Raw genomic sequence first — 67,500 nt, 5'->3', positions numbered from 1 at the left:
CCAAAATAATGTGGTGGTGGAACAATGTTGTAGACAGGGCTATTAGAGAAAAGAGACAGGCTTGGAAGGACTGGAAGAATGGTGGTAGCAGGGAATTGTATCAGACTGCCAAAAGAGAAGCTAGGAGACAGGTCTATTTAGCCAGAGGGGAAGCAGATAAGAAAAAATTTGCCAATGTTCTGCACCGTGAAGACCAAAGACTTAAGGTGTTTCGTGTTGCAATTTTCCTATGGCGGTTTTCGGTTTAAACCTTAAGCCTTCTCTTAGGTTATATTATTTTATTTGGCTTTTCTCTGAGGAAGAGAGAATATAATGATTCAACATTACTTATACTAAAGTGTTATCATTATACCTAAAACCCTAACTACAGTTATAACGTCATAGAGACATATATGCATGAAATGCTATGAATATTAACAACATGTATGTTAAATATTTTCTTCGTATCCTATAAACTGCTATAAGAAAACATAATTAAGGATTACAGAAATGCATACTTATTTATGCTCAGTTGAAAAACAAACATGAAGAGAAACATTTTCTTTTTAATTATTTTTATTATATAAATATAACATTTTATATTATTTACAGTAGGAAAGATAACTTTGTCGTGAAGAAGAACGACTATAAATTCATTAACTAATTTCTTCTTTCTATCTAATACATTAACCAACAAATCAAAATAGATTTGTGATTAACTTAGACATGGCATAAAAATTACCGATGTCTCCAAAAGAGTGAGTGCCGTAGAGTTCAGTGACATCCAACAAACACTGATATTTTTCCCAAAATCCAGGGTTTTTATAACTGCTCAACTTGACTTAAAAAGAATCGAAATCCATGACAAATATTCTTTTCAAAACTTTTAGAATCTTTATATGAGCAGTTATATTAACTAACGGAAAAAAACGAAAATGATAATTCTTCGGCAATACGACATTACGTCATAATGCCAGTTCGCGCCACATTTCAAAATGGCTAAAATGTTTATTGCTACAGTATATACACACACACACACATGCATACATGTATGCATAGTCAGATATTGTTGATCGGAACAGACAAGAAAAAGTAGGTACCATCATAGAGGCTAGCTGCCCTGCAGATGTGAATATCTCTTTAAAAATCAAAGAGACAGAAGATAACTATGGAAAACTGCTCTGAAACCTCCAGCTTCTACATCCAGATTATAAATTCGCATTTATGCCAAAAATACTTTGTGTACTTGGTTTTGTGAGTAAATGCTAAAATGACAATCTGGATAAGCTGGGGTTTTCAGAAAAAGAAATCACCCTGCTAACTCGCACATTAAAAAATACAATTTGTAAGTGGAACAATATGTAGAAGACATTTCTCAAGTTTAAAACGTGACATGGGTTTTTTTCCTCTACATTCCAATTGATGGAGCTTTACGTCTTTGTAAGAAACCAGCTTCTTCCTCACAGAAATATCTCTCTCTATATAAACGGCAGTTTGTCTGTGCGTTTTCTGTGTGTCTGTTTTCTCGTACCCTCACTCTGACCATGGCTTTCAACCGATTCTGATGAAACTTGACACACACATAGCCCAATGTCATAATTCAAAACTAACGCAGCGAAAATTTTGAAAAGTTCCCCCAGTTCTGAAAAAAATCGATAAATTCGACATGGGGTCGAGAATCAGAAACCCAAACCACAGACCGTCTAGGGGACGCAACTCCACCTTTTTTAACTCTCAAAAAAATTTACCATCATTTTTTTTCCATTTTTTTTTGCTATTTTTTGGCTATAACTCTCTAAAAATGCTTTATAGTTATTTCCCTTACAAACCCGAGCAACGCCGGGCGATACTGCTAGTTTCAAATAATTAAAAATAGAAGAGAACATATATACATACATACTGAGATTCAAGCAATGACATCGTTGTCTTTTGCCCTGTCACAAAATCCTCAGCTGGCTCCGCACTTTCAAACACTGATATGGCAAAAAAAGAAAATCCTCATCCACTTTACCATACCTGCATGGGTCAGATAGAGTTTATTGAGGCAGACTTTCTGTGGCCAAATACTCTTCTGGTCACCAACCGCTAACCGCTTCCAAGGAAAGTAATATTTCTCCAAGGCTAGATTTGTCCATGCAGAATATTACAAATGGATGACATTCATTTCCAACATTCACTCGATGCCAAGACAAAGAGTCACACACACACACAGTGTAACCTTCTTTCAGTTCCTCTCAACTCAAATTCACTCACAAGGTTTGGGTCAGCTAGGGGCCATAAAAGAAGATACTTGCCTAAGAGAAGCAGCACAGTGGAATTGAACTGGGAAAGCCTGTGGTTGGAAAGCAAACTTCTTAACCACACAGTCATAGCTGCATACCAAAAGGATTTGCCATAGGCAAGATTGTCCAAAAAGTGGTCTCTTGCAAGACTTGATTTTATGCTCATAATGTGGCAAAGGGTCTGGTTTTGGGACAGATTTGTAATGTTCATAAGAAGAACAATTTTTAGTCTATCTGACAGTCTTTAAGGTATAGATTTGAGAAATGGTATGAAGTGGATGTTGCTGTAGATAATGGCCAAGAATCAAGCAATGTATTCAATATTGGGAAAAGTGACACCAGCTCTTTGACCTTCATTAAGTGAAATATTGGTGAAGAGCAGATGCAAGCAGCAGGCACTGGCAGCGATGTTGCTATCAATATTAAGAACTTCTGGATATAAGCCTGAACTCCCAAACCAGAATCTTGTTTGATGTTTCATTAACCTAATTAATTAGCAACTTTAAAACTTCATCAGAAACTAAAATTAGTCATAATATAGTTATCATATATGAGGCTAAATGCTAAAAGAACACGATTTTATTGGAATGGAAATGCTACGATGCAATGGCACATCAGTATTTATTGCACACAGATGTGGCTCCATGATAAAAAAAGCTTGCTCCCCAACCACATGGTTTCAGGTTCAGTCCTATAGTGTAGCACTCTGGTCAAATGTCCTTTACAATAGCCTCAGGCCAACCAGTGTGTTGGGAGGAGATCTGGTTGATAGAAACTATATGCAAAGTGTGTGCGTGTCGCATGTTGGCATGTGTGTGTGTCCGTGTGTGTGCATGCATCCATGTGTGTGTGTGTGTTACTGTCTCCTTGCCTAGACTTCTGATGATACTTTTAAAACAAGTGTCACTGTCATATAAGCTGTGTCCTCCATTGACAATCTTCCATGAAAACATGCCTGGTCTGGACGGGGAAGGAATATTACCTTACTCAAAAGCAAGTGAGGGTTAGCAACAGGAAGGGCACCCAACCAGAGAAAATTCAATGAAACAAATTCTGTCCAATCCGTGTAAGTAAAGAAAAGCAACTTTTATGATGATGGCCTATTTGATAATATTGAAGCTAAAATAAACTAAAAATCAAAGCTGCATATTATGAATCTAGACTTTATTTATTCATTCCCTTTTAAGGAAATTCAGGAAATGCTAAATAATGGCTCAACAACAAAAGTTGAATCAGAAACAAGTAAATGAACTTCAGCATTGGTTGAGGTGCACAAACTTGATGGCAATTTACCTGTTTATACTAACAACAAATATATTGGAGTAAATCCCAAAATATGTTTTGACTGAATATTCTTTTCTACTCTTGGCACAAGGCTCGAAATTTTAGGGGAGGAGACTAGTTGATTAGATTGACCCCAGTACGCAACTAGTACTTAATTTATCAACCCCGGAAAGATAAAAGACAAAGTTGACCTTGGCGGAATTTGAACTCAGAATGTAAAGACAGCTGAAATACCGCTAAGCATTTTGCTCAGTGTGCTAACGTCTCTACCAGTTTGCTGCCTTCTATCAATATACAAATATTCTTTTCTGCTCTAGGCACAAGGCCCGAAATTTTTGGGGTGGGGACCAGTCGATTAGTTCGACCCCAGTAAGCAACTAGTGCTAAGTTTATTGACCCCGAAAGGATGAAAGGCAAAGTCGACCTCGGTGGAATTTGAACTCAGAACATAAAGACAGGCGAAATACCACTAAGCATTTCGCCTGGCATGCTAACATATCTGCCAGCTTGCCACCTTCTTTTGAATATTGAGACAGAGTAACACAAACTGATACATATGATATATTTTACAAAAACAGATTTGTTTGTAGCTGACAATCAAATCCTGATTTCCAGTGAAGCTTAGCAAATAACAAACGTAAATCACACCTTTTGCATTGTTGCATTTAGCCACATCTATGATCATTACCATTGATTTAACTTCCACATTTCCATGTTTGCAGGAGTTGGATGGAATTTTTTGAGTCAGATTTTTTGTGACCAGATTTCCTTCCTGTTTCCAAGTAAGGTAATATTTCCCCATCATGACTGGACAGGTTTTCACCTTAGATTGTAAACAAAAGATGCTGCTTGTATCACAGTGATGCTTGTTTACAACGGGCAAGAAGTCAGTTACACACACTCATATAAACATATACATACATATATTTTTATATACACATACGCACATATGTGTATGGTGGCGAGCTGGCAGAATCGTTAGCACGTCGGGCGAAATGCGCAGCAGTATTTCGTTTGCCATTATGTTCTGTGTTCAAATTCCGCCAAGGTCGACTTTGCCTTACATCCTTTCGGGGTCGATAAATTAAGTACCAGTTACACACTGGGGTCGATGTAATCAACTTAATCCATTTGTCTGTCCTTGTTTGTCCTATCTGTGTTTAGCCCCTTGTGGGTAGTAAAGAAATAGGTATTTCGTCTGCATTACTTTCTGAGTTCACATTCTGCCAAGGTCGACTTTGCCTTTCATTCTTTTGGGGTTGTTTAAATAAGTACCACTTACACACTGGGCTTGATGTGATCGACTTAATCCCTTTGTCTGTCCTTGTTTGTCCCCTCTGTGTTTAGCCCCCTGTGGGCAATAAAGAAATATATATACGCATACACACACATATATATATATGTATATGCACACACATCCAACTTCTTTCAGTTTCCATCTACCAAAGCAATAAAAGATGTCCAAAGTGCCACACACTGAGATTGAACCTGAAACCATGTGGTTGAGAAGCAGACTTCTTACCTCACAGCCATGCCTGCATCTGGCTATGATACAGTATCAGAACACTATTTCAACGTGCTTCATAAAATGTGTTGGGAGATTTCACTGGAAACTAATTGGTCAAGAGGACCTGGGCATTTGTGGTCATACCATTGGTAAACAAGAGCAGAAAGTAAAAGAAATTTTACAAAGACTCACCCCGGGTGGTTTCAGTATTTATGAAAGACACACAATCTTTTATAGAGAAGACTTGACCCTTTTAGGATATAAGGTTAACAGACATGATATTCAACCAGAGTGTAGGTCAGTGAAGGTATTAATCCTAAAAATTCTTCAGAGCAGGAAAGAACTGAAGTTGTTTTTGAAGCATGACTAATATTTTTGGCTGATTTATTCCAGCATATTCCAGAGTTTGGATTTTCAAACCAATGACAAAAGAGCAGCACATTTTTATGGAAAGAATATCGATCTATTTGAAACATTAAAGAATGATTTGATTAGATCACTCCTTGAACAGGTGTTTGATACAAGAGAGGTCATTGTCACTCTAGATGCTGGTCAACAGTCAATATCTGATATATTTAAGTATGGTAGGGAGGAATTACAACCGTGTTTCGTGATCTGCTACCACAACAGTTCCTTTATAGGATCCAGTTAGCTCAAGACATCATCAGGAGGAACCACGTCCGCTTTCGGCCCCTACTCCTCTACCGTTTTGACGTGGCGCCCCCCGCCCTCCTTTCAGGGGTGTCTTCAGCTCTGGTGTTGTCTTCTTTCTACTCTTTCCTGGCCTCTTCGATCGTCAACAAGTGTCAGCCGGTGACTGACTGTCTTGTCAAATTTCTCCCTTTAAATACCTGCTGCTTGACTCCAGCAGGCAGCCCCAGCAAGTTGCCACGTGACACTGTCTCACCTTAAGTGACTAGTGAAGGCGAGTAGTTTTAGCCCGCGCTTTTTCTAAACGACCGTCACTTGTCAGTCAGCGAAGCTGATTCAGTCAGCTTGTCTCACCTAATGATGTTATTTCTCGTCGGTGTGTTTATGACTTTCAAGCCATTTTTGGTCTTCCCGCTTCAGCCATATATAGAAGCTGGCTTTTCGACCACCTCCTGTACTCTCCTTATTAGTTTACGCAGCTCGAGGCTAGAAAAAACAAATCTTTTGAAAAGCGTTGTCATTTTTTTTCAATGAAGCCTCTAGCCCCTACTGCCAGGTGATAATATTCGACATTCCATCCCTGTTCTCTGCATTCTTCGATTAGCTTTTCATACCTCTTCTCCTTTCGTTCCTCTGCATTGCCGATGTTCTCTCCCCAAGGTACTGTCAGTTCTAGTAAAATTCCCATTCTCCTGTCTCTGTTCCATAGAACTAAATCCGGTCTTTTTGTTGTTTTTATTAGTGGAAATACTACTTGTCTTCCCAAGTCCGTGGCCACCTCCCAGTATCCCTTCCATCTCGTATACTTTACTTGTAGGCCTGGTTTTATAACCTTTTCCCTCCTTGTGGAAGTATACTTTCCTGCGCTTTTCCACTTTGGGGTACTCTCCCCTATTGTACCTCTCGATCTTCTCCTTGAGTGCTGCGCTTATGATGCCGAGGACTTGATTATGCCGCCATGTATATCTTTCAAGTGCTAGTCTGCAACCTGACAGAACATGTCTAACTGTTGCTTTCTCTCCGCATCTACACTCATCGGTTTTGTTTATGTTCCACCGGACTAAGTTCGCTGGTGAGGGTAGAACGTCGAAGGTAGACTTGATCAGGAAGGATGTCCTTGCTTGTTCCCAAGCCCAAAGTTCCTTCCATGATATTCTGCGGTTGATCACATATTCCTCCCATCTCAGGCACTGTCCCTGTTAACTGCATTGCACCAAATGTACATTTCGCCTTTTTTCTTCCTCCTTTCTCACTTCGTATACCACTGCCTCTTTCATCTCTTTTACACTGCTCTTGCAAAATGGCCTGAAATTTTGCGACCCTAGGCCGGTTCTAGTTTCTTGCGTCGCTCTGACTATATCTGCGTGCTTTAGTTTTCCTGATCGCCCTGTTTACTGCCTCTTCCGCCTTCCATTTCCTCCCTGTTCGTACCTTTGGAGGGTTTTCCCGGATGCTCTGATCTTTTGAATACTTTAGCATCATTACTGTCCTTGCTTTTCCTGCCTTATATTCTTCGGCGATTGATGTTATTGGTAATTGCAGCACGGCTTTTCCATATAGTGCAGTTGTATTCAGTGGTTTCAGCAGACCAAGCCATTTTCTGATAAACACACTGCATCTTTGTTCCATCCTTTCTACTCTACTCGAGGCTATTTCGTACATTTGCAATGGCCGCATTATTCTTGGGTACAGCCCAAATTGCAGTATGAACCTTCCCGGCAGCGTTGTTCTGTCAATTGCCTTTAATCCTTGTTCTACTAATTCATGTGTTTCTTTCCCTTGCTTCTTATCATTTAATAAATCTCTATACCATCTGCCGAGACTCTTTACTGGTTGTTCTTTCACTGTTGGTATGTCTTCACTTCCTATCCTGGATTTCACTTCTTCTTGCCTTCTTTTCACGAAAGCCATGCTTCGAGATTTTTTGGCTTTGAATTTCATCCTTGCCCATCCTATCAGTTTGTCCAACCGCTCTAGCATTCCCTCTGCTGCTTCTCTACTTTCCAATAATATAGTTATGTCGTCCATAAAAGCCCTTAATGGTGTCTTTGTAACAGCTTTCTCACAGTTTGTAGCATTTCCATGACTAGTATGAATAAGATGACTGATATCGTGCATCCGGCTGCAATACCTATTTCAAGCCATTGCCTCTCCATTGTGAACTTTCCTGCTGTAAATCTCATCCTCAGGTTGTCATAGCACGACATGAGCATTCGTTGAACATCTTTTGGAATCCAAAAGAAGTCCATCACTGTTTTTATTATTGCGTGCGGAACAGATCCATATGCATTGGCAAGATCTAGCCAAACAATATACAGGTTTTTCTTCATTTGTTTTTCACAAGTGATGGCTTCCCAGATGGAAAATGCGTGTTCTATGCACCCAGGGATTCCTGCTTTTTGGATTGCTTCATTAACGTACCCGTTATGCTGTACGAATCTTATGATTCGTCTAGCAATTATTCCGAACATGATTTTTCCATCTGTATTTAGTAGTGAAATCGGTCTAAATTGGCCTAGTGTTTTTGCCTCTTTTTCTTTAAGTAGAAAGATACCTTCAGCTATACACTATCGCTCCGCTACATCTTTCTTCTTCCAAATTTCTCTTATCAGTGCAAACAGCTGCAATCGTAATTTTGTAGCTCACTCCATCGTTCCCTGGTGCACTTTTTGCTCTTGCTTTCCTTATGAATTTATCCATTTCTTTCCGTTTGATGTCGCTCAAATCAAATGGTACTCTTGGTTCAGGTGGTTTCTTCAGTCCGTGCATTTCTGGGAGTACTTCATTTCTGTCAGAGTCGCTGTATGTCTCTTTCAGATGTTGTTTGAGCAATCCAATTTTCCGTTTTTACTTTCAGTAAATAGATGTTTCGCATATTGATAGGGATTGTTCACAAAGCTACGATAGTTTTTTTCTCTCTCCTTTCTTCTGCTCCTCCTTCTTTGTTTCTTAGCAGGCAGGTCTCATGCTCTCTTTTTCTTCATATAGCTGCTTTAGCCCTTCTCTTTCCTCCTCCTTTGCATCCCTCCATCTGGTTCTGAGTTTTTTCTTCTCTTCTCTTCTCTTCTCGAATCTTTGCGATCCGCCTTTCTCTCCTCGATGGTCCACTCTTTGCCGCTGAGTCTACCTTCCCTGTTGTTTCCAGTCCAAATCGTTTCTCTCCTTCCTGGTAGATTGTATTAGCCAGGTTTTCGAGCTTTTGTTCGTCGTCGCCTTTGAATTTGGTGGTCATTCTTGCTACCTCGTCGTCAAATTTTTTATATCTCGCTGCGTCATTTGCTTTCGGCCACTTAACCTTTGTCTTCTTCACGCCTATCATTCTTTTTGACTGTTCCAATTCAACTGTGGAATGAACCTCGCAATGGTTATTTTCCGGGGGGTTCTGGCCACACGTCTTATGGTTTATCAACGCGCGTTGTTGAATTACTTTCTTCTGGCACACCTTCCCTTGGTGGATTCTCAGCCCAATGTAACTAGCAAACACCTTTCCGCAGCAGCTGAACTCCTCATCTACCTTTCCTATACCATTTCCTTTCTCATTGTCCATTTCCGGTCCAAGTCCATTTCGTTTTTTTCCGTCCCTATTTGATCCTTTATTCTCCCCCCCGTGGTCCGGGATCTTGAGATATGTAATTCTATACTTACCACGATGTCTAGCTGAAGCAAAAACTGATTCTAACATTGGGAAGACATTGGCTTCAGTGACTGTCTGGACAGTGTAAAGAGGTCGACAATTCTTATTACTCTTTTACTTGCTTCAGTTGTTTGACTGTGACCATGCTGGAACACTGCTTTCAGTCAAACAAATCAACCCCAGGACTTGTTCTTTGTAAGCCTGGTACTTATTCTATCAGTCCCTTTTGCCAAACTGCTAAGTTATAGGGATGTAAACACACCAACATCAGTTGTCAAGCGATAGTGGAGGGACAAACATGCCAATATATATATATATATATACACGATGGGCTTCTTTTAGTTTCCATCTACCAAATCCACTCACAAGGCTTCAGCCAGCCTAAGGCTAGAGTGGAAGACATTTGCCCAAAATGCCACACAGTGGGACTGAACCTGGAACCATGTGGTTGGGAAGCAAGCTTCTTACAACACAGCCATGCCCGTGCCTATAAGACAAATATTTCTCTTGAAAACTGACCATAAGCGCTTAGAATTCATACATTTGTACTTTGTTGATCATGCACATTTCACAAAGCACACTTGCCTCATTTCCTTCCAGTCTCTCTGCATTCAAGGCCCATGTCTCTATAGCATGCAACATTGCATTTCAAGTACAAGTACTCTACAATCTATCCTTCACTCCCAGAGAAAAGAAATTTGTTAGCAACAGCTGTATCAGCTCCTTGAACTTCTTCCAGCCCATTCTTACCCTAGCTGCTACACTTTCAGAGCAAGCCTGACTAATTATGCTTACTAATTAACAGCAAACCTAAAGACCCCCTTCGGTCATGAATGACCATGGGATTGCACCTAGAAAGTTACCCTCCTAGACACAAGTCCGGGCAAGGTTGTTTATGGAAGGCTAGCAGTCGCTCATGCATACCAGCCTCCCCTCTCCACGCCACCAGTGTTATCCAAGGGAAAGACAAAGGTCGATTCAGCTTGGCACCTGTGACGTCGCAACTCATTTCTACAGCTGAGTGAACTGGAGCAACGTGAAATAAAGTGCCTTGCTTGAGAACACAACACGCAGCCCGGTCCGGGATTCGAGCTCACAACCTCACGATCGTAAGCTCGACGCTCTAACCACTGAGCCATGCGCCTTCACATGCAAACCATTCACAGCAAACCATTTAAGGGGCATTCCACCAGTTCATCTGAAGTTTACTTTCTGTTAACCTGCCTCTGATTCCACTACATCTCTTGTGCATCCAGAACTTATGTTAGCTACAGTGTATGGGGTTTAGACTTATTTCTTTTTTGTTTATCAAGCAGAGACCTTTCCCTCAAAACACCATGGGCCTGTTTTCTTTACTATTTACTAAAAACTTCATCTTTGCTAAGTTGACCTTGTGGCCTTTCAGTTCTAGATTTAGCTTCCATGCCCACCATAGTTTCATCTATTAGAACTAGATCAACAGCATATTGGAACTTCCATGGATAGCCAATCTCAAACTCCTCTGTGATGGCCAGTAGGACTATGGTGAATAGGAATGGGGACGGAGCTTTTATTTGAGCTTGTCCAAACGCTGCAAGATTAACCCCATGCTAAATGACCCGGAGCATATTCAGCCAGCTGAAGCCATGGTCATTCTTTGTGTATGGTTCATGGTTTATGTTCCTGACGTTACTTTTGTTTTGAGTGCAAGAAATGAGACTCTGCACATTAGTTTTTATCTTAAGAGTTCTGTGACAGGACACTCTTAAGGTGACTTTAAAAAAATCTACATTACAAACCTGTTAAGACACAACCATATCATCTACAGCCTTGATGTTCAAGTTGAAAAAATGGCAAATTCTGTAAATGAGAGTTAAGGCTTTTTGAGAAGCAATTTAGATTCTTTGATACCTGTTTATTAAAGTTTCTATTCAGTTATCCATCAATTCCTCAGGCTGAAAAAATAAAAAAAGCCTTCCAGCACTGATGGAACCTTATATAAAAAACACCTTTAACCCTTTTAATAACAAAATACCAAAGACTTTTCCGAGTTTTACAATACAAGTTCCCTGTTTTAAAATGGTCTAACTTAAATCCTTCCATCAAAATTTCATGTTAAATTGTTCTAAATGCCAGCTTAATATTATAAAGTTGTTTAAATTCTTCATAATTTTCAAAATTAATGGAAACAAAGACAGTCATCATCATCATTTAATGTCCACTTTCCATGCTGGCATAGGTTGGACAGTTTGACAGAATCTAGCAAGCAACGAAACTGTGCCAGGCTCCATTATCTGATTTGGCAAAGGTTCCATGACTGGGTGCCTTTCCTAATGCCAACCACTTTGCAGAGTGGATTGGGTGCTTCTTTCCATGTCATCAGCACTACAGAGGTTGTTAAGTGACTTACAAGACAAAAGAAGAACCTGGAGAGGAATGAGAAAAAAGGCTTCTACAACTGAACGAAGAGTATTTGAGAGGGGAAGAAGGGAGCTTCATTTTGAATGTTGAAAGGCTGAAACAAGATGGAGGAAGAAGCACAGGGGACTTGCAGTGAAAGAGATACAGAACTAAGCCCTGTTATACAGAGAGGTGGGTGTGAGTAGTTGAGAAGGACACAAAGGAAGGTTGTGATGGAATGCCAGAAAAAAGTGAGCAGGAGAGGAGAGAGAAGAGGCTTTCATAGAGAGTGAAGAGGACATAACAGATGGTGAAAGATGGAGACGGAGGTGAATGTAGAGGGGGTGAAGGTGTGGATGAGGGGAAACATCAGTATGGAGAGGGTTGAGGTGAGAAATATGGGAGCAGTTCAGGAATAAAAATAGACCAGAAAGTAGTGAATTGATGTGCAAAGTGTAGGGGCAGTGGAGAGGGAGGGAGATATTGGGGTACATAAGGGGGCTCTGGTGAGTGTGTGTGTGTGTGGGGGGATGATAGTAGATGTGGGAGGGCACTGAGAATGATAGCAGATAAGAGAGGGGTCAAGAATGGAGAACAGCAGAAGAAAGTGATTGGGGGGGGGGGTGAAGGCATAAAAAGGGAGGTGATTGGGGCAAATAACTTGGATAGGGATGATAATATGAAATGGAGGCAGTTCCTGAGAGAAAGGCTGGAGGTAACCAAAAAAGAATATGTGCTTATTCCATTCTCAAGGGATTACAGCTGCCAAGTAGTACAATGAATAAGGGGGTGATAGGTGTTAGGGGACAAGAATTGGGAGAGAAATGCTTAATGAGGCAGGCCGTACACATACAAGCACTCCAATTGGTTTTAGGATACCGTTTTTGCTGTGATGGTCAGGTTATCTCAAGCAAAGCAAATCCCCAATTCTCTCACTCCTCAGTTATCTCCTCCACAAAGCATCTTGAGATCAACCTTCAACACTTCATCCTATGTCTTGCTGGGTATCTCTCTTACACAGGTCACATGCACTTCAAATGATTGGTCCTTCTTTATACAGCTGTCTTTCTCCATACGCATCACATCTCAACCACTACAGCCTTCTCTCTTACACCCTTCATCTGATTCTTCTGATGCCTTTCTTTCAATACATTATCATGCTGTTGTACATGCACAATGACAATGCAAATCCAAGCACCTTAGCTTCATTCCTCCCCAGTCTTTGCATGTCACCTACATTTAAGGCCACACCTCACTACCATGCTGCACTGTTGTGCATACACGAGTGTCATACAATCTGCCTTTCACTCAGAGAAAAAGAAAGAGAGAGAGAGCTTTTGGTGCCAACTGAGGTAATAACCCTCTGAACTTACTCCATCCTATTCTTATTCTTGCAACTACACTTTCAGAACATCTTCTTCCACTAATTGGAGTCACCTAGATAGCAGACACTATCTACTTCCTCTAGGGAGCCTTCAGGGCATTTAAGAAAATCGATTTCTTGGGATATCTTGCCTACTGTTACAGAACTAACGAGCCCCAATTAGCTTTGGCTTGATTTAAAATTGATTTACATGTTAGATAATCTAGTCCTATATGCACTATTATTTACTTTTGCATGTTTCAGTTAAAGGGATCTGACCATGCTGGAGCACTGCTAGCAAACCATGCCAAGAAAAAAAAAAAGAAAGAAAAGGTGTAATTATTGCTAAAACGGTTCTTTAATTATAAATTTTGCTGAATCAGAATTGATTTGGGACTAAATAACGGCAACAATATTGTCTCATTCAAGGCCTTCATATTTGAAATGCAAATAAACAAATAAATAAAACTGAGGGTTTAATTACTCAAAGTATGAAAGACATTAGCTGAGACAAAGTATTAAACGTGAAAACAAATTGGAAAAAAATTATTTTATGGAATGGTAGATCTCGAAGTAAATAAGGCTACAAAACAGCGTGTAAATATTGGGTTAAAAAAAGCTTTCAACAGAAAAAGGCGAGGGCTGTTCATGGAATTCGAACTCGTATCTCTTGTAAACATTAATTATTAATACTCAAGCCGTGACCATTTCGTCTCAAAAGTAATCTGTCCAAAATATGAGTCGTTTTATTACGGTGTGATATAAGGAAGACTTAGCTACTATTTCACGCAATCAGGACGACCGGCGGCGAAGACAGAAGCTAATTCGGTTGAAGACGGTGACAACTTGAAACATGTCACCATTGACATCAACAATAAGAAAAATAAATGCCAGGCTGGAATGAAAATCTAATTGTTGTTTAATGTTTTGAGGCTTTGAATAGTACCAAAGATCAATATCTTTGGCTTCGATTAGGTAACAACGAAGAAATATCGAACAAAATTGTGTATTTTTAACACATTAAATCTATACCTTCATAACACACAAACAAGTATATTTGAAAAATATAGAATTAGAAGAATGGACAGCTTTATTTTTAAATAACGATGTTTAATATAAAACAATGTAAAAAAAAGCTTGGCATGATAACATTCCGATTTAGAGAATAAAATAAAATATGTTACGGAATCATATGGAAATAACCAAAACTTTAAAGAATGTTCGAGTAGTTTCACCAAACTTGCTTCTGTGCATCCCATCATGAGACATTCCTCTTGCTTCTCTTCTGTGAGACATCTGCCCCGTCTGTCTGTGTGAATATTATTATTTATTATACCGTGATAATATGTGTGTGTGTGTGTGTATATATATATATATATATATATATATACACAGCATTATTTCTTTGTATTGAGTGGATACCTGTTTTTCATGTGATGCGGCACAGACAAAATATTTGCGCTTAAAAGTTAAGGAAGTATGAGAGACAGAATGGTAAAAACTAGGGACAAGGTGGCCCCTCCAGGAAGAAATATGATCGATGCTTTTTCTTTTGTGTGTGTGTATTCATACGCAGGTATTCATTAAAGGAAATGATTTTCAACATTGCAGACCCAGAAATATCATAAGGTGGATCAAAACCTGTTTATTGAGGTATCATCGATCTTCGATCTTTAGATGTAGATAAAAGATGAAAAAACTTTATTTCTTTTTAATGTTTTATTGATGTGTTTAGAGTCGCATGGTCGATAATAATAGGAAAACGGTAATGGGAAGTTGTAACGTTTATGCCTTTTCCTGAGATGTTAAACCGTTGGTTGTGATAGTATTACTGGTGTGTTGTAGTAGTAAATAATAATGATAATAATAATAATGATAATAATTTGTAGCAGGAGGAAGAGGGTAAAACAAGATCGAGTCAAACATTTCTTGTTATAATTGTTGTGTGACCGAAGACTGAGTTTTTGGATCGACTTTGTGTCGCCAACATTTTTTTCTCTGGGTCTTCTTTTAAATTGTACCCAGGCCTTTGTAAGGTTAGAAAAATAAAGACAATTTTATTTCTGTTGCGGATCTTCAAAGAAGAAGACATTGCGAAGGAACGAAGTTGTCAAATAAAGAAATGAACACATGATCCTGTTTACACATTGATGGTGTTTGTGTAGGAGGTCTGAGGAGAGACGAGGAAGTAAAATATGATTGTGAGAGAGAGAGAGGGGGGGGAGGTTGGTGAAAGTGGAGAATGAAAGAAACATTACGTATTGAACTTGGGTCCACCTCCTTGGTAGTTGCCGGTCATTGCTGCACCACTGAAGTCGAAGCCAGGATTTTCATACTGGAATCGCTGCAAAGTTAATTTTTTCTCCATCTGATCGAAAGTATAAGGATCAGCTTGGTATTGTCCTTCTAGCAACGACTTCCAACACTTCTCAGCTCCACAAAAAGACTTCAATAAACATAGGTCCACCTTGCATTTGTCTTCCAAAGTCCACAAACAGTCGTCGGCGCGGACCACATCTGCCAGTTGTCCGTCGATGACTGTCTCTCCTTTTACAACCAGTTTCAAGTGTCGTGGTTGAATGGTACACTTTATATCCCGACCTGAAGTACCTGGTTGCACGTTGACCAGTACGAATACTTCGTCTACAGTTTGCCACCAAGCTCCCCACGGGGTTTTCACAGGAACGATGCCACTTTTCTCCTCGAAGTGCGCCATTATACCTCGACGCTCAGCAAATGATAGAGTTGTCTTCGCTTAGATTAAACAAGTTATCTCCCCTTTACCTATACCTATCGTTTCCGTGGAGAGAAAACCTCGACATCGACCTCCTAGAAATAGCAGCCAAATGTCCGAAAATTTCACCCTTAACATGTTCAAGATGGAACTATACTTTGGACAATGTAAATTTACCAAACAAGAAGAGTGAGAAAAGAGGCTTCTATTATTTGGTTAATCAATATATATTCTCCATTATTGTAATTCCTAGGTTGTCAGAACAACGAGATTAAACGCTAGTCTCAACCACTGTTTCTCTTGATAGCCACACAGCAGAGAGCTGACAGTGTGCTCTGGTCCTTTCAATCCCTGTTCTTATTTTTTTTGTGTGTGTATATATATATATATATATATATATATATATATATATATATATATATATATCATCATCATCATCATTATCCTCCTCCTCATCATCATCATCATTTAACATCCATTTTCCATGCTGGCATGGGTTTGACTGAAGACTGGTTTGCCAGGGAGCTGCACCAGGTTTCAATCTGATTTGGCATGGTTTCTACAGCTGGATGCCCTTCCTAACATCAACTACCACATGAGTGTAGTGGATGCCAGGCACGAAGCACTGGCATCAGCCACAACTACAATCTCACTTGGTTTGACAAGGCTTTTCAAGCATGGCATATTGCCAAAGGATCAGGTCACTTGTCACCGCCTCTGGGAGGCCCAAAGTTCGAAGGGCACTTTTTGCATGCCACCAGAACGGGTGCTACGTACACAACACTGGCACACATATTTGTATGTATGTATGTATATACAAGGCATGTCAACTTGTAGAACATCAGAAATGGCTAAGTATAGTAACATACAGCTAAATAAAAATTCTACCAAAACAGCTTTCATAAATTTTAAACATCATTTGAGTTTACTTTACACACACATACACACACACATTATATCATCATCATCATCATCATTTAATGCTCATTTTCCATGGTGTCATGGGTTGGATGGTTTGACAGGAGCTGGTAAGACTGGGAGCAATATCAGATCCCATCATTTGTTTTGGCATGGTTTCTGCAGCCAGATGCTCTTTTTAATGCCAACCACTTTACAGAATGTACTTGATGCTTTTTACATGGCACCAGCTTATATATATATATATATATATATATATATATATATATATATATATATGATGGATTCTCACATCAGTTTTAACATATGACAATACAACAGCCAACAATTTCTTTGTCAGTCAAAATGCTTATGTTAAATGTGACATTTGAGTCCTGCTAAAGATTTGCAAAGAAGCCTGCAGATGTTGCAAGTATGAGAATCACAGGTGAGTGCAGGTGGTATACTTGCAGCTGCTTTTCTCCTTTGCTTTGCACCCTTAAGCCTGTTAATGCTGAGTGAAACAAAGTATCGTATACCATTCTGACACAGGGTGAATTACTGCTGAGATGCTCAAAATATCTGGTAGTGTCGGCTTTAGCCTAGTCACCCGTATAGTTAACCAGGTGATACATGAAGGAGTCAAACCCAATGACTGGTGTAGCAGCACTATAGTCAACTGCTACAAAGGAAAAGGTGACGCTTTAGATACAAATAATTACAGAGGTATCAAGTTGTTAGATCAGGTAATGAAGGTCACGGAGAGGGTCATAGCCCAACTAATTAGGGAGAGAGTCAGCTTGGATGAGATGCAGTTTGGGTTCGTGCCAGGGAAAAGTACCACTGATGCAATATTTCTGGTAAGACAGCTGCAGGAGAAATACCTAACCAAAGATAAACCTCTGTACCTGGTTTTCATTGACATGGAGAAAGCCTTTGACAGGGTAACCCAATCCCTTATCTTGTGGTCAATGAGGAAACTAGGGATAGATGAATGGTTAGTGAGAGCTGTGCAAGCCATGTACAGGGATGCTGTCAGTAAGGTGAAAGTTGGCAACGAGTACAGTGAAGAATTCTGGGTAGAGATAGGGGTTCACCAAGCAGTCCTCAGCCCCTTCCTATTTATCATAGTCCTCCAGGCAATAACAGAGGAATTCAAAACAGGATGTCCCTGGGAGCTCCTCTATGCTGACGACCTTGCTCTAATTGCTGAGTCACTATCAGAACTAGAGAAGAAGTTTCAGGTGTTAACCTTAGAGTCAATGTAGCTAAAACCAAAGTCCTAATAAGTAGGAAGGCAGGCAAACCACAAATCCCTTCAGGTAGATGGCCCTGCTCAATCCGTAGAAGAGGCATAGGTAGAAACTCTATAAGATGTACCCAGTATAAGCTATGGACACATAAAAGGTGCAGCAATATCAAAGGAAAGCTAACTGAGAAGATAGTTCTTGTATGTGGCAGATGCTCAGGAGCTATAAATTACACTGAAAATGTGCAGAGAACAACTTCCGCTACATTTCAGGGAGAAAAACTAGAAGTAGTTGATAGCTTCTGTTACATAGGTAACCAAGTCAGTAGCAGGGGAGGGTGCGCTAAAAAGGTAGCTGCTAAAATAAGAATAGCCTGGGCAAAGTTCAGAGAGCTACTAACTCTGCTGGTAACAAAGGGCCTCTTGCTCAGAGTAAAAGGTAGACTGTATGATGCATGAACAGCCATGCTACATAGCAGTGAAACATGGGCAGTGACTGCTGAGGACATGCATAAGATCACTAGGAATGAAGCCAGTATGCTCCGATGGATGCGTAATGTCAATGTGCATATTTGACAGAGTGTAAGTACCTTGAGAGAAAAGCTGGACCTAAGAAGCATTAGATGTGGTGTGCAAGAGAGATGACTGAGCTGGTATGGTCATGAGGATAGTTGTGTGTGAAAAAGTGCCACACCCTAGTAGTTGAGGGAACCTGTGGAAGTGGTAGACCCAGGAAGACCTGGGATGAGGTGATGAAACATGGCCTTTGAACATTAGGCCTCACTGAGGCAATGTCTAGTGACTGAGACTGTTGGAAATATGCTGTGCTTGAGAAGACTCAGCAAGTCAAGTGAGACCATAACCTCATGGCCTATGCCAGGGGTGTAACCAGCCCACTTATGCGTACCTTTCCTTCATTAGACACTAAGCTCTGCTTGCAAAGACCTGTTGAGGCAAGTGAAATTGAAATCAAAATCAAATTCGATGACTGGCATCCTTGCTAGTGGAGTGCTAGGAGTACCATCCGAGTGTGATCATTGCCAGAGCAGCTAACTGGCTTCCGTGCTGGTGGTACGTAAAAAGCACCATTCAAGCGTGTTCATTACCAGCGTCTCCTTACTGGCACTTGTGCTGGTGGCACATGAAAAAACATTTGAGTGAGGTCGTTGCCAGTGCTGCTGGACTGGCTCCTGTGCAGGTGGCATGTAAAAAACACCATTTGAGTGTGGCCATTGCCAGTGCCAGTGCCACCTGACCTGCCCTCATGCAGGTGGCATGTAAAAGCACCCACTACACTCTCGGAGTGGTTGGCATTAGGAAGGGCATCCAGCTGTAGAAACTCTGCCAGATCAGATTGGAGCCTGGTGCAGCCATCTGGTTCGCCAGTCCTCAGTCAAATCATCCAACCCATGCTAGCATGGAAAGTGGACTTTAAAAGATGATGATGATGATGATGATCTCCATTGTTTACTTGAAGGCTGTTTGCTCAAAAGTGTTGTGCGCTATCTTCATTTCTAAGAGGTTACTCCTCAGCTTGTCCTTATATCTGAGCAATGGTTGCAACAACACTCCTGTGCCCAAGATGGCTGTGCATTGCTATTCTCTCGTCACTTGGTCTGACAACACGACCAGCCCAATGCAATTACAACTGCATAAGGAAGCTCTCAATTCCACCAATCTTAAACTTACTAAACAAGTCAACATTAGACGCTGTTTTTTAGGGAATAACTGCAGATTTACCTGAGGCAGCATTTGTAGAAGACATCTAATTGGTTAATGTGCTACCTATCGGGTGTCCATGATTCCAAGCTGTACAGAAGATTAGTAAGAATGGCAGCTTTATAGAGCTGTACTTTGGTTTCAAGTCTAATGCCCTTTTCATTCCATAGATGATGACAGAGTTTGCCAAATACATTGGTTGCTTTCGCAAGATTTCATCATTAAGGGAAGTGCTCAAGTTCACATTTCTACCAAGATTTGTAAATGACTTCACATACTTTAGGCTTTTCCTGCCAACTTGTACAAGAGTGTCAGGAAAATTGTGAATCAGCAGCCTTTGCTGAGTGCTTCATATTTGCTTAGGTATAGGGTGAGGTTGGTGGATCACCTCTGTCTTATATCATCATCATCATCATCATCATCATCATCATCATCATCATCATTTAGCGTCCGTTTTCCATGTTAGCATGGGTTGGACGGTTCAACTGGGGTCTGTGAAGCTGGAAGGCTTCATCAGGCCCAGTCAGATCTGGCAGTGTTTCTACGGCTGGATGCCCTTCCTAACGTCAACCACTCCGTGAGTGTAGTGGGTGCTTTTTACGTGCCACCCACACAGGTGCCAGACAGAGCTGGAAAACGGCCACGAACGGATAGTGCTTTTACGTGTCACCGGCACGGGGGCCAGGCGAGGCTGGCAATGGACACGAACGGATGGTGCTTTTACGTGCCACCGACACGGGGGCCAGACAGAGCTGGCAAACGGCCACGAACGGATGGTGCTTTTACGTGTCACCTGCATGGGGGCCAGGCGAGGCTGGCAACAGACATGAACGGATGGTGCTTTTACGTGCCACCAACACGGGGGCCAGACAGAGCTGGCAAACGGCCATGAACGGATGGTGCTTTTACGTGTCACCTGCATGGGGGCCAGGCGAGGCTGGCAACGGACATGAACGGATGGTGCTTTTACATGCCACCGACACGGAGGTTAGACGGGGTGGCGCCGGCAATGACCACGATCGGATGGTTCGCTTAACCACAGCTGCAATTCCCACTGATGTTGATCGACCTCAATTTGGTTCTGCTTTCTGATATATGAATTGATTTGGTTTGATTTTGATTTTGACTGTTCTCACTGGGCTTGCCGGGTTTTCTCATGCACAGCATACTTCCAAAGGTCTCGGTCTCTGGTCATTTCCTTGTATATATACAGAATTTAACTATCAATTTCTAAGCCAGGATTCGAAATCAAATCCCTATTTTCCTATAAATCCTCAGCCCATAATTTTCACCTGTTGCACTAGGGAAATTTATGAGAGTAAATTGACCTCTTAGCTGTTATGAGTCATACAAGGATCAAAACTGATGCAGAGGGAAAATTGTTTAGTCTGACCTAGTTTGATTAGGAAGGATATAAATAAGCAAACCCAAATAGCTTCTACATCTCTTTGGTGCCTTGACCACAGGTCAAAGATCATCTCTCTCTTTTCCACTTCAAGTATGGCCTTTCATCACACAACACACTCCTTACACTTTCTACTTCACTAAATTCTGTTTCCTTCTTTTCTTATGGAATGGACCGAGTTGTAACTCACATTATAACAATGATAATAACAATATAAATAGATGGCCATCTCAACACTCAATTAATGTCTTCTGTCATTTGTTTGGTGCAGTTATCTGCAACACAAGATTGTCATGATTGGTGATCTCTGGTGTTTATAAACTGTTAAAATTGGACCTTATACATAATCATTACAAATTGATCACTAAATTGATCATTATACTTAATCACCTTATATATATATATATATATATATATATATATATATATATATATATATATATATATATATATATATATATATATATATATATATATATATATATATATATATATATATATATAATGGCTGTCCACTCGTGACCGAGGAAGACCATTGCCGACCTTCAGGAACATTGTGCGCTCTAGGACTAACTTATATTTTGCATTTGCGGCTCCGTTGGTAGCTAATGAGCCCTGCTCTTGACAAGCATACACGACTGCAAACATTGCAGACCAAGCTTTCCCCATTCACTATACGAGCCGTGCGCTTTCGCGCAGCTCGCTTAAGTTCTTCATGCTGGAAACGTGCTCTCTCAAAAGTGTCGATCCCCTCCTTAACCTGCTTCCTCCATCTGTGGCAATGACAGGTATTGCTCTCCCAGTCAGTGTCCTGCATATCACAGGCCTTTAATGAGGACTTGACACAGTCCTTAAATCGCAGCCTTGGTTTCTGCCGGAGTCTCCTTCCCTTTGTAGTGACGCTATCCAACAGCGCGCGCGTGCGCAACGCCACTTCAGTTCGCGTGTGCGGGGTTTGGAGCTTTCTGGGGAGGCAGAAAGGAAGTGTCCTCTCGCGCATGTGCGAAGACCGGAAGGAGGGAATGATGATGTGGCGTTCCCCTAAAAAGGGTACAGGGAGACGCATAGCAGCAGTGAGCAGAGGGACTTGAGGCACAGCGACCGAAGGGAAAGCACGTATTTTCATACGTGTGATCAACTAATTCCCGTAACAGTCAGCAGAACGCCTTTCATTGTTGCAAACCATATTTTCTTCGCTCTCTCCGGACGCCATTTTGACCAGCTCTGTTTGCTGCTGAATTTGTAAGATTCTTACAAGCGTTAAAGTTCAGCCTTGCCACATCCAGACCTAAGTGGAACCAAATATACCACCTTATTTCGTTCTGTGGATAAGACAATAAAGTATATATATTTTTTACGTTTGCGTTTGTGTTCTTTGACTGGTAGAATCTAGAAATTAAAGCAACGGAAATTGTGAATGCACCAGTTGCACCCTAAAAGTGCAAAGACCTACTCATTCCCGTTACAGTGGTGACCCCGATGTGATTCTGGTCATAGACCAGAGAACACTCAACAACAAAATCCAGTTCTGCCAAGTCTGAACCACGATCAACCTGCGCAGTCATTATCCTTCAACAGTTGCTTCTTCTCTTATCTTCAGCGATAATGACGACGCTAACATACATCACGGACGCCTTCATATCAACTATGCCTTTTCTCTGCCGTTGTCATCACCATCGTCGTCTTTCAACTTCACGTCGTCGCTATCTTCGTCGCCAGCAACACTAAGCAACAATGTGTCTCAAGTCCATCACTGTCGCCTTCAACACCGTCGACCTCAACGATATGTACATAGCAACTCACTGAAGTTTAGCTTACACGCTGTTCGTGTATACACACCAAGATTAACAGCACAGCACTCCCTGCGAGATCTTCTGTACCAATTTAACCTGACACAGCATTGAAGCCACAACCGCTACACGACATGTGTTCAACCGGCATCTTCACTTGTGATCCGAACATCCTGTTACAGAACGAACTGCTATTATGTATCATGCTATTACGAACTGGTAAATTAACTCCATCTTGTCTGAAATACCCTGAGAGACTTTTCCTATGTGCTGTATTTTATTTTGCCTGCATTCACCTTGTTTGTACTTCTGTCGCACACACGTACACACATAGTTAATACACACACAAATGCTATCTCTCTCACATTCATACGTCACACATGCCTTTCTCGCTTGTTTTTCCATGCTCCATGTGCCCTTGTAGACACAACTCATTTCTGTAGACCCTAGGTCGGTCACGTATACATAGAGAAAGTTGTTTGTCCCTTACAACGCGCCGGCATGCCACTCTTTTGTTCCTGCATGACCGAGGCATATAATCGCTCAAGCACTGGCTGGCAGCCTCAGCCTTACTACATTAATCACTGGCATATTCATTACTGTATTTCAGCCTAGCAAGCCCTATTGCACTCATGCACCTCTGTTCTGCACGTGTACTGCCTTGTTTTGCAACACGTCTGCGTCAGCTCAATTCTTTTCCCGACTCAAAGAACGTCGGATGTTCACATGCACTGCGCCCATGTTTAGGCGTAATTTCCCCCTGTTAGACCCCTGTTGGTCACGTAATTAACAGAGAAAATTATCTGTCTCGCGCTTCACTCCAGCATGCTTACACTGTCGCCCTTGCTAACATTACACTTTCAGCTGAAGTACTGTCTGCCTTTTGTGTTACTAGCGATCTATCTGTCAATTCTATTTCCTCTCCTGCAGCAATTGAGTTAACTGCTATTTCGCAGGATCGACCACCTTTAGAGGAGTTGGATTTAACTTCGCCCAAGTTTATTAACTGTAAGTTTGCCTACTTTCCGCTCCCTTCAGCAGAAGGCTCTATTCTTTGTGACGTATCCACCGGTTCTCCTAGACCGTTAGTACCTGAGAGACATCAGCGTTCTGTTTTTGATGCTCTTCATTCATTGTCACATCCGGGTATCTCTGCCACAGTTCTTTTGGCCCAATATGCGACGATCGATTGCCTCTTGGGCACGCTCTTGTTTGAAGTGCCAGAGTGCTAGGGTCCATGGACACGTTCGTGCTCCACTTGGACAGTTTTCTTCTCCTGAGGCCCGTTTTCGCCATGTTCACCTTGATTTGGTTGGACCATGGCCTGTGAGTAATGGGTTCTCATATATTTTAATTTTTATCGATCATTTCTCACGTTTGGCCGCAAGCTATTCCTATTTATACATGCACCTTTGACATTCTCAATTGTGACAGTTACAATATTTATTGAACTTTGTTCATTTGAGCATTTTTCACTTTTTCCTTTTGGTGCATGTCTTGTTTATATTGTAAATTCTGCCATTTTGTCATATTGTCTGCTATTTTGGTTATCTGGTATCCACCTTGAGTTTTAAAGTCACTACAAGGAATTTTGTTTCGTGCGTACGCACTTGTGGGGGAGCCTTTGTAGTGACGCTATCCAACAGCGTGCGTGCGCGCAATGCCACTTCAGTTCGCGTGTGCGGAGTTTGGAGCTTTCTGGAGAGGTGGAAGGGAAGTGTCCTCTCGCGCATGCGCGAAGACCGGAAGGAGGGAATGATGATGTGGCGTTCCCCTAAAAAGGGTACAGGGAGACGCATAGCAGCAGTGAGCAGAGGGACTTGAGGCACAGCGACCGAAGGGAAAGCATGTATTTTCATACGTGTGATCAACTAATTCCCGTAGCAGTCAGCAGAACGCCTTTCATTGTTGCAGACCGTATTTTCTTCGCTCTCTCCGGACGCCATTTTGACCAGCTCTGTTTGCTGCTGAACTTGTAAGATTCTTACAAGCATTAAAGTTCAGCCTTGCCACATCCAGACCTAAGTGGAACCAAATATACCACCTTATTTCGTTCTGTGGATAAGACAATAAAGTATATATATTTTTTACGTTTGCGTTTGTGTTCTTTGACTGGTAGAATCTAGAAATTAAAGCAACGGAAATTGTGAATGCACCAGTTGCACCCTAAAAGTGCAAAAAGCTACTCATTCCCGTTACACATTCACAAGTTCTCCATAGAGCATCTGCTTAGGAATCCAGATAGGACTTCATTCTAATAAGGTGTCCAGTCCAACATAACCAGTGCTTGTACACCATCGCCTCAATACTCAAGATATCAGCTGTCCTCAGGATCTGTGTGTCTGAAATTTTTGAGGTCCGGCCAACATTGAGAATGTGTCTGAGACATCTCTGATGAAAGCGTTCAAGGACCCTTACCTGACGTTTGTACAGAGTCCATGTCTCACATGAGTAGAGGAGTGATGTCAGTCCACATGCACGGTACACAGCAACTTTTGTTCTCCTTGCGATGCCATGTTGGGACCAGACACAAGACTGAAAAGACCAGAAGGAATTAGTTGCTCTCTGCAACTTGAAAGATATTTCCTCATCCAGGGAGCAAGAACGGCTGAGTATGCTGCCCAGGTAGACAAACCTGTCTACTACTTTCAGAATTGTTCCTTCAACCAAGATAGCTGGTTCTATATATGGATTTCCTGGTGCAGGCTGGAACATTACAACAGTCTTGTCCAGGCTAATGCTGAGTCCAAATGCCCTGCAAGAAGCAGAAATGCAATTCATGAGTATTTGCATGTCATCCACTGTATGAGTGACTAAGTCACAGTCATCTGCATAAAGGAGATCACGAATAATAGACTGGGAAACCTTTGAATTGGCAGCAAATTGGCGAAGATTAAGGAGGTGGCCAGAAGATCGATATTTGACATATATTACCAGAGAGCTAACCATAGCAAAAACATGAATAAAAGCAGCAGCAAAGTACAAAGAAAAGAGAGTTGGGGCAAGAATGTCACCCTGCTTGACACCATTCTCTACAGGAATGGGTCCCGTCATGGCACCACCAACATTGACCCAAGCCTCCATCCCATCATGAAATGATTTAATTATAGATACAAAGTGATCCGGACATCCAAGTTTGCCAAGTATTTTCCATAGAAAGGCCCTATTTACAGTATCAAAGGCCTTAGTTAAATCAATGAATACCTGGACAAGATCCATATTCTGCTCATAGCACTTCTCCTACATCTGTCTTGCTGTGAAAATCATATCCATTGTCCCTCTACCAAATTGGAAGCCACATTGAGATTCAGATAGGACATCATTTACGAGACACCCATTCAGACGGGTAAGAAGAATATTTGCCAGAACCTTGCCAGCAGCTGATAGTAGAGCAATACCTCTGTAGTTACCACACATTGTTCTGGCTCCTTTTCCTTTATATAGAGGAAGAATAATTGCATCCTTCCAGTCCTTAGGGATTGCACCATCTCGCCAGACTGCACTAATAAGTTCATGAAGGGACTGTGTGATGTAATTACCACCAAATCGCAATACCTCAGCACAAATTCCATCCTTTCCAGGTGCCCTACCAAGATTCAATTTACTTATTGATGTCATTACTTCATCTATTGAGGGCGAGGAGTCTAAGGAACCAATGATAGGTCTTTGTTGCATAGTATCAATCACTGTTTTATCCACAACTGACTCATGGTTTAGGAGTTCAGAGAAGTGTTCGATCCAGCGACCTGTGATTTCTGTTGATTTAGTAAACAGAGTGGAAGACTCCTTGGAAAGCAAAGGAGCTGATGTTGAGCTCTTAGGTTCATAAGCTCGCTTCATAAGATGCTAAAGCTTCATGCTGTCATTTGCATCAGCAGCAGCCTGAACATCATGAGCAAGATACTCCCACCAAGTGTTCTGCATCTTCCTGAGAGATCGCTGCAGTAGTGATTTTACATTGTTATAGTGGGCAAGTGCTAGACTTCGCTGCACAGTAGACAGTTCTCTGTGCAGCAACACACTGTGGGCATGGCGCTTTACCACTAATAGTCGCTGAATTTCAGCATCATTCTCATCAAACCAGTCTCTGTGTCTGGCAGTAACATACCCCAGTGTTTCGGCTGCACATTGAACAATCTGGTCTAGAAAATCTTCCCATGCTGCAGCAGTTTCAATGCTGGACAAGCGAGTCTGAAGCTCTTTCCTAACCACATCATATACCTTGTGGACATTTAGACAGCGAGGAATGCTGACAGGTCCTCTTCTCTTTTTCGCCCTAATCACCATTCAGAACTTTGCTCACACCAGACTGTGGTCCATCCAGCATTCTGATCCATGTAAGGGCTTGATATTACAGATGTCATAAATGTCACGCTTGCGGATGATGACATAATCCAGCAAGTGCCAAACTTTGGACCTTGGATGCATCCATGTTGTTGTATGATCACCTTTGTGCACAAAATGTGTGCTTGCAATGTAAAGTCCATGTTCTTTGCAAAGCTCCAGTAGCATGAGACCATTGCTGTTCATTTTCCCTACTCCAAAACGTCCTAGAGAGTTCCATGTTTGCCAGTCTGTTCCAACTCTGACATTAAAATCCCCCAGTAGAATGACTTTATCAGAATTGGGGATTTTTCTAAGTATGGCTCTCAGCTGGGTATAAAAGATTGTTTTATCTTCATCACAGTTAGTCAAAGTAGGTGCATAGGCACTTATTAGAGTAGCAAACCACTTACCTTTCAAGTGCAACCGTAGGGTCATTATATGTTCATTTATAGGAACAGGGAGCTCTTCCAACTTCTTAAGGATATCAGATCGGACTGCAAAACCAACACCAGCCTCTCTGCGCTCCTCCTTCTGCCTTCCTTTCCAAAAAAAGGTGTATCCACCTCCTACTTCCTCAAGCTGACCATCACCTTCTATACGAGTCTCTGAGAGTGCAGCTATATCAATCTTATAATGGTTCAGCTCACGAGCAACAAGTGCAGTGCATCTTTCAGGCCTGCAATCACTCTTGTTGTCCAACAGAGTGCGCACATTCCAACATGAAATGTTTAAGTTCCGTCCAGATTTTATAGATAAAAAACTCTTTCTTTTTTGAGCGCAGGGTGGACATCTGTCAGTCACGCTAAACTGACCAGATATGGAAAGACAGGCAATTTTTGGTTCACCTTTTCTAGAAACTCCCCGGTCTCTGGGTGACCAGTGCCCTCTCCAAATGGAACTGCTCAGACACCCATGCAGCAACTGAATCCTACCACTGTCATGGGTGACAAGGAGACGACTTTATATCTAGCATGGCCGCCTACGTGCAGGTCGCTGACTACATGCTTCCAACCCGTCAGGTCTGCATGCTTCATCACCTTCCCATCGCCACAGGACTTCCAAATAAAAAAAATATATATACATATACTAAAATTGAAGAAAATATATACTAAAAATAAGATAAATATATATAGAGGAAAAAATAAAAATAAAATTTTTAAAAATGCACATATCGAGCAAAGGTCGGCAATGCCTGTGCAGAGTTTTAGGTCCAATAAGGCTTGCACAACACCTCATAGACCCTCTTCACTTTATTGACATTATCCCAAGACAAACTGGAGCAAGGTGTCTGGTGCCAATATGAGGTGCAGGCTCAGGGATGTGGGAGCGCCATGATCTCTAGCGCAAACCAAAGATCCCCAAAATGTCCAATGCCATTCTCTGCATATCTGGTTTTATATCAGAGTGACCTTCTCCTAGAGACATGCTTTAACAAAAGCTGAGGGGTGCCTCACTCCCAGTGGTCTTTCAGCATGCCGGACACCATCCTGGAATTTCTGCGTACCCGTGCTAACATTTATTGGATGGCCGTTGACTCTCAAGAGGTCCTCCGCCCTTTAACGGGTTTTGTTTTTCATCCCACAGGGTGTCCAATAAACACCCTCCTCACCAAGCAAGCTTGGTGGGGTTGCCGGTTTAGTCACCGATGACCCAACCATGCAACAGGTTGTACTGGGTTACATGTTACCAGTTTCACTCGAAAGTGACCTGACATAATATATATATATACATACATACATACATACATACATACATAATATATATATATATATATATATATATATATACATATGGATGGGTGAGAGCATGTGTGTGTATGTGTGCGTGTGTGTAAAAGGATTGGGATTCAGGAAATCTAAGCAAGTACAGCAAATCAGCTGCACTTTATGTGAAATCCAAGCTGATTGTAGACTGAGGAAAATTAGAATGATTAATCAGTTAATTGAAGAAAAACCATTCCATACAAAGTGTAAAGCCAGGAAAATGTACAGATTATGAAGATGGTGCATCCATTGCAGAGTATAAACAAAGGAATGAAGATGATAGTATTATATTTATTAATGAGTTATGATCATTTCAATAAGAAGTGGAATTGTTACCTCAATGAAAATACTATAATTATACAAATAAACATATTCATGAAAAAAAGAACATCAAATATTAAATGAAATTTTCCATCAGTTGTCTCATTAGACTTGGCATAAACGTAATACAAATTTGCATGGGCAGATTTGGTTAAAGATAATGCAAAAGAGAAGAGCTTATCATCGTGGCACTCTGTCAGTTACAACGACGAGGGTTCCAGAAATTAATGTGCGAGTGGCTTAACATAGTTCTTGGGGAGATTTAGTGTGACAAGGCTGGCCCCTTTGAAATACAGGTACAACAGAAACAGGAAGAAAGAGTGAAAGTTGTAGTGAAAGAATACAGCAGGGTTCATCAACTCCTCCCCTGCCAGAGCCTCATTAAGCTTTAGGTGTTTTTGCTCAATAAACATTCATAATGCCTGGATTGGGAATTGAAACTATGATCCTATGGCAGTGAGTCTGCTGCCCAAACCACTGGGCCATTGCACCTCCACTTATACTATCGTAGTAATAAACTGAAGAGCAAGTTGTTGCATTAACAGAGAAACACGCAAGGGAAGGGATTATGAAAAGACAAGGTGTCATCCATTCATTTAATTGATTGTAAACTGCCTGGGCAACCAACCGGTAGGTTCAGGGAACTGAGAGTGTTATTGCATACCTAAAGACCAGAGGAGAGATAAATAGACTAAGAACTAAGATGGAGACATTTACTGCCATATTCTTAGAAGTGCCTTGTATTGGAGAAAGAAAAAAAACATAAAGAAGAAACTGAGATGGAGATAAGATTTGAAAGGGTGAGAGCAAGTAATGTGAATAAAGACATAGAATATAAGACTGCCAAAGAATCATGATACAATAGTATTAAATCATTTGCAGTTGAAATTATATAAAATCATTAATTAAAAAATAAATGATTACTTATATAGGAAAAAAAATAAGCAAGAAGAATTAAAATGTAAAGGAGGACAATTTAAATGATACAAAATAATGCAAAGATTAAGAATGCTATCTTTAACTCTATTAGAATTCAGTTAGCTGAGTTATTAAGAAAGTGCAACTGAACTGATAAGAACAATAGATCGATAATTTATTGTTTATTAGTTAGACCAGACTAACAACTGAGAATTTCAAGGGCTTCCACAGAACATAAATTACAGTGATCCTATCTCCTTTGTATGGAAGTACAGTACATATGATTGGCCATGAAATTGAGTAATCAATATTCTTCTCTTTGAGATTTCAGATAAATCTAACAAGTGAACTGCTAACAGCTTTCTTTTATTATTAAAGGTATGTATATGATTATCAAGTGTTTTCAGAGAACATTTAAATACAAAATTATTTCTAAGACATTGGTTATTTAAAAGGCATTTGTTTTGATCCCAATATTTACACATATTATTATGTTTATTATCTGAAGAGACATTGTATATTGTACAATATATATTTCTGGTCATATCCAGAGAACTGCATGTGATGCAAGAAGTTATGTACATGTTTCCTTAGAAAGAGTGAAAGGCAGACTGTATGATGCTTGTGTGCAAACAGCCTTGCTACATGGCTGTAAAACATGGGTTGTGACTGCTGAGGAGATGCGTAGGCTTGTAAGAAATGAAGCTTGTATGCTTTGCTGAAAGTGTAATGTCAGTGTCTTTGCACAACAGAGTATAAAGCACCCAGGACACTATGGAAGCAGTTGACATTAGGAATGGCATCCAGCTGCAGAAACCAAGCCAAAACAGACAATCTAAGTCTGGTGTAGCTTTCTGGCTTGCCAACTCCTGTCACACCGTCCAACCTGTGCCAGCATGGAAAACAGATGCTCAGTGATGATGATGGTAATATATATGCACAACTGAGTCCTTGGCCCAATGTCCTCTCAAGATAGCCATCATCTCTCTCACTGCAGCTTTTCCTTGATACCATTAGTCTTCACACAAGCTGAAGCTATTTTACTTGATGTACATCACTCTCTTCCTAAATTCTGTTCTCTCCACCCACATTCACACCAAATTGTCTCACCTTCCTCACCATCAATATGCTTCTTGCTCTTCCCATGAACTTTGCCAGCATCTCTTCCCTTCCCTCCTATTTTTGCCATCTACCCAGCCATTTGTCATCTCTTTCTCTCATCCCCTCCTTTAACCCCATCCTAAGTATCCTCATAACTGTTCTGGTACTCTTCACCCCCATCCTGCATCGTCGGTCATCCCCAATCCCTTATTTGCCATTCACTACCTCCATCTTTCAATCCCCTCCAGCCTCTAAAGGTTTCACCTACTCTCCCCTACTGCCGCCAGTCATCATCCCCTTAACTCTTGTTCTTCATTCATTATATTCACCCCTCTCACCCACTCCCCATCTCTCACTCTTCCACAAACTCTTGCAGCCTCCACCCAACCATACTTCTACTTCTGCTCTTATTTACTTCATTTACCTTATATCTTGAAGGTTCATACGGACACCACTTCATCACCACTATTTCAACTCTTCCTAGCTCAACCCTGGTCACTCCAAACCTCTTTTAAAATGTGAGTAGCCACTTTATAGCAAGAAACTTGTTCTCAATCCTTCCATCATAATCTAACCTGCATTTTGTAGCATAATGCTGCCTCTCTCAGGGTTTGTAATTTCACAAGCTTCATGACAACCTCACTTCTGCTGGTGCCATGAAACAAACACCCAATACACACTGTAAAATGGTTGACATTAGGAAGGGCATCAAGTTGTAGAAACTGTACCTAAGTAGACAGGCCTGTCAAATCCATACCAGCGAGTAACATGGACATCAAATGATAATATATATATATATATATAAGTTCAGCAAAACAATTTAGATTCAAATGAATATGGTACTTAATTTAGATGCACCAGAATTTTTTATGGTATTACCCATAAAATTATAAATATATTTGATTTTCACTATAAATTTGAATAGGTATAGTTCCCCTTCCATTTGCTATTGATTTTAATTGACCTCTAGATAGTGACCTAGATTCTTTCCTTACCATATAAAAATAAAAGTTAAAATAAAAACAAAAATAAAAATAAAAATAAATAGCCTTCTATTCTAGTGTTAACCTTGATTTTCTTACTGTATCTTTCTCTGCCAATAACCTAAGACCCTCTTATAGTTTTCCTTAGATCTTCCTTTCTCCTACTATAAATTCTGATGGCTTTCATTTGAAAGCAAGGTGTGGTCAATCTTACAGTCTCTTAAGAATTTAATGTTCCTTCCACACTGACCTACATTTTCTGTCACCATAGAAATAGACTGGCCCTTCTTTTTAGTGTCAATCTGTCTTAGTTCCTTTTACACCCCCAAAATTTTTTTCTCCTTCTGTTCTTTTCTCCAGCTAATCAGCTTCCTTAACCTACCCTACTACCATTCCTACCACTAAAGAAATTTTTTCTTGCAACAGTTAGATGCGAACTCAATCGTGGTCTGACTGGCATCTTTCTTCATGTTTCCTGAAATTCATATCCACAACTTTATCGGTATATTTACCTTCTCTGGGATGCCACTAATTAATTTGAGAACTTTACAATGTTGGAAAGCATATATGAACTTAATCTTGGTTTGCTTGGCATCTTGCTCCAAGTTCCTGAAACTCACATCTACAACTTTATCGGTATATTTACACTCTTTAAGATGTTACTAATTGATTTGAGAACTTTACATTATTGGAAAACCTATATGAAATTAGCTGAAGATTACTTGACATATTATATTTGCTGTAATATTTGCAGCTTTAATAAATTGTTATAGTATGAAACAATTGTACTAAATTACCGGATCCATTCTTGTTGCTTATTTTTTGGTTATATATATATATATATATATACATATATCATCATCATCATCATCATTTAACGTCCGTTTTCCGCGCTAGCATGGGTTGGACGGTTCGACCGGGGTCTGAGAAGCCAGGAGCTGCACCAGGCTCCAGTCTGATCTGGCAGTGTTTCTACAGCTGGATGTCCTTCATATATATATATATATAAGGAGTGAAAACAAGATTCGAACGCATTCTAAGAGATGATGAAAACAGTATATGCCCCCTATACTGCAACAAGTTCTAGAATAGGTTAGAGAGGGACACCAACAAAAGAAATAAAATAAAAATCCTTGGTATGATAACAAGAAATTTCACAGTGTAATGTTTGTTGACGCCACACCTAAGAACAAATTAAGTAAGGCATTCAAAAAATCCTGCACACAACTGGCCTTAAGATCAAAGTTGTAAAAAAGACAGGTAGGACTATCAAATCTGTATTATGTAGATCATATCCATTTGAAAGAATCACGTGTCAAAATAATTGTGCAGTATGTTCTCCAAACCCACATGTGAACTGCAAAACCAAGAGCACTGTATATCAAATTAAGTGCCAAGAAGGAGCTTGCATGACTAACCCAGAGTCATATATAGGTGAGACTTCTAGGAGTATAATTGATAGGTTCAAAGAACACCTGGACAACTACATTGAAAAAAAAACCAAACTCCATCTTCTATCAGCATGCTGTAGACTGTCACAAGGGCTCCTTAGGGAGACTTAAGTTAAACATCTTATCCACACATCCCACTGATGCAATGCTGAGACAAGTCAATGAAGCTGTCTTCATACAAGAACAGAAACCCACTCTCAACTGTAAATTCGAAGGGGTAACATCCATATTCCACTCGAGTGTACCATTCTATAACCACCCCTCTCTCTCTCTCATTTACATGTGGAAATCCATACATACATGTTGAAATGCATGATACTAAAATACATATATGTAGTTATATATAACCGTATGAGCGTAAATAATTTGAATTGTTTGAACGTATGTGTGTGTATGTTAGTGTATGAGTATGTACATGCATGCACATATGAGTATGTGTAGATATATGTTTGTATTGTATATGTATCAGTGTAAAAAAAAAAAGAAGAAAATAAAGCAAATTTGAATTTTAACCATTGTCCTTGAAAATAGTGTCATATATATATATATATATATATATATATATATATATATATGTATATAAAATATAAATTAGAGATAAAACCACTATTATGCAACTCAAACAGTGATAGACATAAACCAAAACATAAATAACAAATAATATATATTTTTATAAAACGTGCTGTGGGCACATGACAAACCCCATCCGATCGTGGCCGTTCGCCAGCCTCATCTAGCACCTGTGTCGGTGGCACATAAAAACACCATCCGAAGACCCGGCAAGACTAGTCAGGCCATAACCCATGGCCCCTACCTGGGACGTAGTCAGTCCACCTGTGCATACCTTCCTTCTTGTGACACTTGTGAAGGCCTGTTGAGGCAAGTGAAAATCAAAATCAAAATCAAATCAAAACAAATCAAAATAGATGAACATCAATGGAATCTGTATCTTTGTGGTACCAGTGCCGGTGGCACACAAGAGAACCATCCGAACGTGGCCGTAGCCAGTTCCGCATCGACCGGCCTCCGTGCTGTGGGCACGTAACAAACACCATCCGATCATGGCCGTTCGCCAGCCTCATCTGGCACCTGTGTCGGTGGCACATAAAAACACCTTCCGAAGACCCGGCAAGACTAGTCTGTCCACCTGTGCATACCTTCCTTCTTGTGACACTTGTGAAGACCTGTTGAGGCAAGTGAAAATCAAATCAAATCAAAATAGATGAACATCAATGGAATTTGTATCTTTGTGGTACCAGTGCCTGTGGCACACAAGAAATCCATCCGAACGTGTCCGTAGTCAGTACCGCATCGACTGGCCATCGTGCTGTGGGCACATAACAAACACCATCCGATCGTGGCCGTTCGCCAGCCTCATCTAGCACCTGTGTCGGTGGCACATAAAAACACCATCCGAAGACCCGGCAAGACTAGTCAGGCCATATCCCATGGCCCCTACCTGGGATGTAGTCAGTCCACCTGTGCATACCTTCCTCCTTGTGATACTTGTGAAGGCCTGTTGAGGCAAGTGAAAATCAAAATGAAATCAAAACAAATCAAATCAACTCAAATCAAAACAAATCAAAATAGATGAACATTAATGGAATTGTATCTTTGTGGTACCAGTGCCGGTGGCACACAAGAAAACCATCCGAACGTGGCCGTAGCCAGTACCGCACCGACTGGTCTCTGTGCTGTGGGCACGTAACAAACACCATCCGATCGTGGCCGTTCGCCAGCCTCATCTGGCACCTGTGTTGGTGGCACATAAAAACACCATCCGAAGAACCGGCAAGACTAGTCAGGCCATAACCTGTGGCCCCTACCTGGGACGTAGTCAGTCCACCTGTGCATACCTTCCTTCTTGTGACACTTGTGAAGACCGAAGACCTGTTGAGGCAAGTGAAAATCAAAACAAATCAAAATAGATGAACATCAATGGAATTTGTATCTTTGTGGTACCAGTGCCGGTGGCACGTGGCACACAAGAAAACCATCCGAACGTGGTCGTAGCCAGTACAGCATCGACTGGTCTCCGTGCTGTGGGCACGTAACAAACACCATCCGATCGTGGCCGTTTGCCAGCCTCATCTGGCACCTGTGTCGGTGGCACATAAAAACACCATCCGAGCGTGGCCGTCTGCCAGCCTCGTCTGGCACCTGTGTCGGTGGCACATAAAAAACACCTTCCGAGCGTGGCCGTTTGCCAGCCTCGTCTGGCACCTGTGTCGGTGGCACATAAAATCACCCACTACACTCTCGGAGTGGTTGGCGTTAGGAAGGGCATCCAGCTGTAGAAACACTGCCAGATCTGACTGGACTGGTGCAGCTTTCGGGCTCCCCAGACCCCAGTTGAACCGTCCAACCCATGCTAGTATGGAAAGCGGACGTTAAATGATGATGATGATATAACTAGATCTCAAAAAGTATAAAAATGAATGATCAATATATAATAAGTAAAGAAACTACGTACGTTTCATAGCTACAATTAAATTTGAATTACAATTAAGTTTAAATTCAATTGAAATAAATTCGATTTAAAATTATAGTCAATCTTCAGGTTAATGATAATAGTTAAATAAATAAGCAAATAGAGTTAAACAATGTTTATTTAAAAAATAAATAAAATAATAATTTTTCTTATAGAAAAATACTCCATTAACAAAATTTGAAACTTAAAACATTAGGATTATTTCCTACAACACATTTATTATGTTAAATATTTAATTTTTAAGGTAAAAAAATAGATAGAAATATGTATTTGTCTTTGAAGATATAATTTGGCTTCAAAAAACATAATAAACTATCAAATATCTTTACCTCAGTTATACTCCAATATTTAATTACCAAATTATTTAACAAAATAATCACTATTAATATTTTTAGATTTAAGTTCACATCTAATAATTATAAAATAATAAATGCATAAAAATAAGTATCTAAATTATAATCAACAAATATAGTAATTAAAAATCTGAAATTTTCTCTATCAATAAATATATAAACATATAACCCAAAATAAATCAGTCCATTATTACTTACATAAATATTATAAATATCTATAGAATATATTTATGAATTACAATTTAAAAATTGAAAAATCAAATTAAAAACATATAACCTATCTTTAAAAAAATCTTATTACTATTATCATCACTATTATCATTATTATCAAAAACATTTTTACGATCTATATACCACAGTGACAAACTAACATCTTAAAATTTACGTTCAGTTATAATAATTATATACTAATAATAATTAAATAAATGTACATACCTAAATTATTATTAACAACTAAAATAATTATAAATTCAAATTTAAAAATCAATAGTTACATAGAATACATTAAAATTTCTTAAATAAAAAAGTTTACTTAACTCTCGAAAAGCGTGTCATTAACTAAAATTTCAAAACGGAAAACGTCTTTTTAAGCGTTTATAAGAAAACTCGTGGAATTACATTATTAACAGAAATAGAACAAACAGATGGAAATATTCATTTATCAATGAAAACTATGAATATATTTTATCAATGAAAACTACGAATATATTTTAGCTTTAATAGATAAAGAGAACAAAGTCACTAATAGAGAATAGAATCACTATACACTATAATATCTTTCACTATAAACCTAAAATTTATAATTAACTACAATAAATTATACTCAAAACTCTATAAATTAAGATAATTTATATAACTGCTATAGAAACATTGCCAAATCAGACTGGAGCAGCCTCCTGGCTTTCCAGACCCTAGTTGAACTGTCCAACCCATGCCAACATGGAAAACGGATGTTAAACGATGATGATGATGATGATGTGTGTGTATTATATATGTATTCTTTTAATCTCGTTCTTGTTGGTACTCTTGTTATCATTATTGTTGTTGTTGATGCAGCTTTTGGGCAGTAATATATCTTCCTTGGAAATTCACTTGGCAATTTTATGGCCAACTTTGTCTGCTTTTTTTTGTTGTTCTTGTTTTGCAAAGAAAACCAACTTCAAACAACTTTGCATAGATTGATTTTTTTTCTAAACGTCACAAAAATTGGTGGGCACTTGCCAGCCAGTACTTCCTTTTGACCACCTTCATTACTCTTCAATGCTTCCCTAGATTTTTTCTTTGCCCCCAGGTGGGCAATACCATCCATTTAGGGAACCATTGCCCTTGATGTTACACCCTCAATATTCTGTTGGATCAACAATTGGAAGGACCAAGGGAAGGTCTATGGGTGCTCATGACTATTTACATTTCTGAAACAACTACTGAAAGCATGGTGCCAGATCAGACTGGAGCCTGGCGCAGCCTCCTGGCTTCGTAGACCCCAGTCGAACCGTCCAACCCATGCTAGCATGGAAAGTGGACATTAAACGATGATGATGATGATATAAATTATATAAATATATAAAATTCTTGATCAACAAACAAATTGGCTACTGATGGTAATCAGTTATGTCAGTCAGGTATGGGAAGGGGTGTGGTGTGGGTGTGGGGTAATCTGCTGTCAGCTATTAGTGGTATGATACTAGTTAACAGTTGTATCTTATCTGTTGTTTTGGATGTTTTTTTTTTAAAATGTAAAATGAAGTCTAAGTCCAAACACAAACTGCAGAAATGGTGTAATTTGTAAGTTAAGGTAAATGTGAGTAGAAGGAAGCCATAATTATAAACTGAACATGTCACAGCTGGTTGGTTAATGTCAAACTGTTAAGTTCATATTAGGGGTTTCTTATGTTATTGTAAATTCATCATCGATCTATACTTCTATGTTTAACATCCACAACACCTTATTGTGTAATTAGTATATATATGGAAAATAATATTTTCAATTGAGACATTACAACCACATCCCCTTGTTTACAAGTTTCAATACTGTATGCGTACATATATTTAATCTATTGTTGACATTTATCAATGGTTTTTAACCCCATTGTTTTGATGTGCCATTTTCTGTCATTAATAAAACTGCCAGCATTTTTGACGACACGGGTATACTAGTATAAATATATATATGTGTATATATAAGTATGTATGTGTACATGTGTGTGTGTGTGTGAGACTGTGTGTGTGTAAGAAACTAAATTTGCATGAATTAAGCTTCCAGAAGGAAGAACCAAATACCGAAGTAGCCAAAATTTCAAGAGATGGCACTCAACCAAAAATACATGCCGTCTCAATCACCCGCTTTCCACCTTTACAAACACCAACGACCCTCTGGGTTGGCATCAAAATCATAACTTTCCATTTCTCTGTTTTCCTAAAATATAATTTCTTTGTTCCTTATAAATCGATATTTCTTATCCCTTTCACACATTTTTGTTCATTTATAATTGTGGAAGTAACTAAAATACACAGAATTTATACGAATATACACATCAGGGAATCATTAGCATCGCTGTACACTATAATTTCGGTAATATAATGTCCTTGACGATCCAAAACAGTCTTTCTAACAGTACACAATTTCTAACGTTCCCGCTCTGAGAGCTTAATAAGTCGAATATCGTTATAATCGATTTCTTAGAAAAAGCACATTTCAAATTGATAATAGAAAGACTGGGAATATGTGGCTATAATTCGTTTTCCTCTGGGAAAATAATCAATGCGAGTAAAAATTTAAGGGTAACATTCGGAAAAATGAAACACGGTAAAGTTCCAAAACTGTGCCCGTCCCATGCTTATATTTATTATTCGATCGTGCGAATTCTTTAAGAATATGAAACAATAAAAGTGCACAGTATTCTTACATTTTCTCATATACTTTCAAAAGCAGAACCAACGAAAAAAAAAAAAATGAAACGCCGTGAATCGAAACCGGACCGCCGCCTTGACACTGGGAGCTTTACCTGTTTATGTGTCTGTAAAAATCGTTATTATTAGAAGGGGACTACTAGCAGCATTCACCGTATGTAAGCAAGTGCTTGTATCAGAAAAATATAAGGATTAGCTTCCGGTCTCATTAAACTGACAGATGACAATTTGAATTCGAGACACAACGGAGGAATACTTGCTTTAGCTTCGATCAACCTTTGTATACGTTTGGCGTATATATATATACACATACATACATATATACACACATATATATAATTGTTTCATCATGATTATACCTCCCGACTTAATGTGGCTGGTGAGTAGCATATCTATCTATCTATCTATCTATCTATCTATCTATCTATCTATCTATCTGTCTGTCTATCTCGCCATCTATGTCTATCTATCTATCTATCTATGTCTATCTATCTATCTATCTATCTATCTATCTATCTATCTATCTATCTATCTATCTATCTATCTATCTATCTATCTATCTCTCTCTCTCTCTCTCTCTCTCTCTCTCTCTATCTATCTATCTATCTATCTATCTATCTATCTATCTATCTGTTTTTTTCTTCTCTGTCTGTTTATCCTTCTATCTCTTGAAGATAATCCCGAAGAGATCCATACAGCTTAATAATCTGTTTAAGAAAACAAAAAAACTTTCCAGATTGTTTAAAATCAGTCACCCCCTTCATCCTTTGGATCTTGCTTGATCAATATAATTACATCAATAGTTGTAACAATAACTTTTCTTATTGGGGGTTAGGAGAAGCGGTCGTTATTGGAGCCATTTACAGGCATTTGCAAAGAAGGGGAAAGATCAGACTGTGTGATGTTCATGCCTTTCTTCTTGGCTGGTTTTAGCGGCATAAAAGAAATGAATCGATATCAACTGAGAAACGAATCTCCCATTTGTATAACTGTTTCTAATTTTGGGACAAGGCCAGCAATTTGAAGAGGAACGGGGTCCTAGTCGATTGAACCGACCCTAGCATTCGATTGGTGTCTTATTTTATTGATCCCGAAAGGGCGAAAGGTAAACTTCATCTCGGCGACATTTCAACTCAGAACGCAAAGAGCCATTACAAATATATCGCTATGCATTTTGTTCGACGCGCTGACGATTCTGCTAGAAAATATGTAATTATAGTTTTTGTTTTGATTCTTTAAATACATGAAACCCATAATGAGGAAGAAGGAGGAGTGGAAAATAGTGATGTTGTGACATTCATTCCGTGTTAGGGAAGAGAAGTAAAGTGTTCGAAGTGGACCGGGTCCAAGTCTTTAATAATTGTGGTTAACAATATAGCGATGATACCTAAAAATTATTGAAACAGAATATTAGATGTTTTGATATTCATGCCTTTCCCAATGGTTTTACCAACACAACTGAAGAAGTAGTTGTGTTTGGAGAAATGAAAGGGTTTTGAAAAATGTAATCCTTCTGTTTGGCCGTTGGGCCTGATGGATTTCTAATCAAATCTCCCTCTCGTCACACACAAATCCATTGTCATGTAAAAAGAAAGGAACACATTACATAATGTAGTCCTAGGTAACCCACATGACTGTATGTATAGCCATGGGTGGAATGCTTTGCGGTTAGGGTTTTCTCTATCAGAGATGCCTAAGATTAAACAACATTTCTTTTATGGCACTTCATAAAAGAAGCAGGGTATGTCACAGACTTGAGGTAGCAGACGATTTGGCTTCGATTCTCAGAGTATTTCTCCTCTCTTATTGTTACAAGTGTACTTGGAGAAGGCATAAACATCATAACATCCTTAAATCCCATCCGTTAATACCAATACCAACAATATTCCCGAAATAAATTCGACTTCTTGTAATTCTTTATTGTTATTTTTAAATACTTCTGCGATACAAATCATCAGAGTTGTTTTATTATGGATAGAAAAAATATATTTCGAACGTTTGTGCCTTTCCCCACCACATACTAACAACATAACAAATGCCTATTGAATACCAACATATGTATGTATCCGATATTTCGGTGGATCGAGTCCGGGGTTCAATTCTAATTCCCAGCCTCAAAAACATGAATTCTCCATTAGATTTCGATAATTATCGAAATATTTGTTTACATTTTAATCGTCAACTCTTGATGCTTTCTTTTCTTTCTTCTGTCCTCTTTGGTTTTTATATTCTTCGTTCATTCATTCATTCATCTTTCGTTTTCTGGTTTTTTTTTTTAATTAGTCTTCCTTCTTTCATTTCTTCGTCGATTATGTTCTTTACCATTCTTCATTATTTCTTACAGCAGCAGTTTTCGTTGTTAAAACGAATTCCTGTATTTCTTTTCTTTTTTCGTGAATTTATAATTTCTATTGATTTCCATTGTATTACCTACAAACTAATGACAACAACAACACAGATTAAACATCTGGCTCACGGGCCAAACAAATAGATTTTCACAAACTCACCATCACACACACACACACAGACGTGAATAAATCGCGGTATATCACAATATGTAGTTTCACAGTTTATACAAACCAAAGCAATTCTATTATTCCCTCAGTAACTCTGTGACTGTGGAATATGTTCCAATTCTTCATTATCACTTAATGGGATTAATAGCAAACATTTGCCTCCTCACTTTCCATCAGTGATTTTTTTTCACCTCGTAAGAGTATTTGGTTCGTTCTTATATCGTCGAGTATTGTTGTTTAATGGTATAAAGGAGAAAGGGTAGGACTCGTGAACATTTTCTGGGCCTCAGATACTTATTTCTTTACTACCCACAAGGGTCTCGGATACTGATGTGAGAAAGGGATTGAACATGCTTGTAATCTCGGACATTCCAACTGTGACCGTAACATCTCAGACAAGTGTATCCAGTTCAACATTGTCTCAAGGTTCCTTTTGTATATATATATATATATATATACATTCATATTTTAAAGAGGCCAATGGGTCTTAGGGTCTGAAGATACGCTACAAAGGCACACTTTATGGCGAGAAACCCAGGGTAACCCTATAAACCGGCCTTCACCATTAATTTAGACTGCTCTACTTCTTAGAGTGTGCTTCTTCTCCGGGTTTATGTTTTTCTAAAAAAAAAAAAAAAAGCGGTTTATATATATATATATTATAGAGGGTTGGGTGTGATGTTATGTGGCTATTATTTCTAGCTCGTCGTGTCTGGATTCAGTTAAGGTTTTATTTAAAATTTAGTCATAATTTATCGTTCATAAGTCATGGAACTACTCCTTCCTTCTGTAAATTATTCACTCGGGAGGAGCTGGATTCATGACTACAAGCACCCAAAAATGCTCGTCAAAGGAGTCTCAGTGTGGTCACTCGACTTGCTAGAAATAGCTGTCAAATCTCCTCAAACTACGTCTTGCTGCCTTAATTAAGGAGAATCATGTAGGATAATATAGTCTTAGATAAACTGAAGCTGAATGGAAAAAGAAAAAAAAAAAAAGAAAAAGGGAAACTTCGGAGGGAACCAGCTACAAGACGGCTCGATTGGTTTTTCGCCCCTACACCCGGTTTCGACGATCGATTTGCACGTCAGATGGAACATTTCTGGGTTCTTTTCTTTTTGAACGACAGACAATTTCTAGTTAACTAAACACTTTAAAACTTCGTATACTGGTCGAATTTTAACCAATCCTATGCTCTCTTTTGAGCTAAAATCATTTGCTGCGTCTAAAACTGAGACAACATCCTGTCACTAACCCTAAACCTCACCCTAACCCTACATTTTTTTTCTTAATTGTTAAATTAATTTAATTGTTACGCGTGTAAAAAAAATAAAGCAATGGAAAATAATTTAAACAATTAACAAACAAAATAATTCTATAATTTTATACACACGCTTTATTTTTTTTACACGCGTAACAATTAAGAAAAAAAAAATGTAGGGTTAGGGTAGGTTTAGGGTTAGTGACAGGATGTTGTCTCAGTTTTAGACGCAGCAAATGATTTTAGTTGAATGGAGGTAATCGATTGGTTAAAATTGCCAAAATGCTCGGATTTTCAGACGAAATATCTTATAAACTATAGAATTTTCTCAATAAAACCAAGAGAAAACAATGTTTTATAAACACATTCTACCAGTATACGAAGTTTAAAACTTTTTAGTTACCTAGAAATTATGTTACAAACTGCCGTTCAAAAGGAAAAGATCCCATTTGTGATTTTTGCTGAATCAGAGCTGAGATTGGGCTCTATGTGCTATTAATACCTCTCTATGTATCTAATACTTGGGTACCCTCATTCAGTGCCCTATTATACAGGGTTACTGCTACCATACCCAACAGATGGAAAAATGTGAACCCAAGGTGAGTCTCAACATGGTCATTCAACATTCTAGAAATAGCAGTCAAATCTCCAGCAATTCACACTACTGTTTTTGTTTTTAAAAAGAATAATTGGATTAGGTCATCTTTAATGCAAAATGTTTGGGAAACTAAATAAGATGGGATGGTCAAGGCTGGAAAGCATAATCATAATAAGTTGCTTAAATGTTCTTTATACATTTTTAAGGAAGAACTTTTTTTCCCTAAAAAATAAGAAAGTAATTCTAATGAAATATATTTGATATTAATTTGTTCCTAATGAAACAAATTAACATGGAATATATTTCAGTAATGAACCATTGTAGAAGGATCTACATAGTTGCTCAATCTGCTAGAAATAGAAGCAAAATCTCTCAAATCACATTATTTAAAAAAAAAAGGATACATTGTACATTGTAGTACTAAATATACAGAGAAAGGGTCATGATAGCAATGTCTTTCATTGTTAGGGGCTACTTAAGGCTAAACAACATATCTTCATTTTGGAATAAGAATATTCAAGGAGGACATCTTGGACATGAATTTAAAAAATTGGTAGAGCATCCAAGAATATTCCTTGTGATATTTAGTTCTGGTCTTTTACATTCTAACTTCAAATCCCACTTCAGTTAACTTTGTTTCCATCCTTCTGGGATCCACAAAGGACCGGTCACACACTGGGATCAATTTAATTGATTGATAGTCATGTCTCCCAGTGTAATTGAAGAAATCAGAATGTTGAGATTCTTGAAAGGACCTTCTTAGTGCTGCTGCTGCTGCTGCTTGTGCTAAGGGTAGATGGAATTATAAATTATGGTGGCCACAGAATTTTTGTGAGGAATGGTGATTGCAAATATTATTAGCTTTGAAAGATATCCCGAGGGAACAATATCACAGATACCCAATAATTAATCCTTCATGTCCATCAGTGTGTTTGTTTAGTTGACAAAGTAAAAAGCTTCCTTGTGGTCAGAGTGACGTTTTCTCCATCTTCTTAACACCAAGACAAAAGCCAGAAGTGTTGGGTACTTCATCCCTTTTTGGTAACAGAACCTAACAAGCTCTCTCATGCATGTATCTTTGTTAGTTTGTTTTTCAGCCATCGCAGCCAAGACCATGCCGTGGCACTATCTGTGTTTATCTGCACCATTCATATTCTATTCATATCTAATTTGAATTTAATCTGTGCTTGTTAATCTCTCTCTTTCTATAGGGTTACGAGTGTATTTTCACCTGGAGAATTCCTCTTCAGTGTGCAGACCAAAGTATTTTTTATAAAAACAGTAGTTTTCCCAAACAGTCTTCTCTCTTCGTGACATTAATATTGTCAAAGAGAAAGAACAAGATCTGTTGCAAACAAATTCAGAATATTAAAGAACTGGAACCAATATTACAAGGCATTTTGTTCATTTTTAACAATTGTACCAATCTGCAGCCTTGTACCGATAATCTGGTACTGATTGTAAACAGCTGAGATAATCTGGAATTAACCATAGCATTCTATTACCTGGGTTAACTCTACCATTTGGCACTTGAGTTAATGACTGCTATCTTTAGCAGTTACTGTTACCATGTGAAGACACATGGCTCAGTGGCTAGAGTGTCAGGCTCCCAATCATGAGGTAGTGAGTTCAATTCCCGGACTGGGCTGCATCAAGACACTTTATTTTACGTTGCTCTAGTTTACTCATATGTAGAAATGAGTTGCAACGTCACTAGTGCCAAGCTGTATTGGCCCTTTCCTTTCCCTTGGATGACATCGGTGGTGTGGAAAGGGAGCACTGGTATGCAGGGGCAACTGTTGGTCTTCCATAAAAACAACCTTAGGTTGTGCGTTTGTCAGTGAGGCAACTTTCTGCCCAGACTTGTAGCCCAGAGGGGAACCTCTTAGGTGCACCCATGGTCATTCATGACCAATGGAGTCGAGTACTGTTACCCTGTATAATATATCTATAGTTGTAAACATTTAGACTTCAAGTTGCTGCATGCAAATGAGTAACAAAAGCTAGTTTCATGATGGCGGGGATGGAGGTTTGTATTTTATCCCTGGTATTGCATATAATATTGAACATATTTGGTAACTTATTCAAATACCTTCTGTCACTATTGGCATTCACTTGGCTGAGTGAGAGAACCTGCACACAGTTGCTCAATCTGCTAAAAATAGCAACTAAATCTTCTTCCAGTCACACACTAACACTTTGTAAATGGACATGTTAAATAATGTTGTCCTCAGCTCTCTGCACAAGGAATCCAGCTGGATTGTCATAGATGGAATGTCTTTGATCATTGATCTGTTTTGTCAGGGCTGATCTGGTCATGGCTTGTCTAAACATGGGATAAATAATTCTTTCCTTGGGCCCTGAACTTTTGATGGAATTATAAAGATCCCATCCAGATAAATGGGGTACCTAGTGTATTGTAAACCTGTGTAGATTCCATCCCTTCTCCAGGCCTCAACATAACCCGTTTCTTTGTTTAGAAAGAGAAAGGAAGAATCAACTGCTAGAAATGATACTGTTTATTTTAGTGATTCTGAAAGGATAAAAGGCACAGTCGACTTCAGCGGAATTCCAACAGATGGCTAGAATAATGAATGCCCCAAAGCATTCTATCCAATGCTTCAACAACTCTGCCAGTATTCCAAAATAGTAACAGATTTTGACTTCTTTACATTATCAAATATTTCTTTTGTGTTCTGAGTTGAAATCCTACCTGGATCAACTTTACTTCTGATTCCTCCTGGTTCAACAAAATAACTTCTGGACAAATATATCATGGCTTCTTCACTTTCTCCAAAATTTGTTGTTTTTGTAGCCTTGCTGCTCTTTCCTGTTGTGAGTCGTGAGACAAAGTATTGACACTGGTTGAAGCAGACTCACTTTAGTCAAACTATTTATTTTAGCCCTTCCACCAACATGAATATCATCATCGTCATCGTTGTTTAACAGCCGCCTTCCATGCTGGCAAACCTTATTGCCTTCTTCTATGAAAGTGTAGTTTTGTGACTAATTAATAATAATAAGTCATTAATATTCCGTGTGTTTGTAAGTGTTGCTGTTGTTTACGTGTAAGTCAGCTTTCATTGAACAAACCTTTGATCATGGTGTACTACCTATGAAAATCCTATCTTTTTGTAGACTGTATGAAGGGTATGATTTGAGGGAAGTTTGGTTACTATTTCTAGCAGTTGAGCAACTATATGGAGTTTTCCCCCTTTGCCTTGTGTTACAGATGGGTTAGTGAATCATTTGAGATGTAGGGGCAGCAGGGGTGAAGAACGAGGTGGTGGTGGTGGTGGTGGTGGTGGTTCCTTCAACATAGATCTGAAAATAGCAAAAGATAGAAGGGGAAAGTCAAGAGAAGAATTACAAGTGATGGGAGTTAAAGAAAGCGGGTGGGGGGAGTTGTGTAGGGATTAGTGGATACTAAAGGATGATTGGTGGTGGTGGGGGGGGGAGAGTTGAGGAGGGTGGACAGGAAAGACTTTAAAGGTGTGAGGGGGCAGGGGGAGGAGGAGAAGAAAGAGATGTGAACCATTGGAAGATGAAAGAGATTATAAAGAATGTGAAAAAGGAGGAGATTCTATGTATGTGGGGTGGGTGGGAATGCCCTCATCCCTCCATCTTTTCTCTTCCCCATTAGGAAGGAAAGGTAAAAAGAAAAGAAAAGAAAGAAGGAGTGAAAGTAGAGTTGAGATGTGGTAGACAGACAAAAAGATGTTTTCAGTTTAGTAAAGATATCTGAAGAAGAAAAAAAGGGTTACCTAAATGTTTGGTATGAAAGAGAACTGCTTCCCTCCTCCTGCTGCCAATTCCTTAACAGTTTTTCAAACTTGAGGTGTATGACCTAAAAAAGGCCCATTTCCTTACTAATATCTTCCTCCTCCCTTCTTTATTGCTGCTGCTGAGGTGAAAGTACTTGCGGGGGTGGGGTGGGGTAACTTGTGTGTATGTGTGCCTACATGTGTATATGTTTCTGTTTAGTTTTTTCTTCTATTTGTTGTACTTTCTGTTGACTCATCTTCTAAAAATGTGTTAAGGGGTTTAGTTAGTCCCCTGCTGAAATTTATTTACCCCCCCCCACACACACACACATCACCCACCATCCCTTTTGGTGTTAAGAAGATACCATTAAAGTAATCCTATACTGTTAAAGAAAAACTAAAAATAAGAAATTGAGCTGTTTTAGAGTTTTCACTTTTTTCTTTTTGTTTTGCTCAGGAATGGCTGTGTGGTTAAGAAGTTTGACTTGCAATCACATCGTCACAAGTTCAGCCCCACTGCGCTGCACCTTGAGCACATGACTAGCCCAGGGTCAACCGATGTTCATCTTATGTGTGTCTGTGTGTCCTGTGTCTATCCTCTTTACTTCTTGCCTACAAGTATTGGTTTGTTTACTTCCAATTTTAACTCAGCAGCTGATAGAATAAGATCCAGCATCATTTGAGGATTAAAGAAGCAGCACCAAGGATGGTGACAGGGTGACAGTTTAGTAATTGCTGACCTTTTGGCCACTTACTCACTGAACCCTCCTCTTCATTTGGTTTTTGGTACTTTCACTGTGCAACAGACAAAAAACAGAACATGATGAGTTCACTCTGGGAATTGCCAAGAAATCTGCTCATTTCTACTAAAGTCAGCTGATTGAGTAAATCTGTAGTCAAGTCATAACTGTTTATCATTTCTGTTTTGTTGTAAATGTATCTTGCTACCATTAGGGTGTAATTAAGGAATGCTTTAACTACTACTTCTAGCAAGTTCAGCCATGTAGAACTTGTTTGGTCATCATTCTAGCCATGGTCATCTTTATTAGTGCATCTGGAGGCATGGCATGTTACTTTAAGATTTGGGTTCCAGGAACATATGGTCTGTATTTCAAAGATGGTAGAGAATTTGTTATAGAGAGTGGCTTGTTAAGAAAATCAGGACAACATGGTAGAATCCTCTTTGACTTGTATATTGCTGTTTTTTTTTGGGTTTTTTTTGCACATTTCATAGTGAAATATAGTCTCACTAATGATATTGCTCTCCCCTCAAGGTAAAGACCTTCATTCATTCATTTATTTATTTATTCATTCTGCCTCCCACCCCACCCCCATGTGAGAATGTAGCTAATTACCTCAGTTCCAGTTTATTTCTGGCTTATATTTTATTAAGCCAGAATCAACTTCAGCTGTGTTTGGACTTAAAGACCCTTCCTTCTTGGTGCTATGAAATGCAGAGTTATTCCTGCACCAACTTTTCTTAATATGATTTTAAGTTCAGAAACATTGCTGACATGGAAATCATTTCTTACAGAAATCTGTTCATTTGGATTGATTTTGTGAGTAGACAGTGGCGGTGGGGGTGAGTTGGGTGTGTGTGTGTGTGGAAAGTCTGAATGGAGATGGTGTCGAGAAGAGGGAGAGACTCTGTTTAGTCTTGCCAGTGCAATCTTTTTGGTGTTGGTCAACAAATGAATAAAAACTACATAGAGAAGAGTGGACACTTAAGTCCTCGGGGACAAGACAACTTCTCTAGTATTGATGACATGATAAAACAAACCCACCATACAAGGGTCGATGATGACAAGAGATCCGAACATGGAAATCATGCCAAAACTGCAAGCTAGTCTTTAATTCAGTTTGAAGAGAGACTGATGAGAACAGGAGATGTGTTGGAGTTCTTTACAGTTTCATGTTTGCATCCAGATTTGAAACTGCGACAACCCCAGCACATTTTCCTGGTCTCATCACTCTTTTAGGTATTTTCACCCCAAAGTATTGGATTAGTAAATATTTTAAGGTATAAATTTTCTTTTCTAAATTAATCTCTCCCTAACAAGATTACTTTAGCTTTCTAAATTCTTTGTTTCATCTTAGTATCTTCAAAGTATTGGTTTTGACTTACATAATAATAATAATAATAATAATAACAATAATAATAATGATAATAAAAGCTATAAACCAACTGAAATCCAAACTAAAACTGGAACAGCAATGGATCATGGTAAAACGATGGCAAGAAAAGCCTCTTCATGGCAAATACTGGGTTAAACTAAACACAAAAGAAATAGACAAAGCAAAATCCCAGCAATGGTTGAGAAGCTCAGGACTCAAAGCAGAGAGTGAAAGGTTTTAAATTGCAGTACAAGACTAAAGCCTTCCCAACAGAAATCACCAAAATCATGTAATAAAAAGAAATATAAGTAACTGCAGAATATGTGGAGGTGGACAAGAAACAATAAATCATATTTTTGCTGGCTGCCCAGTCCTGGCTAAGAAGGAATATATTCACAGTCACGATAGAAATGGGACCTATATACACTGGAAGCTATGCCAACATTATGGAATAACAACAGAAAAAAGATGGTATAGGCAGACACCAGAAAAGGTCACAGAAAATGAGAAAGCAACCATACTCTGGGATATGCCAATACACACAGATAGAGAAATTAAGGCCGATAGACCGAATATAGTTGTCAGAGGTCACCAGGAAAAAACGCTTTCTAATTGATGTATCAATACCAGCAGATGACAACGTGTCTCTAAAAGAAATGGAGAAACTTTCAAAATACAAAGACCTGGAAATAGAGGTAACTAGAATGTGGAATCTAAAAACAGAAACAATTCCTATCATAGTAGGTGCATTAGGCATGATAAAAAAATATTCAAACAAATACATAACAAAAACACCAGGACTAACAAGTATAATAACATACAGAAAATAGCACTACTTGGCACCGCATACATCCTAGGTATAAAACACTTTCAATACAGTGAAAATATGAGCATCACAACAAACCACAGCACATACCCAAGGCACACAGAAGTGCGTTCGGTAGTGAAGTGAAAGCATGTGATAAGAATAAGACTAGTGAATAACAACAACAATAATAATGGTTTTAAATTTTGGCACAGGGCCAGCAATTTTTGAGGGAAGGGATAAGTCGATTACATAACCCCCAGTATCTAACTGGTACATATGTTGACCCCAAACTGATGAAAGGCAAAGTTGACCTCAGTGGTGTTGGTGTTTTTTGGGAGAGAAAAACAGAAAGAATAGCCCCAACAGATTTTTCAACTTGTGATTATTATTTCACAACCAACTCTCTCTCTCTATTTTGAGACCCAACACCGCATCAAAACTGAATTGAGGAATTTCTAGTTGCTACAGCATCTGTGACTGGAACATTTTACCATTCTTATGTTATCTCATGGCAGCAGTTGTTTAACTTTTTCAAGTCAATATCTACCAATCACTATGACAACTACCATTGTCTTCAAGTTACTCAAATTACTTAGCATCCTCCTCTAATTCTGCCTTGAATGGGATAAAGTAAAGTAGGACTTCTTCGGGGTTTTTATTCTGGGTCCTGTTAACCCTTTCAAGTTTATATCTACTGACTGCCAGTTACGCTTGTTATTTGCTATGCTGAAATTGTTTTGGCAGAAATGTTAGCATGCCAGGCGAAATGCTTAGCGGTATTTCGTCTGTCATTGCATTCTGATTTCAAATTCCACCGAGGTTGACTTTGCCTTTCATCCTTTCGGGATGGATAAATTAAGTACCAGTTGCATACTGGGGTTGATCTAATTGACTTCCCCCTCCCCCAAAATGCCTACAGTAGAAAAGTATATTAAAATTGTTTTTGTTAAGAAGCCATCTGTCTTTTGATGTTGCTGCTGCTGCTGATGATGATGATGACGGTAATGTTGTTGTTGTTTGGTCTCACACCTGTTCTAATCAAGTAGACTGATTTGATGAAAGGTATTCCTGCCTGAATCATCCTTTCTTTCTAAAGATATGTAGAACTATGCTGTTTCAGGTGTCCTTTCCTTACTTTTAAGATGGCAGGGTGTGATTTCAGAGAGAGATTTCATTACTAATGCTAACTGGACAGTTGACCACTTGGAGGTTTTTTTTATTCCTTATCTCAGGTTCCTTTTGCATTTGAGGTGCTAACTTCTACACAGTTCTGTGCTGATTGACTCTGGGGCCCTTCTACTAATTATAACAATGTCTGCAGACATAACTGTGGCATTAGGAAGAATGCTTTACAACTTTGGGAATTTGGGATTTCATTCCACTGTGCAACACTTAAGGTAAACGTTTTTTTTTTTAATCCTGTATTGGGACAATCAATGCCACACCAGTAAAATTTATGTGGCAGAAACTGTGAGGAAGCTGTATGCTGGACCATTCCTATTCTTGAATTGTCGACTTAATCTATAGCCCAATTTAATACCAGCACCCCCACCTCCACAGGTAACCATGAATAAATAGGCACTCTGATAGTATTTCATATTCTTGCTGGTTTTAGGAAACAACAATGCCAAGAGTAAGTTCAGCAGAATGTCATGGAACTGTTGGTCATCTGCAATTCTCATTGGAAGACATCAGCAGACTAAATGACATTGAGAATAAACCAGAATAGGTGGCAGCAAGGATGTGTACTGCTCTTGGATGAGAGCCACTAATGTCAGCAGAACTGATAATTGGGTTATAATATGACATTGACTTGGAAAGCAGTTGAATGATACCTGTGTGATATAGAGAGGCTAATGGAGAGGTGCCAATATAATGACTTGGGTTGGGATTGGTCTAAATTTGCAGGTCAGTCTTCTTCAAGAAGATTACATTGACCAAGTTTGGAGACCGCACTCTCTCCCCACCCACGTTTTTCTTTTAGCTTGTTTGCCAGATTCCATTTCTCAGCTCAGGGTAACCCAAGGCTGCACGTTACCAGGATCACCCAACATTTTCCATAGCAATAAAATGTGGATGTGATGCTCTTACCACTCCTCCATCCATATCTAAACCCTAGGGAATATTTCGGGGATAAACTAGGAAGATGGTTGAATCACCATCAGCCCCCAACCAACCACAGTTGTGCAATTTCATCGGATTATCAAGCAAGTGTAGGATGATATCCCCAAAGCAAGAATCATCTGTCTGGTTTTGTCCAGGTATCAAAGATGTTATGGCATCAAAAATGATTTCTGTCCAAAGACAGTTTCCAATTTATAGTGACCATTCAGTTTCAGGCTCACATTGATAAAAAGAGACCCAAAAAGGCAGTCCTCAATCTTCCAACACTTTTATTGCAATTCATAATTCTATATTTCTGTGATGAAGAATTTACATTACTTGGACTGGTGTCCCCATCTTGACTGGGTTTTTTTCTATGTTTCGGCTGCTGTAAGGCTCCTGTGCTGAAATCGGCTGTTGTACCAGAATTTCAAACCTAACCCTTTATTTGATCCACAGGGTACACTTTTCTCATTCCATTCTCTGCACTTCATGACACTTTTGAATAATGTGAATTTCTTCAGTGCCTTGCCTGGGATTGAACTCAGAAACTCTAGGTGATTGTACTGTATTAACCAATGTCTTTATCTGCTATGTTGTGTGCCCGTGGAAGTTGTTTATATATATATATATATATATATATATATATATGGAGAGAGAGAGAGAGAGAGAATATCTAACTGATCTCCTTTTAAGGCATGTATAAATTTGGCTGACCATGAAATCAAGAAGTTTGATTTTGAACATAAAATCTTCAAACTGTAAATTCTTCTTGTTTGTTGTGTTTTACTACAAAACTTTTGCTTCCCTCATGGAATTGTTATATGTCACCAAAATATTTGGTGCTGTATCACCTGAGAAATATTTGGCAGAGTATTGCTTGAAGAAATGACAGTTTGTGAAATTATGGACCTACATAATGCTATTTGTTAAGTTACACAGTTGAACTTGTATTTTGAACGAACATGCTGTGGAGGCACGGGTAGTGACACCCTGAAGCATCCATTCCTTTTGTTCTTGTTTATTATGTAAATAGGCAGACATATATGGAGGTATTTCCAGGAGAGACAACGAAACAGTGTTTGGGGTATGACATGTAAGATAAAAATGTGTGGAGGGAGAGTGAGTGAAAGAGAAAGTGAATCGGGGGTGGGGGCAAGGAGAAGGGAGCAAGTAAATGAAAGAGACAAATGAGGTGGGAAAGAGAAAGTGAGTGGAAGAGTAAATGAATGAATGAAAGAGTGAAAGGTAGGTGAAGGAGGATAATGAGAATAAAAGAAGAGTAAATGATGGAGAGGTGAAAATAGAAAAAAAAAGAAGTTACTAAAAATTATTACAAATGAAACGGAAATATTTTAAGACAGGAAACCTTTTCTTTTTTAAATTTTCCTGCATCTTTAAGATTCCATAAAAAATAAAGAATTTTCATTTGGATATTGTAAATATTTTCTTTTCAAGTCTAATTGTGAGAATAAAATTTAACTCTTTCCTGGCAGCTGTTTCGAACATTAAATTACTGGTGTGTTAACAATGTTTTTCTTTCATTGCTATAACATATTATAGACCAAATTCATAGATTTAATAACTGACATTGTATGTTATGATGAATCTACCACACTTTCCAATACAAGTTAAGAAGTTCCTCACCTGCAATACTCCCTCCTTAACCACCCTCAAACTGCTAATGTTAATGGGTTTAAGTGAACTTGGGAGACCAGTTTGCATATTCAACACTTTCTTGACAGCTGTTTCAAACATAAAATTACTGGTGTGTTATATATGTTTGTATGTTTGTGTGTGTGATTGCATTGTTGTGCATACCTTTGTCTTGGCATCATTGTCATACAATTGATTCTGATTTACTTTCTGTCTTTTTATAAGAACAAGTCTAGTCAAGGGGTGGGGTGGATATTAACTTGTTTGAAAACAGGTATGGGTTGGTGACAGGAAGAGCATCCGGTTGTTAAAGAAAAAAACGCTATATTAACAGGTTCCATCTGACCCATGCAAGCATGGAAAAATGGATGTTAAACAATGGTGATGATGATGATGATGATATCACATTAACCTTTTATTTTGTTATAATCACAGTTTTCAATACTACAACATTTTCACTTACATATACACATTATTATACATCACCCATCTCTTGCTATTTCTCTCTCTCTCTCTCTCTCACTCTATATCTCTCAGCCTCTCTCCTAAGATATTATTTATTTATTACTTTTTCTCTCTAAAACTTGGTTGCAATTTGCTTTAGAATTATCTCCATACTTTGATCATTTATCTCCTTCATTCCATATCATGCTCGCTCCCTTTGACACACACACTCTCACACTCACTGCCCCTTCTCTCTCTCTCTCTCTCTCTCTCTCTCTCTCTCTCTCTCCCTCCCTCCCCACTTACTTTCTACATCAATCACTGTATTACGCCTGAGTGCTGTTAATATCTCTTGGAATATTTCCAGAACAATTCCTTGTTGCTGTCCACTCTCTCCCTTCCCATCACAATTCCTGCTATCTTTCAAGAGAGGAGGAATGGGAGGGTGGAAGGAGAAGTGGAGGCTAAGAGCTGGAAATCTCCACCGAATTGGCAAAATGTTCTATTGTCACCTTTGGTGGTTTTTTATTTATTTATTCTTGACACTCCCCCACTTAGGGCCACTACAAGGTTGCTCAGCCTGCTAGAAATAGCTGTCAGATCACTTTTAATCATACTCTACTGTCTTAAATAGAAGGAGACTGATTAATGCGGTCCAAAGTGGGGGTCGGGGTACTCTAAGCCTGGAAACAGGCAGGACGGTCATGGTTGGCTCCACTAGATTTAAATGACCTGGACAACTGTGTCATGACAGAAGCTCAATGCTTTCGCAGCAGTTAAGGTCTCAAGGAAGGTAGGACAATGTTGGTTTAGTGTTAAAGAGATTGGTTTGGCTATCAATTAAATGGTTCTGTCTATAGTTTGTCACTGACTGGCTTCTGTTTTTGTTATCTAACTCCATGTCAGTGTGATTAGGGAAGAATTTCAGTGAAAGACAAATCTTCACATGCAGGCTCTCCCGCAAATGCTCAGGAGATCCTGAGAAGCAGTAGACAGCTTCTGTTACCAAGGAGACCAAGTTAGTAGTGATGGAGGTTAAACGATGATGATGTTGATGATGATGTATGTATGCAAAGGTACGAGGCATAGTGGTCAGGTCTACTGTATGAATGGTCATGTGATCCTGGTTTCGATTCCCCGACTGGGATGTGTGTTGTGTTCTTGAGCAAAACACTTCATTTCACATTGCCCCAGTCTAGTCAGCTGTAAATGGGTAACACTGCCACAAGGGGGAATGCTGGTCTACTTGCCTTGACAGTGGGGTGGCATTGTTCAGAAGCTAAAAACAATGTAAAGTGCATTGTGACCAGGGATGTATAACATCCAATACATTGGTTGATCATGTGACCACATCACACACACATCATCATCATCATCGTTTAACGTCCGTTTTCCGCGCTAGCACGGGTTGGAGACATACATATCAAATGAATTACCATTTATACACAACTGTATAGAGGGGGTCATGAATTAACACTTAATTCAGTTCTGCTTCAGACCTAATCCCATTTGGCTCAATTATTGGGCTTTTAGAAATAATCTAGTATTATGATATGTAGTCCCAGCAAGTGATTTTGTCTTCTCTAACAACATGTTTGGTTCAAAGTGTCTTTAGTTGTGTTGTGGAGAAATTGACTTAAACATGAGGATGTCTCTTAGCCCTTTCGTTACCACCCTGGCTGAACCCGGTCCTGGCTCTGTAGTACAAATGTCTTGTTTTCATAAGGTTTGAATTAAAATCTTCCACCAAACATTTACCACAATTAATGTTCCTAACACTTACTTAATGATGACTAAGTTATTTTACTAAATTCTTTGCGATATCTAAAATAATTGAGAGAAACACAGGGATTCTCAAAATGAATTCAGTAACGAAAGGGTTAAACACGAGCATGGTAACCTTGAAGCAAAACTGATTTGGATTTATTCCTTAGTTTAGTTTCTTTGCATGCAGGCCACTCTGGACATTAAACCAAGTGGAGGTTTTGGTTTGCAAACATTTTGCTAATGTCTTCTTCTGTGTTTTTCGTTTTCATGACAATTAAGAGCATTTAGCCTTCCCAAAAGTATATTTATTTGCTTTTAAATTAAATCTAATGAAATAAGATTTCTTTTTTTCATTTAATTGTAATTAATAAACTAATCTGGTTTCATGAATTGTTTCAATAATTGCCTCTGTAAAAGAATAATGATGGAAAAATTTTCTAAAACACAAATGAAAAGAAGCTGGAGTGGGGAGGAAAAAGAGTAGGGTTGGGGGTAACTGACATCAAATGGGGAAGAATGTGACCTGGAACTCTGAGGCTACGGTAATGGCTTGACCAGTGTGCTAGAATAAGCACTGGCTGTGTCACCTCTCCCACCGACATGGTAAAAGTGTGCAACTGTAGTGGAATGGTTGTGATGTTATTGTTGTTAGTCTCATCTTAGTAAACAAACCTATCATCAAAGAGGCACTGTTGTGATTGTCTTTTCTTTTACAGATTTCAGGCTGAGTCCTTCCTTTTTCTTTATAACATAGCTGGTAGATAATGTGGAGATTTGACTATTATTTCTAGCATATCTATCATCTTCTCCTTTGGTTCATAGTTGTTTCAGTGATGATATATTGGTTGTGGTGTTTAGTCTACAAACAATAGTTGCAAACCATGGCACACAGCGCAGCAGGCGGCTCTCAAGCATCCTTCCAGTGGCTCTCGACAAAGTGATGGTGGTGGCTTTAGTGATGTTGAAGGTCGTGAAGGAATAGAGGTGTGGAAGTATTAGTGGAAACCGTAGGGAATTATGAGTGTGTTTGGACCATTTTAGCTCAATCTCTTACTAAACCAGAGAAATAGTTTAGTCACTTCTCGGTTATTGAGTTACTTTTAATTGTTATAAGTAATTAATCTGAGAAGACACTCGACTCTACTGTCTTAAAAACAAGCAAACAAGCAAGTAAAATGAAAAAAAAACCGAAAGAATGATACATTACATTGTGCAGTCCTAGATACACTATGTCTCAAAAAGAAAAGCCGTGATTGTGAAGCCTTTTTCAATATTTCTACTACAGCAGGGCTTACTACACGTTGAACATTGCAGAGTTAGTGGCGAGTAAAGCTATTTTTACGTAAGCGCGCATCATGTCTTTTTACAAACACACACACACACACACTCTTACAAAACCAAGTCTTTTAAAGTGCCAAGTGCAGGGGAGATAACTCTTTTCTACGCGGTTTCATCTTATCCGTTCTCTCTCTCGCTCTCTCAACCAATTTTTCTCGCTCATTAAAAGCTTTATAGGAATATACTGTTTGTTTACTGAAATTTTTGTCTCCCATAAACATTTTATGTTTCCCTTCTCACTCTATCTTTTAATCTAAAAGTCCTTTGTTGTTCGTCGTCTTTTCTAAAATGCTATTTTTTATATCTTCCATCCCCATCGTCGTTTAACCAAACCCGCACATCATATACTCTGCTTATGTGTGTGTGAGTGGCTGTGTGGTAAGAAGTTTGCTTCCCAACTATGTCGTCCCAGGTTCACTCCCACTGCATGTCACTTTGGGCAAGTGTTTTCTACTATAACCCCAGGCTGATCAAAGCCTTGTGAATTGATCTGGAAGACGGAAACTGAAAGAATCCCGTTATGTATATATTTATGCATATGTGTGTGTATTTTTCTGTTTGTCCTCATCACTACTTGACACCAGTATTGGTTTGTTTATGTCCTGCAACTTAGCAGGTTGGCACAAGAGATCAATGATCAAGGACTAAGCTTACTGGTACTTATTCTTTCTTTGTTTACTAAACCCTTCATGGTCTTGCCTCAACATGGCTGCAGTCCAATGACTCCTCTTGCACCTCCAGTAATCTGATTTATTGCATCTTCTGTTTGCTTTGCCACTCCCCATACATTGGACAAACTGGTCAATATTTGGTCGATCATTTTGCTGAACATCTTTGGGACATCAGACTTGGTAATGACATCCCAGTCTTGTATCACACTCAACTGGTTATTCTCAGCAACATCTATCTGTGTTCAGACTGGCCTTGCACAGAGGCTACTCAGACTCCTGTCTCCATCTGGAGTAGGAATTAATTTTCTTCCTCCGTACTTGAGTCCCTTATGGCCTAAATTCTCTTTTGCTTTTCATTTAAACTCCTCTTTCACACACACCATCCACCTTTTAAATTCCTACTGTCCCCTCATCTTCTACTCTACACGTACCTGTAATACTCTGTTGAACTCATTACCCAACCCCACACACAACAACTGAATCAAACAGCATATACATACACCTTCACATTCCCTCCTTCTTGTTCATTCACACTAGAATGGACATTTCCATTACAGTCTCTGCACTGTCCATCTTTACACTTATAGCAGCAGGGATATAATAACCCATCTACACTTCTGAACCCTTACCACTTCTGTCACACATAACATCCTCATCACACATGTACATACATTTAGACTGGCATAAACACAAACAGTACACATGCACACTATAACTTCATACACACTCATATGCAGATGTCTGATAGCACCATACACATACAAAAACACAAAACATGGACACACATACACACGAGCACATGCATGCTCACACGTATACATCGGGATCACAGTTATCCCCCTTGCCACTCACACCTCTAGAGACCCCTTCCTCAACTGGGCATTTCAGTATGTGCTGACTGTCTGATTGAGGTACATTTGTACTTTTCTCTCTCCATTTCTTTCCTCTTCCTCATCTATTCTCTCTGTTAAAGAGCATATGCTTGAAATGTAAAAAACTAGTCCTGTCCCATCAAAATGTTCAGGCCTTGTATCTATAGAAGAAAGGATTATCATCGTCAGCGTCGGCGTCATCATCATCATCATCATCATCATCATCATTATTATTATTATTATTATTAAGGCGGAAAGCTGGCAAAATGGTTAACGTGCCAGATGAAATGCTTAGCAGTATTTTGCCTGTTGCTACATTCTGAGTTCAAATTCTACTGAGGTCAGCTTTATCTTTCATCCTTTTTGGGGTCAATAAAATAAATACCATTTGAACCCTGGGGATTGATGTAATTGATTCATCCTCTCCCCCCAACAATTGCTACCCTCATGGCAAAATTCAAAACCATTATTATTATTATTATTATTATTATTATTATTATTGTTATTGTTATTATTATTATTATTATTATTATTAAGTAAGCAAGCTGGCAGAATCATTAGTACACCAAGCAAAATTCTTAGTAACATTTTGTTCATCTTTATGTTTTGAGTTCAAATTCTACTGATGTTGACTTTGCCTTTCATCCTTTCAGGGTCAATAAAATAGGTACCAGTTAAGCACTAGGGTTGACATAATCGACTTATCCCTCCCCTCAAAATTTCAGGCCTTGTGCCTTTAGTAGAAAGGATTATTATTGTTATTCTTCTTATTATTATTGAGTGAGCGAGCAGTGCATGCCATCAGAGTGATACTGGGGTAAAATCTACTAATCCCAGCATACTCATCATGACTACCCGTCTGATAAGGGTGCACCAGGCACATGCATCATAACCACATGTGCGTGACATGGTGATCTCATAATAAGATTAACAGTGTATGACCTTGCAGGTGGGGTCCAGTTAGAATTTTCTTCAGGTCAAGTGGCCCAGGGTTGTTTAAGGATGTTGAATGAAACACTCATGTTTCCAGAGGTAAATTATTCAAATCTCAGAGAATTCCTCTCAACACATGGCTATGATGCTCCCTACCCATTATTATTATTATTATTATTATTATTATTATTCAGTAGTTTTATTTTTATAGCGTGCTTTCACTTCACTACCGAGTGCAGCTCTGTGTGCCTTGGGTATGTGCTGTGAGTTGTTGTGATGCTCTGATGGTTACTGTATTGAAAGTGTTGTGCGTAGGATGTGTGCAGTGCCTAGTAGTGCAATTTTCTCTATGTTATATGTGTTTGTAAGTCCTGGTGTTTTTGTTATGTATTTGTCTGAATATTTTTTATCATGCCTAATGCACCTACTATGATAGGAATTGTTTCTGTTTTTCGATTCCACATTCTAGTTACCTCTATTTCCAGGTCTTTGTATTTTGAAAGTTTCTCCATTTCTTTTAGAGACACGTTGTCATCTGCTGGTATTGATACATCAATTAGAAAGCATTTTTTTTCTTCATGATCTCTGACAACTATATCTGGTCTGTTAGCCTTAATTTCTCTATCTGTGTGTATCGGCATATCCCAGAGTATGGTTGCTTTCTTGTTTTCTGTGACCTTTTCAGGTGTGTGCCTATACCATCTTTTTTCTGTTGTTATTCCATAATGTTGCCATAGCTTCCAGTGTATGTAGGTTCCAACTCTGTCGTGTCTGTGAATATATTCATTCTTAGCCAGGACTGGGCAGCCAGAGATAATATGATTTATTGTTTCTTGTCCATCTCCACATATTCTGCAGTTACTTGTAATATTTCTTTTCATTACATGTTTTTGGTAATTTCTGATGGGGGAGGCTTTGGACTTGTGCTGCAATTAAAAATCCCTCTGTCTCTGCTTTGAGTCCTGAGCTTCTCAACCATTGCTGGGATTTTTCTTTGTCTATTTCTTTTGCATTTAGTTTAGTCCAGTATTTACCATGAAGGGGCTTTTCTTGCCATCGTTTTATCATGGTCCGTTGCTGTTCTAGTTTTAGTTTTGATTTCATTTGCTTTATAGCTTTTGTTGTGTTTTCTTCTTCTTCTTCTTCTTCTTCTTCTTCTTCTTCTTCTTCTTCTTCTTCTTCTTCTTCTTCTTCTTCTTCTTCTTCTTCTTCTTCTTCTTCTTCTTCTTCTTCTTCTTCTTCTTCTTCTTATTATTCTTCTTCTTCTTCTTCTTCTATTATTATTATTATTATTATTATTATTTTATTATTATTATTATTATTATTATATTATTATTATTATTATTATTATTATTATTATTATTATTATTATTATTATTATTATTATTATTATTATTATTATTATTATTATTATATTATTATTATTATTATTCTTATTTTATTATTATTATTATTATATTATTATTATTATTATTATTATTATTATTATTATTATTATTATTATTATTATTATTATTATTATTATTATTATTATTATTATTATTTATTATTATTATTATTATTATTATTATTATTATTATTATTATTATTATATTTTATATTATTATTATTATTATTATTATTATTATTATTATTATTATTATTATTATATTATTATTATATTATTATTATTATTATTATTATTATTATATTATTATTATTATTATTATTATTATATTATTATTATTATTATTATTATTATTATTATTATTATTATTATTATTATTATTATTATATTATTATTATTATTATTATTATTATTATTATTATTATTATTATTATTATTATTATTATTATTATTATTTATTATTATTATTATTATTATTATTATTATTATTATTATTATTATTATATTATTATTATTATTATTATTATTATTATTATTATTATTATTATTATTATTATTATTATTATTATTATTATATTATTATTATTATTATTATTATTATTATTATTATTATTATTATTATTATTATTATTATTATTATATTATTATTATTATTATTATTATTATTATTATTATTATTATTATTATTTATTATTATTATTATATTATTATTATTATTATTATTATTATTATTATTATTATTATTATTATTATTATTATTATTATTATTATTATTATTATTATTATTATTATTATTCTTATTATTATTATTATTATTATTATTATTATTATTATTAAGCAAGGTAGGTTGTAAGATTCAATAAATTGAGAGACAGAATGTCTTGTGGAAGCAGTGGGTTGTAGAATCCGTAAAGCATTGTCTTCTGCTAGTGTTGGAAGTTATAATTGGTAAAGTGAAAGACAAAATCTTTCATAGTATTGTGGGATGGTATAATTGATAGAATGTCTGACAAGACACCATGTGGCATTTTGCTACACTCCTTCATGTACAGAATTTGAATCTTACCAAGATTGACTTTAATTTTCATTCTTTCAGGATCATTAGAATAAATATCCATTTCAAATATTAATCACTTGTAGTCATCTTGCCAAAATATATGGCTTTCTGCATATATTAGGAATTATATGAGTCCCAGTGGAATCTTTATGGAATCTCTGTGACTCCATCAAGTCTGACTCTGTAGTCCTCTGCTTTTTGCATCTTTATAGTTTTGGAATGTAGATCTGTATTTCCTGAAAGGTTTGTTTGGTTAGGGTATTTAGCTTGTTCCTGATGGTGTTTTAGAGTTTCTTCGGTAAGCGTAGAATATATACAACACAAACATAGAGTATGTAAGTGTAGAGTATGTACAATGTGAGTCACATTATTTTGATGGGTGGCTGGTATGTTTCGTGTGTGCTGTGTGACTGGTGTCGTGGCTTTTCATGTCAGACACTAAGTGTGTACAGTGAATGGTTTGTGTTGCATTAATGGGTTGCGGCTGTGGATAAAACATGAATTATTTGGGTTACTGGTGTTGTAGAGGACTGTGTATTGTGTTATTTTATTGGGTGTTGGTCATGGAAAGTTTGTGTTGTGTGAGTTGTTATTTGATTGGCTGGTTATTGTGTAGGGTTTGTGCTGAGTGCAGTAACTGCACCCTTTGAATTGTGTTGTTGCACTGAGTGCCTTGTGGTTGATGTAGATTGAATCTAAGCAAGTTTCTGTTTTTGTTTCTTCTTTTGTTCGGCTTTTACCATATTTGATTGCATACAATGTTTTGATCCCTGGTATGGTGTGTTTATTGTTGTTCAGGTTTTCCTTTTCCATCATGAAATTATTAGAACTTGTTTTATTTTTATATTTATATTTTTAATGTTTCTCCACTTCTTTTTGGTCAATGTTTTGGCCAGAAATTATCATTATGTCCATCTCCTGAATGCAAGTATCTTCATTCCAGTCCATCATCATCATCATCATCGTTGTTTAATGTCCGCTTTCCATGCTGGCATGGGTTGGACGGTTTGACTGAGGACTGGCGAGCCAGAAAACTGCACCAACCTCAATCTGATCTGGCAAAATTTCTTCAGCTGCATACTTTTCCTAACACCAACCACTCTGAGTGTGTAGTGAGTGCTTTTTATGTGCCACCGGCACGAGGGCCAGTCAGGCAGTACTGGCAAAGACCACGCTCAGGTGTTTTTTACATGCTACCTGCATGGGCGCCAGTCCGGTGGCACTAGCAGTGACCACACTTGAATGTTGTCCTTGATTATTATATCGAAAATTTGGTGCTGTTGCCACATAAAAAACATTGAGTACATTTCTGTAAAGTGGTTGGCATTAGAAGGGTCATATAACTGTAGAAACCATGCCAAAACTGACAGTGGAGCCTGTTGCGGTTGCTGGCCTTGCCAGCTCTTGTCAAACCGTCCAACTCACACCAGCATGAAAAACAGACGTCAAATGATGATATGCTAATGATAAAACAGTTTACTTTGATCCCTTTGTGGCTGATTTGTCATGTCCTTTGTTTAATCCATCTCTTGTCCATTTCCGCATTGCAATATTAATATATTTACCCACTGGACATGGCTGCCAACTTTATTGTACTTTTTGTATCTACTCACACTTGGCAACAACTAAGCAGTCAGATACGATTTGGTCGACTCTCTCTCTCTCTCTCTCTCTCTCTCTCTCTCTCTCTCTCTCTCTCTCACACTCTCTTTCTACTCATTGCATCTTCTTTCACGGGTTTTTAGCCTTTTTCTGGATAGACATTGCTCTTTGCAGCTAGAATCACACCTGTTTCTGTTCCAATGGAGAACTTTTCAGCCATTGTTGACTTTCACACTGGTTTACTTGCTCTCCATCAAGCCTTACAAAAATATTGGTTAGGGTCTGATACAGGATGGTCATCATCGTTGTTGCCTTCTTCTTCTTCTTCTTCTTCTTCTTCTCCCCCTCCTCCTCCCCATCCCCCTCCTCCTCATTATTATTAATTTTATTATTATTATTATTATTATTATTATTATTATTAATATTAATCCTGGTTTGAGAGGTACCTAATGGTTTTCTTTCTTATATACATCTTGGAAATTATTCAAAGCTAACGGCTACTATGTCACAATTTCCCCAACAATATCCACAGCTTTGCTATATTTCAAGAATGTGCCTACGTCTACATTAATGTGTAATCTGTCAATGTGTTTAGAGAATTAATTATGCATTATTTCAGTTAAATATATTCCAAGTTTGGCCGTCAGATTGGAAACTTAAGTTGAATGTTTTTCACCGAGTGCACACCACTTAAATCACCCAATGTCCACCTTTGGAGAGGCATCCATATAGTTTCTGTCAACCAAATTACACCTACATCGCTTGTGTTTATCGGAAGCCTACAACAGAAGACCAACCACCAAAACCCTACAACTGCAAAGCATACTTCTGAGTGATAAGCCATACCTGCAGCCATTACAAATGGATGCCTTTCTTAAGTGCCATAAAGAATTTAAATCCAATAACAAATTCCTGAACACCATCTTATTTTATTGGCAGAATTGTCATCATCATCATCATCATCATCATTTGGTGTCTATTTTCCTACTGGAATGGGTTGGATGGTTTGACAAGAGCTGGCAAGCCGGAGAGCTGCACCGTGCTCCAGTTGTCTGTTTTGGTACAGATTCTATGGCTGGACACCTGTTCTAATGCCAACCATTTTACAGACTGTACTGGATGCTTTTTACATGGCACCAGCATGAGTGCCTTATATGTGGTGGCACCAACATGGATGCTTTTCACATGACACTGGCACAGGTGCTGGTGCTGGCTTCAGAATAAAAAGCAATGTACAGTAATGTTGCCAAAGACTATATTCTGTCAGATGCTCTGCTAATTCTGCAATCCAATTTCCTTACCGATGTTTGGTGTTCAAATTCTGGCTGGGTTGACTTTGTTCTTCATTCTTTTGGGGTCAATAAAATAAATACTGGCCAAGTTCTGCAGTGAATATGACCAACTTCACTCTCCCCTTCACGGCTTTCTGCTGGCAGAATTGTTTAAATGTTGAACTAAATCCCCTACAGTTTATGATCCAACTCTTTACTTCCTGAGTTCAAATCCTGCTCAAGTCAACTTTGTTTTTTTTTTTATCATTTTGGAGATGAATAAGTACCAATCAAGTGCTGAGGTCAGGATAACTGACTGACCTCTTCCCCCAAATTTTCAACCTTTACTTTCGTTAGAAATAATTATTTAAGAAGAACAAACTGACTGAATAGAGCATCAAAGCAATGTCTTGTAGTTCAAATCATGCCACAGCCAACTTTACCTTTCACTCTTCCATGGTCAATAAAAAGTACCAGTCAAGTAGTGGGGGTGTTGATGTAACTGACCATCCCCTCCCCTTAAAACTTCTAGCTTCGTGCTTAAATCAGAAATGGTCATTATTATCACCATCATCGCGTCTTCAATCTCATGGTTAACAGTATGAGCTACTAACCCCAAGATTCTGAGTTCAATTCCAGGCAATGACCTGAATAATAATAATATCATCGAAAAATACCTTAGGAATAAGACCCCAGGTTCGAAATTTCCCCAAGACACTTGATGAAGGCTGGAGGGTATATCAGCCGAAACGTTGTGTTAACAACAAACAAGATGAAGACAAATATCCATCCAATGTAAATAATGTAATTAATGTTTCGTTTCTTTTGAAGGCAGTATAACATTCTTTGAGAAAGATTTTGGTTAGTATATCTAGAAGACATTAAGAAGTTTCTTTATTGATTTTTGTGTGAGTTGTATTTATTCTGTGGGTGGTGATTGTATAGGGTCCTGTGTGAAATCTGTTGTAATATTCAGTAGTGGTAAGGTGGCAAGCTGGCCACAGAATTATTGTTTCTGTGCCAGGCAAAAGGCTTTGCAGCATTTTGTCCATTTTTACTTTCTGAGTTCAAATTCCGCTGAAGTCAACTTTGCCCTTCGTTCATTCAGGGGTCTATAAAATAAGTACCAGTTGCATACTAGGGTCAGTGTAATAGACTTACACCCCTCCCCCAAATTGCTGGCCTTGTGTCAAAATTTGAAAACAATAATGGATGGCAGTTGTGTGTAAGTTATGCAGGAATGGGAGACCCGTCTTTGTATTCCCTGCACTGGAATTACCAATTTATTCTGGGCTGATTTGGGGCTAAGCAACAACAACAACAACAACACCGAGTAAATATTTATTGAGTTAATGAAGAAGTCTTGAGTTGGTTGCTTCATGTGCTAGAAAGAGCAGCCAATTCTCCTTCAAATTACATTGCTATGTGAAAAATGTAGGGGTGTGATGTAGACAATCCTATTTATATAACTGGATGGGGGACAAAAGATCAGGCATGGAATGCTTTTGATGATAGGCCTGTCTGTTTGACCAGCTGACCTAGGGCTAAACACACAACAACATTTAATGTGTTACGCTTGAGTACGATTGAAATGATTGATCATAATACTAAAGAATTAAAGAACAAAGAAGAGAATGTTAAAAAGAGTGTTGTTTACTGCAGTGAAGGGGAGTGTGGTCTGCTACCAATGAAGCTCAATGCAACAACAACAACAACAACAGCAGCATCTCCAGTTATTTTCAGCGGATGATTTACTTGAACTAGAGACAAGGAGGAAGGAAGGAAGCTAGGGAGAGAAAGTTGCCTGCCTGCAACTGGTTCCCCTCTTAAGAGATGTTCCATTAGTT

General features: G+C 38.5%; 1 protein-coding gene and 1 long non-coding RNA gene across 2 annotated transcripts; both read right to left on the bottom strand.

The window, feature by feature from the left end:
- Nucleotides 1-14,168: 14,168 nt before the first annotated feature.
- On the bottom strand, nucleotides 14,169-15,910 carry LOC115218428 (nudC domain-containing protein 2-like). The gene has a single exon (XM_029788237.2). The coding sequence runs from the start codon at nucleotides 15,793-15,795 to the stop codon at nucleotides 15,334-15,336; it is 462 nt and encodes a 153-aa protein (XP_029644097.1). The 5' UTR covers nucleotides 15,796-15,910; the 3' UTR covers nucleotides 14,169-15,333.
- Nucleotides 15,911-41,166: 25,256 nt separating this feature from the next.
- On the bottom strand, nucleotides 41,167-57,923 carry LOC118765858. The gene is made up of 3 exons (XR_005001754.1): nucleotides 57,730-57,923; nucleotides 45,958-47,189; nucleotides 41,167-42,627 (listed from the first exon to the last, which is right to left on the bottom strand). It is a non-coding gene; the product is annotated as an uncharacterized LOC118765858 (long non-coding RNA).
- Between the last annotated feature and the right edge of the window lie 9,577 nt (nucleotides 57,924-67,500).

The sequence above is a fragment of the Octopus sinensis genome, linkage group LG13, assembly GCF_006345805.1.
Source record: "Octopus sinensis linkage group LG13, ASM634580v1, whole genome shotgun sequence".
Classification (NCBI taxonomy): domain Eukaryota; kingdom Metazoa; phylum Mollusca; class Cephalopoda; order Octopoda; family Octopodidae; genus Octopus; species Octopus sinensis.
This window is presented reverse-complemented; position numbering and strand designations above follow the sequence as displayed.

What these genes read in the sequence shown, in the direction of transcription:
- LOC115218428 (XM_029788237.2), bottom strand. Translation starts at nt 15,795, where the DNA reads ATGGCGCACTTCGAGGAGAAAAGTGGCATCGTTCCTGTGAAAACCCCG.